Here is a 72089-nt window from a genome sequence, read left to right on the forward strand (position 1 = left end):
GGTGGAATGTTTTATTTAGCGATAAATGCCACTTGCCATCTGCCCTTGGCACACCTCACAGATGTCAGTGTTAGTGTGGGTGGACATATCATGATGAGTGTTATGTGGATTTGTTCAGACCACTTAGTGTGGCTGTAGAAATGTCATGATGTGTTAAGGATTCTCTTTTTAACACACAAAAAACTTTGTTCCAGAATAAGGTTAACTTTACTGCATTGACCAAGTCCTTGATCCAACAGTATTTTTTCCACTGCAAGCCAATCCACAAATATCAAATTTCCAGCAGGGCAATGCAAGACTGTACAGTGCTAGGACTACAGTAGCACAAGTTCAAGAAAACAATGTTGGGATCTGTGATGGACTGGCTTCCCATTCAAGGTGTACCCAGCTTTGTGCCCATTGCTTGCCAGGATAGGCTCCAGCTCCCCTGTGACACTGAATTGGAGGACGTGGTTAGAAAGTAGATGGATGTTGTGCTTTTATGGTGCTACAGAATAGTAGGGCATTCAAGGCACTTTGTTCCATTACAAAAATGAGCTCAGTTTTTTTAACTCCTAAAATGCATCTTAACTTTAACTTCTAAGGATTGCAACCCAAAGTTTAAGGGTTAATTATTTTCCTTTTCATACCTACATTTTATAGCCCCATATTTACTCTTTTACAATAGTGTACAGGAAATGGGTATGGAAAATTACTAATTTGATTTAAGCTATTGCAAAAATACCATGAGAAAAGTTTTAAAATTACTTTGGTAATTTACATTGTCACTCAGATAACCTGGTGCCTGACAAGCTCATTCTCCTAACAAGTCCACCAAAGTACATTTTTGTAAACAACAATGAAGCAAGTTTGAAAGAGCCATGGCACTACCTGCAATGACCTCACTCAAGCACTGCTAAAGGTGTTACATACGATACTCAGTACTGTCTTTACAAATGACCAGTCTGGTCTTTCTCAACGTCCAAATGGTAGCAAATTAGTTTTGAAGGCACATTTAGGTGATCCAATGGTCTTGGGATGGAATTTATAAGAAATCCTGGAAAAGCTACTTGGAAATATTATACTTTAAAAAGTTCCTAGTAATTATGTTTGAGGGAAGTCTATAATTCATAAACTCCTAAAAATACAAAATGTAGTACTATATTTGACATGCTAACATGTATCTTTTTTCAGTCAGACTGTAACCAGCTCTGTGAATTTGTATGCTACTATTAGCTTTCCGAAGTAGTATCTTTGCCTTTTCAAAACATTCAACAATTAAATATTATCTTTTGTTATCTCTGTAGAGGTAATTTAAGGAGCCAAAACAGAGTTAAGTAAGATTTTATATTCTCTTGAATAAAGAAGAATATAAAGAGTATAAATGCTCATTTGGAAATGCAGATATTGAGATTGTTATGCGCTTAGTACTTTCCATGTAAAATATGAATAAATTGTGAACATTAATAAAACAATTCAAACATCATTCCTGAAAGGATATTCTCACCTGCTATAAAAAGAGGACTTTTGAAACAAATAGTTCAAAACTTAAGATATCACTTTCTAATGTCTCTCAGCTTTTGAAGCTTAAAATATATACAGGAAACAAACTGTGTTGCATAATATGTAGAACTATAAACTGTTGATGTTTTTGCAAATAACCAAACCTATGTTTGTAGATAGGTGTTATATATCTATAATGCTGAATATATATGTAATATATATATAAACAGAAATACTAGTGCATAAGCTTTTTAAAACTTCAGTGTCAGAGTGTATCTGATGGTCACAGCTTTATACATTTCCATTTGGTTCCCATTTAAATGTCTCAAAGCCAATAAAGAAGTCAGTCAATTAAAACAGCCCAGGCACTTCATAGTCAGGAAATAGGCCAATTAAACTGGCCCCAGGGAACAGCCAGGGTTAAAACTGAAATATGTAGAAAGGCAGCAGTTTTCTATTTCCATCTTAATGCTTATCTAAAAAAATAATGTCTTAGTATGTTGGTCATTGATAAGGACTCTTGTCTGTCATCTCTAAGAGTAATCTAGAGTTACTTAGACTCACTAAAAGTCTCTTTTAATCTACCAAGCAATGTGGGCTTGTCATGAGTAAACTGTGTTCCAAAGGGTCTTTATCATAAAAACAAATGCTTATTTGATAACAGTACTATAAAAGAGATTGTACAGTCAATGAAGATGGAAAAACAGAATAGACAATTGTGTGAAAGTTTGAAGCAATTTTTTATCATCGCGATTGTAGCGCATGTTTCTGTCTGTTAAGAATGTTAAGTAAGCTAAGGCAGTAAAAATAATATTTTTTTATGGACAGATAGTGATCACAGATCACTTTACATTTCAGGAAGCACAATAAGTATTGTATTGAGTCAGAAGACACTGGATTTTAAATGCATATTCAAGTGTTAAGCCAATGCATTTTTGTCTGCCATGAGGAATTCATTTTTGTTATATTATTGATGTGTTATTAGAAAAACAAGTAACTATTACTTTAGGTCTATGGTCACTACTCAATGGCCATCCTTGGAATTTACAGACTTTGGTAGGTTTGTTATGAAACTTTTTTTTTCAGTTTTCAAAACTTTTTCATCTTCATTTAAATATTTGACTAGGGTATTATTTCTGTAATTTATAAACAAGAATTAAATTTGACAAAGCCCATATATGTTTTAGCCTACTGCTCTGGTTTCAATCATTTTATGATAATTAATTATAACACTTTTTCTATGTAAATTAGTGACTAATAGTTATTATTTAATATATTTAAATAAAAACCACTTTTAGTTAAACATTTTGCAACAGCATTAATATACTGTATCTGTTTGTACTGTATATATATATACTCCAAATAAAATGGTGAAATTTATATTCAGATTATTTTCATACTCCAATGAAGTGTGTAAAGCACAAAAGTTATTTGTCAATGTATTATTACTATTGTTGTTGTTGTTGCTAGCTGTAAATACATTGTTGTTTTTAGCTGTAAATAAGTTGTAAGCTACTTATTTCACCTCAATAACACAAGTATGTTAATACTTAACTTCATACTTAACGTTAATATTTTTGTGGTTATATGTATGAGATAATGCTGTACCTTAAATGCGGATTTATTTCCAACATCAGGTCATATCTTAGACTGAACAAATACTATAATCATTTTGTTGTTTTCACTGTTGCCTACCACCTCAATTTAATATTTAACCGTATTATTTATTTTTGCTGATAAAAAATAGGAAGCATTTTTTATATTTGGTATAGGTATATCACAACATTAAAACAATACCTACATACTTTTCCTCGATACTCGAGGTATTTTGACACTATCAAATAGATACAAAATATTAAGAAAACAACGATTGAAGAGAATGTAGAGAGTAACACAAATTACAGAACCATAATGACAATAAAAGGTCTATTTGTATTGTATTTGAAATAATCAATATACTAGGTGTTTGCTGACATCCAAGTATGAATTTCTTTCATCAATGCTGTTTTTCATACTTCAACCATGCATCACATACAATTGCTGTAAATATAGTATATCTCAAACAGTGTGGCATATAATTCACAGAATACTCACAATATAAGTGCTCTAAAAGTGTTAGATACATTCTTCATTGAAAGTTTACATTGTAACACCATATTCTTTTCTCTCTTCTCTCTGTAAACAATCCTGCCTAAAACTGAAGAGCTTTTCTTTACCATTTTCTACAATAAAATTCTACAACAGTACCTTCAATGAGAAAATATCAGTAAATAAATTGTAAAAACAGTTCCATTTGTTGCCTTTGACTTCTATAATAAGAGAGAAAAAGGGTGAATCTTAAAAAATTTTAATGAAAAAATAACTGTTTGTACTTTACATGTGCATCTTGTAGGTTCCTTTTATTTATGTCCAGACAATTATGTGTTACTGTGTTTGTGTTGGAAGACAGAAGTCTGATTTATTGTTCTGACTAGATGCACAGATCTCTCTTCAAGCACACTGCAAAAGGCAGTTTGACTTCAGAGTTGTCAGTATTTCTTATTGGTGGAAGGGGGTGCCAGCCACAATGATTTATTGAAGGGCTTCTATGGGGGTCCTGGGACATGATAATTTCAAGTGGGGAAAAAAAGAATTAAAATTTGATGCATCTCTGAATATTTCTTAAAGCCATGATCCTTTCATTTTTCATTCACTAGCCAGTACTTCCATATTCTGCTGCTTGGAATTAATCTTGAATTAATTTTAAAGCCCTCCGTTCAGTGATTTATAATTTAGAATACAAAAAAACATGGAGCATTCAATCTTTCATTAGATGTGGGGTGAGCAAGGGTCAGTAGACACTCCTGCAAGACTAAAATAAGGCTGCACATCTGGTAGTGAGTGATGTCTGGAATTGTAATGCACAGACTCACTGCTTTCATTTAGAAGCACAGATATGAGCGTTAATAAGTTTGTGTAGGAAGCAATGATGAAATAGGATCTACAGCTTTAGACTTGACCTTTTACAAGTTAGGCTTCAGTAAGTCGCGAATGTCTGTGAGATTCCCTTTTGAAACAAAATATCCCCAACATCTAAATTTGCTTTTCTAAATAGTTGTGTATATTTCTTGTTTTAACCTGCTTTTACTTTCTTCTCTTTTGATGGTAATGTCTAATTTACTGAACTTAATCTCCAAAGGTTTAATAGGGGAACTAATTTGCATGTATTCCATTATGATCCAGATTTATGCTATTTCACAGGAAATCAATAGGACCTGCATAAAGAATAGCAGAAATCAATAGGGCTATTATTCTCATGGCTGCTTGTTCTTAAGACATGTATCGCACATATGCAGGAAGGGTAGGTTAATCGGGGGCCACAAAATGCAGCTCCTGTGCTTAGTTGGTGATTCACTTTCTGCCGACCAAGGGGTCAGGAAACAAAGGTAATAATCTCATAATAAAAATACACTTCTTTTCTATATTCCATTCATTTTACCTCCTTCTGTATTTATTACCACACCATGTGCCTCTATCAATGCTCTCTCTTTAAGTATTTGTAACTTATCTAGAAATTTCTAAAGCTCTTTGTCTCATCTTAACCTCTGTTTGCAATTGTGTTGAATCATTAGGTAGTTCAGTAGTTACTTTTAATTTCCAATTTTTTTTTTCATATTCTAGGCTGCTTTAGAGGGTTACAGAACTCTGTGCTGATTGTATAGCAGAAACATGTTCTCCAATTTCAATTTTTCCAGCATATCAAATCATATACAAGGAGTCAACAATCAACCAAAGAATAATAATAAAATGTAATTCAGAAATGAAAAGGCAAAAAGATATACTATATCATATTTTGTTAAACACAGAAGTTTAAGAGTCCTCTCAATGCAATCATTTTCCATAAAAGCAACACATAGTCAAATATTACTATTGCCTGTTTGGTCTATAACATTTCCACACTTTTTGATAATTAGGTGTATCTTATTCACATAAATATTATATGAACAAGCATCATCCAATGAGTTAGTTATGTCCTTCTCAATTAAAATATATTTATTGCAAGGATACAAAATTGATGAAAACATCAATATTTTTTTAACTGTTTTTTTATCTGGGAACTTCACACATTGAAATATACAGTAGAAAAATATGTGTATAATCATTAATTTCTTTATTGTTCATTTACAAACCAACATTTGATTTTATACCATTTTTTTTTACATTTTTTGACATTCCATTAACATTAGTGTGGTGCCTTAGTTACTAACATGTTTAAGCAAAAGATCTGATAATCCCTCATACACACATTTTGACTCAATCACTCAATACTTTGTAAAGAACTATTAAGAGTGTACAATTAACCCCCAACAGAAATCAATTATATTCAGTAAATTAAATGTATCAGCTACTGAATTATTGATATATGGTATATATATATATTGCTTATACACTTTTACTTAATAAACACTAAGTAAATTATTCAAAGACACCTCTGCAATTAGTCTTCTGGGAATCAGACAAACATCTCCTGTGTAAATCACTGGAACCTGAACTGTGTTTAATCCTTTTGCTTGTTAAGCAAATTAACTAAAGGGTTGAACATTTAAATTACAAGGAAACAGTGTAATTGTAGAAGAAAGTATGAATAAAGGACAACGTGATCTTCACAATATTCCAGCAAGCATTGTACCACCACCTCCTTCAATATTTTGTTTTTTAGATCATTTTAAAACTATTTGTAAATTCCTGAAGTTGTATGTTAAAAATACAGAAAGGTTATAAACTAGAGGAGACCATTAGATGTATTGTACTCATTTAGTTACTAGTATCATATTGATCTAAGAATCTCTTCCAGTCACTTCTTGAAGGTTTCTACAGAATAAGCAAAGTGTCTTGGAAGCATGTTCCAGACACCCACCACCATTTGTCTCCTGCTCTTAGTCTCATATACACTACCTCTCGATTTCCAGTTAATATGTTTTACCTACTGTATGTGTGTATTACATTCATTTCAGACCTGGAATTGTTCTGCCTGCATTTCTGTTGATAGAACAAATCTGAAATTGTTATTCATAGTGATATCCACAAAGTAGTTAACAGAAATTTGCAGTTAAATAGTTTCTTCAGCAAAATCTTTGCTCCCACCCAAACTACATTAGATCTGGGAAAGAAGCAGAAAAAGTTACATTGAAATGCACAACCCGAGGGACCTTCAAACACAGAACATAGAACACAGAAAATTATCTGTATAATAAGGCTTAATTATAAGAAGATGATGAAAAATCTGACATAATGGTACCCTTCCAATTAAAAGCCCCAAATCAATTTCTGTGAAAACAAAAAAGCTTTGTTGAGATACAGTATTATTCAAAGGACTTTACAGAGTGAATACCCATAATTTCCTTGTCTAGGACTTAAGAAAGTCTTAAATTCTTGCATTTCCCTTGCTGGTATTGTTTAACCCTATATTAAGGTTTGGTGCTCTTTTTAAAAATAATTTCCATTAACTTATAAAAAAATATCCTCTATATCTACAATTGACTGGCGTCTCTTCCAGGGTGTACCCCGCCTTGGGCTCCTTGCTTGCCAAGACAGACTCCCACTCCATTATGACCCTGAATTGGATGAAGCAGTTACAAAACGGATGGATGGATATCCTCTATATACATCTGCCAGCCTCACACAGAAACTGAGAGATACAACAGCAAGCCATCCTTGTGAACTTGATTTTGAAGAAATAGAGTGCGATATCTATGGAGCTCCAAATATAGATATATCCAAATATAGATAGTGCTTCTACGGGGATGTGAACCCACAACTTTTCAGTTACAAAAGTTATGACATTATTTCGTTTTGCAATTCTATGAACAGTGATGCAGTCTGATAGGATGGTGGTTAATATTGCTGCCTCGCAACTCCAGGTTTCCAGGGCCTCAGGCATCTGTTTTTGTGTAGTTTGCATAAGTTTTCAATTGACACCTCAGCTTCCTCACTACATTCATGCTGGCTGGAGACTGGCTATGCTGAACTCTTTCCCATGGTTCTGTGGGGGATGGCGTTATGTCCAAGGTGAGAGCAATAATGTCCTCTCAGCCCAATGTTGTGCCCTGTGTATCTGGGATAGGCTCTGGAAGAGTAGGTGTTCTGATAATGGATAGATACTGTATATAAACAGCTGTGATGAGGGGCAGAGTTGATTCCAAAAAGAACCAAAAGAATAATAAAAGATCAAAAACATCTCGATTGGACATTAAACTGTAACAAATAATCAGAAGAGCAATGGTGAAAAGTGTTATGACCACATCATATATATTTATTCCCTAAGAATAAAATGAAAGCCAAGACGTTGCGTAGTGCCAATACCAAAACATGGTTTGAGATGTACTTGATAGAAAAGTGAAAATGTGCTTTTAGAGATCATTAGGACTGAAAGTAGAAGAATAGATTGTGCCTCACTACTATAAATTGCGACAGAATACCCTGAGTATGTGTAGTTGTGAGTGCTAACTGCAGGGCTTCTCTTAATGAGACGTAGTCTCATACAAATCAATAATTATGTACATTTATTAGCTGTAATTCACAAAGACTATCCAGATATCTCTGTAGCTCTATTCCATACTTGTTTTTTCTCATTACAAAACTGCAAGAACAATAATGTAAAGCATCACACAACTGTTTTGGGTTTCAGAATTAAGGGTCACCAAAATATTTTGTTTTAAATTGCAAGTGTGGGACTCTTTTGTCCAGAATAAAGGCTATGAACCCAGTGTTGGCAGAAAGTGTTTTATGAATCAAGTCACCATCATCTCCCCATGTAACAGGATTTTCTCTGCACATAGGGTTCTAAGTTTTAAGTTGGCCAAATGTTGAGACCAAACACTCAGAATATTTTAACTGTGTAATGGGCATTTCATACCACAGACATCATCTGAGAATTCTGATATTTTCCCATCCTCTTACTTTGCTGTCACAGCACTGGGTGTCAATTTGAAAAGTGCCTGGCCCTGTGTATAATAAGGTTTTCTTCAGTTTTTCCCTGGAGGCAGCCAAACTGTGAAGAATTCACTGTGGTTCACTTGCAGTATTGTTGGATGAGTTCATAAAACCACTCGGTATTCCAGTGCTTGCATGTTGTTCCAAAAGCATGAACACAGCATTGCAACGCTAGCATTAATAAAGTTTTTTTGATAAGTACTTCATCAACATTTAATGCTAGAGAAAAATGTTTTTTTATTTGTATACCTTTGTGCTAAAATTGAATGTTCTTGCGAAATATTGATGACATACATTTCCTTTCATTTTACAAGTCTGTAAAATGTTTTTGTAAAAGGTTATTTAAGTCCACCTGGGATGGTATGAGTATCTTTAAAAATCCAATGCTATCCGTTTCTCTTGTTGCTAGACAGCTGTAGACCTCTCCCACATCACAAGTGAGCTGTGCTTCAAGAAGCGTGACAAAGAGGCTTAAAATCCTTTCTAAATCCGAAGCCCTAGGTAGTCTGCATATCCCCAATCTGTGCTCTAAACGATGAATACAAGTTTAGCAGCTATGGTTACACCCTCTATTCTATTAGTTGTATTAAGTTTTTGTATGGCTGCTTTATTCTTGTACCAAGCAACCAGTCCCTTGCTGATTTATTTATTTATTTCAGAATATGATGAAAGCCTTACAGTGGTGTAGCTGAAACTTCTAACATTACACTGCCATACTCTCCATATCTAAGCACCAGGCCATAATTATCATGAAATACATGAACCCTTGCATAAACTGTTCTTTGACAGGGACTGCATTCCTGTCCTGTTTTGCTTAGCCCGGCAATTTTGAGTGCATGCTGCGAGGTGTTTTCATTGGCCTGTTACCTACCAACATGCCCGTGACCCCAGTCTCGAAAGAGGCAGCCCTGCCCTGACAAACAGAACCAATTGGACATGCTCTATAAATCATCACCCACATCCTTCCAGCAGAGGAGGAAAATCAAATGGAAGAGAAAAGGGGGCAAAGGAAAGAACAACTGGCAAGCGCTTCAGTGAAGGAAGTGGGGGGATATTCAGTATCAGCAGCTGGAAACAGTCAAACCTCCTGCAAAGTAAGGTACCAGCACAAACTAGCCTTACAACGGATGAGCACTAACAGACTAAAGGCCCCTATAGAGATCACGGCTGTTTCAACACTGATCCATTTCTAAAGCAGAATAACATACAGGGCAGCATGAGCACACACCATTCCTCATCAGGAAGTCTGCCTTGTTTTGACTTTAAGCTATGTGCTAAGAATAATATAGAAAGAAAATGTTTTAGGGACATGAACTAACTTGGTTCCCTCTACCTTTCAATATATTTTTAACATGTGCATCCCCCTTCAATAATAAATAGTGGTTTCCATGTAAAAATTAATTTAAATTAATTCAATCAGGCTGTGTGAAAAACTCCTGTCTACTATAACAAATCATACTTGTGTGATCATCTTTTAAAGCAGATGGTAATTTAGTGAGGCTGTACAGGTTTTCCATTTTTTGCTTTGGTATTAAATGTAATTAACATTTCTTGTCACTAATACAGAATTGGGTCTGAATTTTTCTAAAATATGTGCATATATAATATTTGTGAGCAGAAAGTAGCATTGTTTATTTTTTACAAGTGTCTTGAAATTCAGAATGCAATTCCCTGTTTGGAAACATTTTGTGATTGACAATTTAATTTTCCCTCTGGCAGTGTCAGTGTTTTATCCTGTTGACAGATTATCTCTAACAGCTCTGTATCTCAGCACCCAGCGGTGGACAGAGGGATGGCGTAATGATGTCCTTTGGATAAGATGTAAAACTGAGGTCCCAGCTTTGTGGTCACTTTCTCAAAGGATCTTTCCAGGCAGAGTGAATGTAATTAACACTGAATTTAGACTAGGCCTCTCAAACAGATGCTGTAATCTCTTGCCTTTATAATGCTCTCATTGGCAATGCTAGTACAAGCACTACATACTGGTGGAAAGTTGTACCATAAAATGTTTTGTATATCAAAGAAATAAGAAAAATAAATATTATAACTGCAGACAGTAAAATAGCATTGTGATGTTATTATCAGTAGACCATGATCCAAAATAAATCTTAATTTAAAAAGTGCACACACATATACTATAGGTAATTTCACTAACAAAATTGAATGTTGGAAATAGTGGTATTTATTTAAATTAGAAAAGGCACATTACTTGAACTCATTATGATCAAAGACTATTCAAAAGCAAAAACAACTTGAAGTTGAAGTGAAACAAATTTCAGCAATGGAACTGAAAGACAAACAGCAGTATGATGAAGTGAAATGTCACATGATCGGAACATCGGCATGTGGAATTCCACTGCCATTTTTGGTGACGTATTCTATGTACATAAATACCAAAGTACTGTAACTGAAGTTTTGGTTCAGGTCTATACTATGTAAATATATTGCATAAGAACTATTTTTTATCAGATGCAAACTGAATGGCATTCAAGAGTTAATTTATATTTAGCACATGTTGATAAAGTGCCATTATTCTTTAAGTAATGTAAACTGATTAGCTTTTCCTGAAAATGTCTATCCTGACTTTTCCTTTTCAAAGAAAAAAAACATTTTTTTAAATCTGGTTTTACTTTTAAAGAATTAAAAAGAGCTCTTCAATCACTGGTTAGCTTTCTTTTAATAATCCAAAAGATGAATCCAAGGATTAAGGAATTTAAAATCCTTCTGTTTACATTTAAGGCTCTGCATGGTATGGCCCCTCAGTAGCTTGCAGATATATTATCTCTTTTCTCCACCTCACGTGACCACTCAGCTGATTCTGGTTATGTATTTCCACTACACCTGTGACACATTCCTCATAACTTCCAGAATACCATCCAAAAAGGACTCAGCCATGTTAGTTATTTTCAAACTTTCAAGTAATGTTTTTTTTGTGATTTGTTTTCTGTGCCTATTTTATTTTCTTGGCTCAGGAATTTTCTTACATTTTGTGTAATACTTTGTATATGTCGTAAAATATTTTTGGGATTATTTTAAGGGTAAAACAAATCACAATTTATTATTATTAAATTAACTGAACATTTTTAGTTTGGAACAGGGAAGACTACAAGGGAATCTAAATTAAAATATTCTAGTACACAACCCAATAGATATTCTCACTATCAACAATGAAAAACAAACCAGAGGAACAAGTGGAGACATCATGATGCATTTAAAACTGAAGCATGCCTTTACTCAAGGGTTGTTGCGGTATGGAGTGCTGTAATGTTTTGTGCATTTGTTTTCAATTGGAGGCTGTGTGTTACAATGTGTAAATAAATTCTGATTTGATTTGTCTTGATTTTTGACTGTAAGTCCACAAAAGGCATTACTTTCAGAAAGAATAGGCACTGTATATTCATTGTCTCATTTCTCAAATTTTAATTGTTTCCCACAAATGCAACCAGTCTATGCCCTTCAAGCTTCTCTATCTTGATATGATTATTGACACCTGAATGCAAGTATGAACATTGCAAAGAGATACACAATAATTTCTATCAATGCAAAACTTCATGACTCTCCCAGATTTGGGGATGGTGTAATGAAGTTTCCTCTTTCTCTGGACTGGATGTCCCCCTCATCAACTGGCAATGACCTATTTACTGCCTACTCCTATACTAACCATTCAAATTTAAGGATAGGAAAGTAACATACTACCTAACTGACTTGCAGATATTCGTATCTGTATCTTTGGTCCTTTAAAACTATAGATACAGATATGAAATATCTGAAATCAAACATATAAAATGACGGTGTCCTGGAACCAAAGAGATGCTAAAAGGAAGAAAAAATAAGGGACGGTTAAGTTTAAGGTTAATTGATGGACTTCATGACAAAACAGGACCCTAGCATTGCACCTGTGAAGATGAATGAGTGAATAAAAATATAAAAACTTTTTAAAAATGTAACTGGATATAGAAAGACACACAAGACCATGGAAGCTTCTGTTTAATGTTTGGTTTCTAATTGCAAAAGGAAAACCAGCACATGTGAAAAAGAAAGTATATTCAACCAGCCTACACTGAAATGTTTGATACCCTTGCATATATATTGTAGTTTATATACTGCATGTCCATTATGTTTTTATGTAGTACACAAGGTTTAAAATCCAAAATCTGCATTTTAGATATCCCTAAAAAATTTAACTAAAACCGTAATATTATGCGTGAAGAGGACAGGACTTAAAACCACATGTAAGATCCAAAGAATCTTAACCAGTCTATTAGGGTTCTCTTGCTTGTTTTCAAATTGCAATTTCATAACCTATGCACAAGTTTACTTTAAGCCATGTTATAAAAAATGTAAAACATTCCATAATGGAATATTAATACAGTTAATTACAAATATAATATTGAATGAAATCAAACATAATTTTGTAAAAGTACAAATGTAAAAATAAGTAAAATAAAATCGAATCTGCTTAGTAGGTTCAAACACTTTAAAAACACATAGCTAAATTGGAAAAGTCCTTAGCCTGACATTGGTGCTAGGAAACCTCTAGTTGAAAAGTTCTCAGAGAATTCTTGTAATGAAACCTCTTCTGTAAACACAGCAGCTCGGAGTGGTTCAACTGGTAAAGCTGCTCCCTTGCACGCAGGCTGAGATCTGAGATCCGAGCATTGTGGGTTCAAGTCTGGGTCATATCACTGTAACCAGGATTCCCCGTGCGGCAGTGTGCAATTGGCTGAGTACAGCGAAGGGCAGGGATAGCTAAACAAGTTGGCCAGGGGTGTCAGAGCAAACTCCTGTAGCTTTGTTGGCACTTGTCGTACAGCAGGCGTGACTAATTAGTGCCAAATCACTTCACTTCCATATAAACTTTCAACATTTAGTGAAAATGTTAGTTGTTATTTATAGCTGTTATTTCTGTGTTTTATAAACTATAAACTCAATTATTAATTTACTTTGTGCTTGTGTTTTTTTCAAGAACAGGATCCCACTAAAACTCTGTTATTTTAGCTATGTCTGGCTTTAGATCATCTTGCTCTGTGTAATATTTACCCTTCATTACCTTTTTATATTGTTAGAATATAACTATATCCCCAATGGGAAGGATTTGAGGTGCTACAACTGTCATGCATGTTTTCTTTTTATTCATACACATAAACATACAGTAGATATATTGTAAATTAACTTTAAACCAAATTCTAAATTCTCTTAACCACCAATTAAATGTAATCTGCACAAAGTGATTTCTTTCTGGGGCTAGATCGTTCAGGTCCTTTCAATGTGCACAATGTTGCAATTGGTCTTGTAAATAAAGTCACAATTAGTCATACCTGAAGAAATCAACGTCAAGTGTAGCTGGTGGGACTCAACATTCCCCCCTCCCCTCAGGGAGGGTATGTTAATAATGTTGAAAGTAATTTGTCGTATAACAGCAGCCTCCTAATAAAGCACACAATCACAGCAAGCTACTTTTTGTTTATCTGTATTGTTTTCACTGCAGTCCAATAATTGTTTTGGGGAATTATCAATGAGGTAACAAATTTGCATCGCATGCTGTTTGTTAATGAGTAAAGGTCTATATCTACAGTACAATGTATCCACTGTTAAATGGTTTTATCATAATCAGAAATGTAAATTCAAGCTGGATGGCCAAGAATGAGCAGAAGGACATGGAATATCGCCAACACATTTCATACACAGCAAAATCTTACAAGTACAGCTGAGAATCTGAGATATGAGCTGTCTGCCTCTGCCAAGAGCTCTCAGGCTTCCACCTTCATGCTTCCTGGATCGCTTGCTGTGGTTTCCATGCTGTTCCTTCGCTAAACACTCCTGTGGGAGCACTGAATTCTGAGGGTCTGTAACTAGTTAATGACAGGAAAATGTTAAAGTGAAGTTCATGCTATTTCTTGAAGATGTCAATGTAATGAAAGATCACAGGCCTTTACAATGGGGGAGTATATTTTCACCGGGTGTCTCATTTAGTTCCTGCTCAAAACCTCTGGTTGCAGGCTTAGGTTTGGATATAATTAGAAACTTCCTTCCTGAACAGTGTTTACAAAAACTGAACTTCACTGGATTATTTTTCCTTTCAATTTATCTTTGACTTGCTTGATATATGTATGGTGAAAAGAAAGATGCTGTGCAGGGTAATCATGTAATCTGCTCAAACCTTTAAATAAATCTTGAAGACTGTGATTCTGATGTGCAGTATTCTAGGTTTTGCAAAAAGGAATAAGCTTACAAAACTGTAGTATAAAAAGCCATAAATGGGAATATACAGGGTATCATGAAAAATGTAAATCCTGTCAGGGAATACTAATCAACTACAATATATCACAATGTCACTATCATTACCACCACTAGAATTATTTTATCTCCAAATGTGTGCCATAAATAATGACAGGTTGCTAAAGATGATCTGATTGATTCATAGGCAGTCTCTAACCTCAGAATGATATGCTTCTGTTACAAATGTCATGTAATTGCATGTGTACAAACACATATAGAATGATAGTGATGTGCTCTCATTATAAAACAGAATATTCAAGGAATGACTTGAGATGATACTCCAGTACATTTATTTAAAAAAGAAACAGGACTTGTACGAATCCACCCCACCACCACTCCTTGGTTTTTTTCAATATTTAAATACAGTACTGTACATTTAGTCTAATGTGTACAGTGCTGTGTAAAACTTTGGAAACCTTGTTCACAAGGAGGCTTGTAAAAAACATAATCATTCTTCTTCACTGTAAGCTCATGTTTTGCATGAGCAGCTAAAAGGTTTGCAAAATGAACAGAAAATGATCTTCTTTTTTTCTAATACAAGTCAGAAATACAGATCACTGCCAGAATAAAGGAAACATTTGAGTAAATGAAATATACAAACTATATTGAAAGCCGTTGCTTTCACACAAGTGTGGTTTCTGAATTAATTAAGCACTTAACATCTAGTCATGCTTAGGGTCATGTATAAAAATTCTAGGCAGGCCTAGTTGCCCATTATTTTTGCTATCATGCCTGGAAGAAAATTTCTTAGTGACTTTGAGAGATAGGTGACTGTTAGGGCACATTTGGCAGGAGCTTCAGTGACGAAGGCTGCTCAGCTTGCTGATGTTTCATGAGGAAGAGTGGCTAAGGTGATGTTGACATGGAGGTCTGAAGTTGAAAGGTAAAAAACTACAAGTCCCAGAGATGTACTCTACCAGCAGATAACTATCTACCACCAGCTTTCTGCTGATCATATCCTTCACCCCTGGGAAAACCCTGCCTCCTCCTAGTAAGACCTATTTTTTCTTCCTTAAAGATAAATGTGTCTCAGTGTTTGATGTTCTCATTTTCAGAAGAAACTAAGAGATGTGTTTTACAAGCCCAAACAGAAACATTCTTACCATTTATGTTATAAATATTTTACAATTAATTTTCTTAAGATATAACATCCAAAGATACATACATAAGAGCGATTGTAATTATTACTAATTATACAGCAGAAATTCCCTTTTCAAGTGCTGCTATTTATTTAAGTTGAAAACTAACATATTATCAAATCCAAGTTTTTGTTTTAATTCTGTTTTTTATTATTTAATTTGTACCACATTAGCAAGATCACAGAAAGGGGTTGTTTTGGAACCACTTTTCCTTTTGAAAAATGAGGAGTTCATTTTAAATATTAAAACGCTATATCTTTTGGACCTATGTTATTGATTTTTCTTTTCATACTGCCAGCCCCCCTTCTATAAATAATTGAAAAATGGTTTATAAAAAACATTTTTTTTCCTTTTCAGACTTGTCAAAATTACGACTAAAGGGAATAAGAAGAATATACGAAAAATAAATATAATTTAGCTGACAAGGTGAATATTTACCTCGCCATGGAAACTCCCTTTGTCAGCTCAGGTGAACAGAAAATCCAGACCTGTGCTCCCTAAAGACTTTTTTTTGGTACAGCCTAATCCACTCCCTTTTCCTGGTGGAGCTGTTTTTTGTTTTTTCAAATAGATCCAGTATAAGACTGTGTACATTATAAAATCTGTAAAAGACATGTCATGTTAATAAATGATATGGATTTGTAAAGCCAAGATAAAAGTTAAAAGCTTTGTAGAAGGCTGAACCGTGTGAACTCTTTGAGTACTCCTTGGCATATAATTAAACAACACTTTTTAATTTCTATTACAGCAAATTATCACTTTGTCTGTTCATTGTTTAATTATACCCATTGACATGGCCCCAGGAAAAGATAAATTGGAGCGAGTTGTGCAGTAACTACTAAATGATAAGTTTGAGAGTGGGTGGATAGAATCATCCATCATTCAACATTTTACTTGAAACCACTGACAAATAGAGGTCATAACAATGTGGCAGGAACCATAGATGGATGTTTTTAATTTGGGTAATGAGGAGTTAAATGCCTCGAGGAACTGCTTAACAATGAAGTTCAACTATACATATATAACTATATAGAGAGAGGGAGTATACAAATATTCAGTATACAGTATAAATATACAGGTGTAGACAGAAACACAAATATAGATATAGATGCAGTTTTAAATACAGATGCATATATAGAAACATATATATATACTGTATATAGATTTAGACCAAGATACAGATATAGATACAGAAATACATTTATATACAGTTTATATACCCTAATGAAAGATGCTGGGACACAGTTAACTTCAGTTTACCTTACTTGTTGATTTCAGATGTGATGAACTGCAAGTCTAACAAACCTCTCTGTGTGTCTCATGGAGAGCAAGCTGGGGTATGCAAGAAGACAAATTCCTAATACAAGAAATTGTATATGGGCAATAAAGTGATCTTATCAAAAGCTTAAATGCCACCATGAATTTATCATCACGGATTATTCTATAAAATAAATTAATGTACATTTTCATTTCAAGTGCAGGAGATTTAGATTTATCTTTGAGGTTTGGCATATTCTTATTTATGACCATCATTTGGTTGTGGTCATTGTTACCTTTTGCATGACCCCATTTTTTATTTTGCAGAAGAAAAGTGAAAGACACTTAGACAAAGTCTTGTTTATTTTTTTATTCCTTCTGATTATTATTTTCAAATGTGAACAAGATTATGATGCAATAGCTTATTGTCCAGAGAGTATCTCTAAGGGGAATTTTGCACTTTGGAAAACGTATGTTGCTTGTTACACTCTTGATATTTAGGCATATTGCAAAATCTATGGCGAAGCTTTTAACAGTGAGAAACATTTACAAAAAACTTTATTCTCTTGACATGAATCACTAGAAATATTTTAAAATCTATTGCTGTCATCCATAGCAAAGTAATAAAATTGCAATACTTTTTGGTCACCTTAGGGTTATGAACTGAAAATAGACTTAATTTGGTATGAAATTGAAATATGTAATTAATTTTCTATTTATTTTCCACTGTATTGTTTATACTTGTTAGTATTCCATGCAGGTTAAACAGTTTTTGCCGAAATTTGATATGTTGAACAATGGATTGAAGTTATCAGTGAACCAAATACATTGTCTTGTATTTTACATCCTGCTTGATTATGTATTCTATTAAAAGACATTTATTACTGTATGAATGCATTTAATTTAAAGAGGGAAAGTTATAATTAGTAACAACATATGATGGAAACAGAATTTTACACTTGATGCAAATATCTGATTGTCACAATCGCAAACCCCTGCTCTTAAGGGCGCTCCAGTCCTTCCTTGTTTGCTTCATCTCCCGCACCTGTTCCCTGTTCCAGCCCCTCTTCAGTTCCCCCTTAAAAGCCAGACACTGACGCTAATCCCGGCTCTGCATTGGTTCCCACATCATGCGAGGCCGGGACCTGGATGCGCCTGGCTCCGTTATGGTTTTAGTTTCTGTTCCTGTTCCCGTTTCCCCTGCCGGTCCTGACCCGGCTCTGGTTTTTAATCATCAGTCCCGGATGGATCGCCTGGCTTTGGACTTTTGCCTTGTCTTTGGATTCCACTTTTGACTCATCCCCGGATTGTTTGCCTCGGCCACACCTCCCCCGACCACCAGCACCCCATGGACACGCCCCCCTGTTTTCATTCCCGTATCCTGCATGACTTTTTCCCCATGTTTTCTTCACTTTTCCCTGGATCGTGTCGTCTGCATAGGGTCCGGAAAGAACTCTCCCTGACACTGATGTTTTCTGAAATGTTTAGAATTTTTATTTTAAAAATCAAACAGCCTAAATAAAGATCTTACATCCTAAGGATAACCAGCCTAGACCACCCAAGCTTTTATCTAGTAATAATTGTTATAATACTACTCAATTGTATACTTTGACATGAGGCAATACTGCGGTGAATAAATATTACAAAGATCTGGTACATATAAAGTGATCTCTCTCTCTATTCACTATGCCCTGTGGAATGTCATAACAATTCACAGCACTCAGTTCTCAAAAGCGACATAGTAACAGGTGCTGTAAATTCTAATTGGGCAAACAGAAATATACAGATTAGTCTGCTGTTAATATTTATTCCTGAATGAAGTAGAGCAGTTGCCCTATCAGAGTCAGAATGTTTTTTATGTTCTCCTTCAAACAACATCATACTGCATTCTTAACGCCCTACTAATAAGTACCAAGGCTGAATATTTTTACAAATGTCAACTAAAAGCATCTTCTCTACTGTCATCCTTAAATATATATAACAAAATGTATGTGAGAACTGAGATAGCTCGTTGAACTGAATCCGTACATATGGCTGAAACATTTTAAATAAGAAATAAGTACAAAATATCATAAATAAAACTACTGAAGCTAGTGAACACATATTTTATAATTGTCTTTTGCCTTTATGACACATCATTGCTAAAAACAGCAGAGATATGTCAGAAATTCAGTATCCCAGTGTTACTTCAGGAATTTGAGTGCAAAAACTTTGTCATTTAAACCTTAAAAACCTTAATGTTAATCATTAAGGAGAAAATCACATAAATGTGTGAAACATCTTAATGGCATATAGGTCATTTAAAGATTGTCTTTATACTTGTGCTTTGCTAACAAAATTTGCACTGATAATTAATTGAAAACTTTGCAATTGGTACCCTCTATATTTATTCATACCACTGATTAACTCAAACAATAAACATCAAATAACAGAAAAATCAATTGCTCAAGACAACATCCAGAATTTTTTTTTGTGCTTAACCCTCAGAAGAGTCACCTTCCTTGCAACCCAGCAGTAAATGCTATATTCTTCCAGTCCACTTTGAATGGTAGCTTTTGACATTTCGTATCCTCAAGATGCTAGTGTGTACTGAAGATTTCTAGCTGTTGCCTTTGGATTTACAGTTGTCTCCCACGTTACTTGTTTCATAGGCTGTGGTGGTAAGATAAATCTGTGTCCTCTCTCTGGCATAGTGGCCACTATTCCTGTAGTCTTAAATGTCTTAATAATGAACACTACAGTGGACAGTGGTAGATTCAGATTTTTGTGGATTCTTTTATAGTCATCCTCCAATTTGTGGAGGTTGGTGACTATTTCCCTGCAGCCTTCAAAGAGTTTTCTGACCTTAACCGTGATGACGCCTGCTACTACTGAATATTTTCCTTCTTTCCCCTCTTTTTGTCCCAGGGAAACAGCAAACCTTTGAAGGGATCTATATAGTTCTGGAGGTTTCCACTGCATTTCCAAAAGACGTGAGACATATTATCTAATCTGTAGCTCATTGCTATATGATGTTTTTTGTTCCCATTTCATTGAGGGTATGAACAAATTTGGAGGGCACTGTCACGATCGCTACTCCCTCTCTTAAGGGCGCTCCAGCCCTTCCTTCTTTTGCTCCATAACCTGCACCTGTTTTAGTTCTCGCCCCACCTTAAAAGCCAGACGCAGGCGTCACCCCGATGCTTCTCATTGAATCCCGTTTCGTGAGAGCCCGGGGTCCTACCGGCTGGCTCCGTTATGGTTTTAGTTTCCTGTTCCTGATTCCCTGCCCCGCCGGTCCCTACCCGGTTCTGGTTTTTAATTACTTTGTATGGATCCCCTGGTTTTGGACTCTGCCTCCCGTTTTGGATTTCCCCTTTGGATATACGCTTGGATTGTTCGCCTTGGATTCACTCCCCCTGGACACCTGCACTCCTCGGACACGCCCCCCGTCTCCTGACCCTTCTCCTGCATGACTATTTTTCCCTATTGTGTCCTCACTATTCCTGATCGTGTCGTGCGCATAGGGCCCGGAAAGAACTGTTCCTGACAGGCACTGTATACACAAAATTGATTTTGATAGAATATTTCTTCAAGTGAAATTCTATTCATGTACTCATTTTAGAGCAAAATGCTCATAAATCTTATTTCATGATTTCATAATCAGGTGTGGTCTTGCCTGAGTTTTATCACATGTGCTGAACAAGAATCTGTTATTTAGAGTGAGATTAGATTGAAATTATTTCTTTAAAAAAGTAATTTTGAAAAGGTGGTCCCCGGTACTCGGAAGACCTTAACGATACATAAAGAAAAAGGAAATGAGAGTCTGCCAGAGAGATATGGGAAAGGTGTACTTGAGATGAGGATTTTTTTTTCCATTGAAAAGGTGAAAAATAGCAGTCTATATGTGCATATTTAATATCATATAAAATACAAAAGGATTTCATCAGGTGTATTGAAGTTTCTTTTGGGAGTTTAATGCATACAATGAAGAGATGTTCACATTTCCTTTTATTTCCTTTGATCTACAATGATAATGGTTCAAAACATAGATATGGTGTTTAAATTAATATTGGAAATTTTAGATAAAGGTATGGTTAATACACATAATTGCAGATAGAATTTGTAGGCATCCTGCTACCAGAAAATTACAGCTTCACCTGCAGCCTTTAAAATTGTGACCTTTTCAGCTGAAAAGAGTCCTCGGCAAGCCTGGGCATGGTGTTCGAAGAAGAACATTGAAAGGCTTTCCATGGAAAGGGCTGTTCACTTCCTGTAGTCTATGGATGCCTGATGAAATCGCCTGCAGTTACTATGTAAACAGGGCAGTCTTTTCTCCACAACAAATCTCATTATACATCATGCTACTTGTGAGTAAACAGATTTGACCAAAATCCTGTCGCTGACAAAATTAAGAAACACCTATCTAATACTGTCTCCTCTGTACTTTAAAATATAATAGTTTTTGCTCGCACAGTGAGCTTTGGAATATGTTCTTGTGTTTACATTTTCACTATTACTCCATGACAAAAGTTATTTATTAATGAATAACAAATATTAAAATTCCAAAGCCACTTTTAATATCAGCAAAAGAATATGTTATGCTACAATATTTAATGGAGCTTTGCAACTCAAGGATATTTTGGGAAAATGTAATTTATATTGAATACTATTTCCATATCTGATTGTCTGGCTATATGGCAGACATACTTAAAAGTGTAGAACACACTGTTATATTTAACATACAACAGTTACAGTATCTTATATAAATAATTTGATAATAAAAAAAATCTGCAAACAAAACTGTACCCTTCGTAACATTCTGGGTTTGAGTTCAAGCAGTAGATCCAGATGCTGTATCTTTGAGCAAAATACTTCAAAATACTTGAAATGTGGACATTGATATTCTCTTTATATTTACAGAATATTATTAGTATTAGTATGCTGTGTTGTTTTCTACTTACATGTCAAATGAGAAGCCTAAAAAATAATTTGGAAAAGATACTCATACCTTCCTAGATTATTAATAAATTCAAAATTAATAAAAAATTAGGGACATTTAAAAAAATGGAATGTTCTCATGTTATGCAATTCTCTAAATATACACTGTAAACATAAAACATATGAAGGAAGTGAGGGTTTGAAAAGGGGATTTAAAATCAAAGCATTCTCTTAATTGTTTCTGTCACAAATTTAAAAATGAATTCACCATGGTCTTGTGCTTAAGAGACATATTTTTTCCTTTACTCACTGTGTCTAAATAACACTTGGAAGCAACATCGATACATTTGCCAGGAGCATATAGGAAAAACCTTTTGATTGTTGTTAATTGAAATTATACAAGATGTTGCTTGAGGAGTAGCAGCAGCCACAGTGTAAGGCAAGTCTTGTAGCCAATTACAGCTATAAATAGTGGAAATGTTTCCATTGTACAGATTTATCATTCAGTGTGTATTGCCTATAAGAATTAGAATCAGATAGATTTCCACAACTCTTTACTGCATAGTGGGGCATACTTATTACTGTTTTTCAGCATTACCTGTGAAGGATGCCAAATCACCAGATTGAAAGAAAAGTATATTAATCACTCACACAACAATCTATCTAATACAAAACATTCCTTTATTTTATCATGTAAATGTAAAGCCAGTGATGTAGTTTCAGATTATTTGCTTTATTTTGTGATGGCAAGGAGCAGAAGATCATGATGAGTTTTCTTTTTTGACTGTTTTTACATTTGAAACTTCAGTCTTTTTGCTGAACAATGGCTTGAATCCAGGGCTTCAATACTTCAGGCTACTAACTGGGTAATTAACTGAAATGTCAACACTATTTGAACCAGGTTGCAATAATACTGTCTTTTATCTTACAGTCATGATGGTATCTGTTTCTTTCTTCCTGCCTTTATCTTATTTGCTCATAATTGATCATATCCTTTGCTTACCTTTTAATTAGTCTGCCCCTAGGACAGAGAACATTGACATGCTTGCAGGGGCACTTCAGTTTCAAGTAGCTGCAAGTAATTTTCTGGATAAGTGCTTAGCTGTTAAATGCTTCATAGGTTTCAAACTGTCGCTTTAACAAAAATTAAATTAATATCTGTGTATACAGAAAGCAATAAAGTTTTTATAGTTGTGAAGGGGCAATTACAGTTTTATTTATATTTGTTAAGTCATAATTCTTCTAATTATTTCTGAGAAATTTAAATTTGATTCAACATTTTCTAGTATACAGCATATGTTGATGCTGGGTTATTTTTTTTACTTTAATATTATAAAATGATGTATGTAGTGTTATATCAATAGATTAAAGAGAGTCATTTAAAATGAAATCTCCTTTATATAACCTCTGTGGGTACTGCAGCAGAAATAAACCTTTTTATAAATGGTATAGAGATACCTTGGGTGTAAATTGTAAAATGAACACAACTGCAAGTCATAAAGGTTATGCTTTACACTTTGAAAGCGCAGAGCGAAGACTCAACGGAAATGCACTGTCAGGCCGAAGACTTGAAAGGAAGCACTGCCAGGCTGATGAGTCGCTGAGGCACCTGAGTGTAGTGAGAAGTGCAGGGTGCTTCAATGGAACAGGATAAGGACAACAGTTGAAGAGCCCTGGTTACTGGCTACTGGACGCTGGCCCCTGAATGAAGTCGGGGAATCGGAGGAAGGTGGGGGCCAGCTGAGTGCGGTCCAGGTTCCAGGGTGGAGGAGCAATCTGGGAAAGCCATTGAAGGATCAGCTCGCAGCAACAGAGGACAACGGGGTGCACGAAAGCAAGTACTGCCAGGAAGGATGTGAAACATGGAATAATGACAAAGCTCCACAACAAAGGTACCTCAGCATTATAAAGGAAAAGGGGGCATTGAATAATTGGGATAATAATTAATAATTCGAATTGATCACCTGAGTCTGAGCGGCAAGCCTGGGAAAACTGTGAATCCTCACAGGGCAACAGTGCGATAAGATATGACGCAGAACAGTGATCATAACAAGCAGTGTTTCATCTACGAATTAAACCCACAACATTGGAACAGCATTGCTACCTTGCATCACTGGAGTCCTAGGTTCAATTCCTGGGGTAGTATCAATGTTACATGGAATTGGCATGGTTCTTTAGTGTCCTCCCACAGTCCTAAGACATACTAGTATAATACTTGGCTTCCTGGAAAATTGTCCCAGATGTGAATGTGTGCATTTATATGTTTGTGCCTGTGGTCTGTGTGTGTGCTCTGCAATGGAGTGGTGTCCCATCCAGGGTGTATCCCACCTTGTGCTTGTTGCTTGCCAGGATTATTGGCTTTGGCTCCCCCATGACCATGTGTTGGATAAAGCAGTTAGGAAATGGATAGATAGATTTACAATTCCAGAACCCTAACTATTGTTCAACACCACTGCCCACTTTTTGAGTATATCAAGAGTATGTTGTACATCTACAGTATCAAGATACATAATTAGTTAACTCCCAATATAATTGTGGGAAATGCATTTTTTTACAATGATATATTTGTATAACCAAAGACAACATCATCACATTATATCTATGTCAATAACCACTTATCTCAGTTATCAGGGTCATGATGCCTATGTCAGGATGCACAAGGCTCAAGGTGGGGTACATCACATCTCTCACTCACACACACACACACACACACACACACACACACAGAGAGAGAGAAAGAGAGAAACATGCACCCACTCTCACCAGGGCCAAATTTACAGAAGCCAAAAAAATTACCAGCACATCTTTGGACTGTGGGAGGAAAGTGTTTATTCAGTTATATGTTTATCTTCATCTTATATTATGACTTTCATGAATTTTTTATTACACTTTAGGTCTAAATAATACATAGGTATATGTTCTTTTCAGTTCTTTTGGCACTGTCCCAATAATGATAGGATCCAGCTCTGTGGATTCTGTTTGTGCTCTGGCCCCTCTAATATTTATTGATGGGATGAGTCTGGGAAATTACGGTTGGGATGTGGATAAACAATGTCAAATTACTATGAAATAGTTTGTTAAGGTGTTGAAAGCAACTCAGTAGGGGCAATTGATTATTGAGTGCTTCAACAGTGTGAACTGCACCTCCATAAACAATGTTATATTGTGAATGGCACCACTTTCTACAAACTAACAGTAGTGCCAAGAGATATGGAAAATTATGATCTAGCTAGCCAGTTCAAATATACAGTCTTTCATATCTTGTACTTCTGTATGAAAATCATACAGAATGACACAGGAATCACATATATTAAACTACTGAACCCATAGATGAGAGAGAGAGATGCGATCACTTAATTGACCATATACAATTTCTTGTATTAGGAATTTGTCTTTTCACATACCCCAACTTGCTCTCCATGAGACACACAGACAGGGAGAGAAGCTTGGGGTCAGAGCGCAGTGTCAGCCATTTATACAGCACCCCTGGAGCAGTTGGGGTTAAGGGCCTTGCTCAGGGTCCCAATGGAGTAAGATTCCTCTGCTGACCACGGGATATGAACCAGCAAGCTTTCAGCCACAGGCGCAGATCCTTAGCCACAAAGCCATCACACCAAAGAAGAGATACTTCTTTTCCTAAATTGAGGTTGAGACGCAAAAGGGTGAAATCCGGGTTAATGGGTTTATTGTACTAATTTAAACTCTTAATATATCATATCCTATGATATAAAGTAAAATAATTGTTTCTTCATTTTAGTAAATTTTAGTAAAATGGTATAAACTTTAGATATGGAGAATGCTTTCTTCCTGTTGATATTACTCATAATATTTGGTTTCCATGGTGCACAGGCCCTTGGACATGTTTGTTCTACAATAGCAAGTCATTTGTTGTATGTAGCCTTGTATGGAACTTGACATTAGGTTGCTTGAACTGCAATGTCACAAAGAATTGAATTTGCCAAAGAATTTGCCAAAGTTTTACAAAGTTTAAAGGTAGCCACAAGGGTCATGAAATGGCAAAGATTACCTCTATTTAGCCTTTTAAATTATTTTATATCCACAACCCTTTAGGTATTATGGTACTTTCTAAGAAACTCCAAAAGAAAAAGAAAACACACAATATAATTGTTACAAGAAGCTACATAAATAACTTGAGATCAGTTGATAACAGAGGATATGAATTATATTAGCTTTCCCATCAAAATGACTTAATGCGTGGAAAGTGTTCTTTAGAGAGCGGTGATTAAAGGATAAGAAGAAGACTGTGGAAATTAAAAAAGAATGAAAATATTTATGGAGTGATCACATGGCTTGCTCCATTGTAATTGGTGAACTCCCTTAAAAGGTCAAATAAGCTTTAATAAGACTGGAAGGTCTGGTAGACCAGGCATGTATGGCAGTGCATGCTGCAGCCATTGAACCAGCTGACAGGATCATTTTTGCAGACAGACAAATTCATACTAGGGACAATGCAAGTGACTTATTGATTAACATACTGCTCAAAAGACATTCCATGGATTACAACACACTTTTTTTTTATAACATACCACTTGTAATGTCCAAAGCTGTCTCTCAGGATAAAGAATCTGCTTAAACCTGCTTAATGGCACATTACCAGAACATTAACATTAACCACTGATATGCATTGGACACGTCAATCCTGTTTTATGTACTTTTTTTCTTTGTAAGGGATGTGCAAGGTGATATTTTATGCATATAACCATATGGGTACAGTATTGTGTAAATAAGAGAGTGTATTAGTGCATTTTATATTTAAGTAAGACAGAGCACATTATTATTCCATGACCACCAAATTCACACAATATTTCAAAATATGCTCTCCTCTGTGGTCAAATAAGCAAACATTAAAATTCCACAACACACTCTGAAATGTGACGATTCATTTTAAAATAGTACTTTTCATTTTACATCACCTTAAGGTACAGTGGAATAAAACAATCAAACAAAAGAGACGGAAAAGCATAGATGATATAGTAAACTAGAATTAACAGCAATTGAAAACTTGAAGTCCTGACTGACTTTGCAAGATCTTAAATGGGGTGGGAGATCATTCTAACAGTCTTGAAGCAACAGTTTGTGGAACATTGAAACATTGTGGGGATTGAAAGGAAGCCTGAGTCCAAACAGTGTAATTGTATAGGTGTACTGTATGATGATCAGTAATATTTTTAACTGAAATTTAATCATTCCTGTCTTTAAAACCAGTTGGTCTGGAGTATTTAATCTTTCAGCCCTCAACTTGGATTTCAAGAAACCACTTTGACAGAACTTTAGTTTAAAAAGTTATGTGCCGAAAGTTGTTTGTAAATTTATGACTCTCCATGGATTATTTTTACACTCACAGCGGAATTTCCACTCCAACACTTTTCCTACAACTAATGCTTTTTATTCATACTGTAGAGCTCCATCTTGAATAACTGTGGACGTGTTTAGTCCAGAGATCCAAGTTTTAAAACATATATTTTATTCCACTTTTTCACTTTTTAAAAAAAAAATTGGTCTCCTAAATTCATACATGATACAGCTTTATAGATAAAAACAGTCTCAGTACAAGAAACAAAATAACACTTGCTTAATAATGTACTGTGTAATGTACAGTATGAAATGACGTTTTTAGTGAAGTATTGTTAATTCAATTAATAGGAATAAAAATGGAATTATATCATTTGCACTAGCCATAAATTCATGGCTTTTGGCTAGGGACTTTGTCATGAATCACAGTTACCTACCACCATACTGGTTCAAGTCTTTAATACTACTGGTCAATATTAACAATTTAATAACTTCCTCCTTGGAAACTATTTAGTAAATGTGGCCAATGTGTACAGCATCAATGGAGTGCAGAGAATATCTAGAATAAAGTCCAGGATTTTTAACAGGACTGTGGTTATGTATTGTACATAAAAAAGGGAATGTATAGCCCACCACAGATATTACATGTCTAGGTGTAATATGAGCCATACCATTAATCAGTGCAGTTTATATTGAAAAGCATCTTAAAACTGTTAACTTCATACATCATTTGCAATGACATTAGTATTTGCTGTCTTAATCTTTTTTCAGATATGATGTCATCCAAAAATAAGCAATACATTAAAATTTTAATAGAAATATTCTTAGGTGATTTATTTTAAGAATGCATTAGGGAATTGCATTAATGTATCCATGTTTTTGAGCGCTCTGAATTATCCATCATTTAATTTTGTGCTCAATTTATCATTTGGACATTTGGACTCAACCTTTGATATCTTCATAAAAATGAACAAATATGACTATTTAAAATGTATGCAGTAGTACTGGATGTTTGCATCCAAATTTGTAATCTTACTGTGCATTTTTATCTTATATTTGTGAACATTATGTACATAATGTTTCTAATACAAGATAAAGTACATGAAGACATGTTTATTAAACACCAGAATGCCAACTGATGAACTGAACTTCTGTGAACCTAACATGTATTCCGCAACATTCTGCTGCCAGTCAAACACCAGGTGATTGCTACTGTGTATTAAACATAATATATTCTGAAAATGACAATTATGAGAAACGTGTCAAGTATGAATCCAGTGGTTAACTAGCTGTGACAACAGACTTTTGCACATCAGCAAAGTATTTACTCATACCACATACGTGTATACAGTTATACATTTACAGACAAGTGTGACATATAAATCAAAAGTCTAAAATATGCTGAATTTCACACATAATATAAAATACCTTTCATACACATACATTTGCAAATACACAATGTCTTCTCCATTGATAATTATTCCAAGGTGACACATGAAAGACGAGGTCTCCTACAAACCAGAGGGTAGGTATAAAAAAATAATTGACTGCTGTTGAAAAAGGGGTTTGTTTTTATATTTCACAGTCATTCTGTGAAATGTAAATTCTATTGAATGTCAGTAAATATAGTGTCATGACATTAATTTTAGAAGTCAGATGCTTAGATGTTTTACCATGTTTTAGCTATGAACTGAGAAAGTGCAGTGTGAAGACATTAAAATCTTTAGTTTTTTTGTTAATTTAAACATCTGTAATCAAAAACAGCTGTTTATTTTTATAAATTTACCATTGTTGTCAGGGACACAAACAGTGGAATTCACAGCACATTGAAGAGTTTAAACAGTTATCATCATCATTATCATTTATGTTGCTGTAGTAGTTGCGCATCAAGACCAGAACCCATGGATTTGGGTGAATTATGTGGATCGTGATTGCCACAGGATAGAGCAAGGGGTTCTTCACAGAAGTAAAGGACACCTGCTCCTGGTGGGAAGATTGTCATCAGCTCCAACCAGAAGACAACACTCACACCATTATTTTCAATCACTGCCAGGAGGGTCTATAAATAGGGGGCACCCATGTGCAGACGATTGTTGGAATTGAAGTCTTGTCAGGATGACCTATTGCCATTGTACGCCTCTTAGTGTTCAGTTCTTTAGTTCTGCACTGTCTGGAGCTAAGGAAACACAGCTAGCCCTTTAGTGCCTGAATCAATATAATATTATTATTACTAGCATTCAATTGCAGTGATATGTAACCACTATAAATTGATTTCTTTTCAAAATCAATTACTATTTAGACTGCTTTTTTGTGTTGGTTACAGACTGTTCAACTTCCGATTTTGTGGAATTTATATATAAATCAGCTCAAAATTCTATCAACCAAAGCAACACTAACCTTAAAGTCATGAAAGATTACAGATCCTCTACACATCCACAGCTGGAGATGCTTGACAAACCCCTCACGTTTTTTTTGTGAGAGGGATTACTTCAGCATAATTCCTTGTGTGATAAGAATGTTTCATGGAAGAAAAGGTTAATCCCAGTTTCAGAACAATCAATCCACACTTGTTGACTGTCCTTTCTATGCCTCTTCTTCCTTTATGGTTGATGTTGATTTTCACATGGTCTTGTTCATGCATACAGATGCAGCCATTCAAAGTGCGCGTCACAGACACGTACCGCAGGTGACGTCGCTCAGTATGACGCAAGATGACGCGTGGCACCGCAGTACGTGATTGGTTGACCGACAGGGGCACTCGTGGTCCGTTGGTCTGTCGTAGAAAGACTTACAGTAAAAACGTCTTTGCTGTGCCCGTTGTAGATATTGAATTTTACCACTGAAGGGAAATCTTAGTAGCTGAGCATAAAAAGAATAGGAGCATACTGTAACGCGTGTGAAGGCCATAAACGATATTAATTTTGGAACATAAACATACAGTATATACTGTAGCTGGTCTTGGTACTTTAAAGAAAAAAATACACACCAGTATTCCATTTCTCCCTAAACATTTTAAGCTTTGAAGTCTTTAACTAACATGATACCGGAGTCAACAAGCATACTTTTAGAATTTGATTAAAAGGGAATATAATATGGAATCGCGTATCTAAAGAATTTAATAACGGTATTCGTGTGCTGCGACAGGGCTGTGTAGGGCTTTTTCGCCTGCCTGTTCATGCGAGCTGTCTTCTAGCCGACTGGTCTAGGTGCGTGACTAGCAACTGGGAGGTTGTGTGATCGAATCCAGCTGGTGCCGGACTTTTCTTTTAACAAACATTTCTTCGAAAAAATAGAATAGCGATATTATGGACAATAAATTGACTTTTATATTTCAAAATATCGCAACATGAACGATATTTGCGATATTTTGAACATATCTTCCCTTCTGACAGCGGTTCCTCCTTCTATTGTGTGTGTGTGTGCAACAGAGTAAATTTTTATAGAGAAATGGAGGCTGGACAGTATGCGTTACAATATAAACATTTATATTGATTTAAATCGTGTTCTGATTTAAATCGCAAACGCGTGTTTAATTATGTGTTTTTTAATCATAATCAGGCTAATGCATTTCTACATTTTCTGTATGAACCAGCTTAGAGGTTCATACAGAAAGACAGCTTGTGTTTAAATTGAGTGTAAGGTAATTTATGCTTCTAAAGTCATGGTCAGCATTTATTATTGTACTGTGCTGTAAACTTTTTCTGTGCCTAGTCACATTATTTTATAGCGTTTTTATTGCGTTATTAAATCCGGTGGCGCTGTGTGTTAGAGTAGTTTCCTGACTCCCTTGTCACATGGTCTGTGATTGAATCCCATAGAACTATGACTTTATTTTTTAACAAACATTTCTTTGAAAAAATGAAACGTTTCCCTTGGTCAGAGATTAAATAAAACCTCACTCGCACCAAACAAATTTATATTTCTAAATATCACAAAATACGTTCATTGTCTTCCAATCGAGTCGAGTTGACATTGGAAGCCTGCCACACCCGGACTGTTAAACCAACGCATTAGCACGTCAAAGCCCATCGAGGGTATTGAGCCAGTATTGCCTTTAGTATTCCCCCCTCTCCCCTCAATTCAATTCAATTCAAGGTGTTTTATTTGCATGACAGATGGGTACAAGCAGTGTTGGGTATGTATATTGTAACGCTTACGGCAGACAGGCACTGTGTAAGAGCCGGCGCACCAGAGCAGCGCACCGAGGGAGCGTCTGCATTTCTAACTTAGTTTTTAAAATTAGTCAAGCAATATGAAGCATCTCCTTTTACTTAGTGCCTGAGCATAAAAAGAATAGGAGCATACTGCAACGCGTGTGAAGTCCATAAACGATATTAATTTTGGAACTTAAACATACAGTATATGGCTGGTCTCGGTACTTTAAAGAAAACATACACACCAGTATTCCATTTCTCCTAAACATTTTAAGCATCGAAGTCTTTAACTAACGCGATACCGGAGTCAACAAGCATACTTTTAGAATTTGATTAAAAGGGAATATAATATGGAATCGCGTATCTCAAGAAATTAATAACGATATAATTATATTCATGTTGCAAAAGAACTGCAACGGACATAAAAACTCCCTTGCTTTTAACAGAGCGTTCCATAATTTCTAACTACGAAAATGCCAGGTGAAAGGATTTGTAAACATATTTTGTTAAAGCAAGTCAGAACCCATTCAGAGCCTACATTACATTTTAGCGTTTCATTCTGAGCAGAAGACCCTCACACCTGAAGAAGGGGGAGGTGTTTTTCGCTGGAAATCTCGCCTGCTTCTACTTTACAACCGGAGTGCTGGCTGTGACGAATTAAACCGGCATTACAGGTTACAATCACAGACCATGTGACATGGGAGTCAGGAAACTAACACAGCGCCACCAGATTTGATAACGCTATGAAAACGCTATAAAATAATGTGACTAGGCACAGAACAAGTTTACAGCACAGTACAAAAATGCTGACCATGACTTTAGAAGCATAAATTGCCTTACACTCAATTTAAACACAAGCTGTCTTTAGCCCTCTAAGGTGGTTCATACAGAAATGTAGAGATCCAGGCTCAGAACACACAGCTTCATTAGCGAATACATATGCAGGACAACTAGAGAAGACGTTTTACAGAGGATGGATTTTTAGAAACATCCCATCAGTGACATCACTGAAGTCAACTCCTAGGTACTGTAACTGTCGTGTGGATAATTTCACAAGAATCAGACAAAGGTTTAAGCATCGCTTGTTCTAGATAAAACTGCAAAAAAAAACAACAACCCATAATGTACTTCTTTGCGGCTCTGTTTGCCCAAATCATATATTCATAACGTGAAATCTAGAAAATAATATTACGTAACCAAAATCCGCAATATGGAAACAGAACCTGTGTAATTGTTGATAGATGATGTACTCGTAACATTTTTTCAAGACGAACTACAACATTTAAAAAATGACTTGTATGTACTTGATATCTCTAATCAATCCACGGGTCCCAGCACGAAACGAAAGTAAAACGCATACCGTTTCGCGCTTCTTATTAGTTGCTCAAAAGTAATTTGACCGTATGAAATGCATAATATAAACCTAGAAACATATACGTGAGTAGTACTTAAGCACTGTAGTATCGGTGTTAAGACATACCTCTCAAATACTGTAAATCAAGTTAAAAATATCTCAAGATTCTGGTCATAATGAAACCATGTTTCGTGTATGTTTTCTTTAAAGTACCGAGACCAGCCATATACTGTATGTTTATGTTCCAAAATTAATATCGTTTATGGCCTTCACACGCGTTGCAGTATGCTCCTATTGTTTTTATGCTCAGCTACTAAGATTTCCCTTCAGTGGTAAAATTAGATATGAATATTCAATACTTAAACGGGCACAGTTAAGACATTAAATATACATATACATACTGTATACAGTACAGTTTGCATACGGTAATATGTTTATGTCCCTAAATCAATCTCTTTTATGAGCATGTGAAAGGCATGGTGAATCACTGTACTTTGCATGATTGGAAAAAAATGCGTGATTGCGAAATGCTGTGGCGTTACTTTTACAAAGACGGTCAATGAAAAAAAGAATGTGGACCAGGGCAATACTTTGAGTTTACAGCTTGTCCAAGGTCATTTATTATTAATACTATTATTAATATCTTCGTTAAAGACTTTGATGGCTACAGCTCAAACATGAGAGGTTGAGCTTTATTAGCTCCACCTTGCGGAAATTCCGGATACTATTATTTTGCTAGCGGTATTTACCGGTAACTCGCGGTATTTACCGGTAGCTTGCGGTAGACTGCGTACAGCGTACCGGAAAATAATGCGGTATCGCCCGCGCATTTTGAATGGCTGCATCTGTATGTTGGCATTGTCTTTATAATCCATGCCTTTATCCTCTTAATCTACTTCTTAATTATATCCACGAGGGTATTAAAAGGAAAACTTGTAATTTTATTCCTGTATTTTCAAAACACCCCTGGGATTCAGGGTGCATTTTTTTTTTGTTGAATCCACAGTAGTTAGCAGTCAGTATCTTCATTTGAGATTTTTAAAAGGGATATATACATATACATATAGTTCAAGTAGGTAGCTGCATCAGCATGCGTAGGCTGCAAAGGAAGAAGTGAAGGTTTATTCCATGCGGAAAAGAGTAGAAAGGAAACACAACTTATCGGCTGTGGAGCCCTCTTTGGGTGTGAGCTCTCACACCCGAACAAGACTCCACAGCCGAAACATTGGAAATGAAGCCTTCTCCATGTGGGCTACTTATATAAAAATATTTCTGAACCAACATGCCTTCCCTATCTCAAAACCTGGAATTATGCTTATTCTTGACATCCCAATAGAAACAAGATTTCATATTTCCTGAGGAGTATATGTCTGAAACTCATTTCCCTTCTTTTAACAGTTATTATCAGTTATTTTGTCAATTACACATAGGCCTTCACTTAATATTTGAATTGTCTCTCAAAACTACATCAGTGCTGCATTTACTATAAGTGCACCTCAACATACTCTTGAAAGTGATGCTATTATAAAGGTTCATGGTTTTTGATAAGCTTTTGAGTGTTCTATATGAGCATCTGGATTTTATAGGCCTTTTCTTATGCTAAAAGGTCAGTGCCATCAGTGAAAACTGGGATTACATGCACTTCTGCCACTGATAGAAATTTCATCTTAAAGAGCCTCAGGCAAAGCACAAAGAACTTATTGAAAAGCTTGGGTGATATGATGATGTGATGGAGAACATTTAATAGAATATTGTTAACATCATGTATGGTGCAAATAGTAACAATAAAAAATCTCTTCAATAAACCACAAATGCATCTAAATGCCAGCTTCCCACAGGGAAGTACATTTTCTAGTGTGTATAACCTATCTATCTTGTATACACTCTTGTTGATTTTGTGAAGCTAGCTTAGTTTGTTTTATTTGGCCACTGCAAGAAACACAAAGGTAATTTTTTGTCACATACTTTGTACTTCATCTAAGCAAAACTGTGTCAACCTGAATTACATGGTTAGTTTTTTTAGATGTTTGTACTTTTCGATATACAGGATTATAATGTAAACAGTAACATCAATGTGTAGCAATATTGCTGTTCTCGTCACAGAAATGTTCCATAAAAGTAATTATTTGTTTTTATCTGTTGTTGACTTATTGTTTATAGAATTGGGAGTTTCAAAACACAAAATATAGAAGTAAAAACTGTGCAGTTACAGTTAACTACAGCACATTACATGCTTTTGATGTGAATTTTGAAATTAACTAAGTATTTTTATTTTAATTCTTGCTTGAAGAAGTTAGAAACTCCACCCATTATTTATTGAAGCAAATTTTTTAAAACTTTTCTGTACATTTTTACTTTACTTACACAGCTATTTAAACATATAAATGACCTAGGCTCATGTGGTAATTTATCTATTCCACTACAATACAAGAGGTACAACCAGTAACAGTTATACATATCACGTTTTTCATCAACAAAGTCTGGACTTGTTTAAGGATGTATCCAATTATGACACCAAAGAATATGCTATAGAAAAAAAATGGTGACAAGATTCTGGAGCCAATAGTTATCTGTCTGCATCATTTTGCAATTGTTTACAACTTGCCTGCTAGACAGAAGCTTCTTTGAGAAACAGAAAAGATGGAAATGGCCGAGTTCTGGTACAGAACCTCTCACCTGTAGCAATGCACACACTCAGAAGTGGTGTCGACAGTGTGAGGCTGACACCATAGTGAAGAATCGACTCATGCCATTTTCAATGAATGGTCTCACACAACTGGTCCAGCATGTACCAGTACAGTAGTTATCAGTATTTTAACACATTCATAAGTGGCCAAATAAACATTACCCCAGACAAATGTCATGCTTGTGTATGTACTGTACATGAAGTAGAAGTGATCCACATCTACCAGGATAACTTGTTTTTGACTGTGAAAGGTCTTTCAACAGTACTTTTTTTAACATCCTTGTATTTTCATTTTTCAAAAGACTGAACTCAAATTGATTTCAAACATTTTGTCTCCAATGTTACAAAAAGGTGCAAATCATCTTTGCAAGAAAAGAAAAGGTAAGAGAAAACATTTCTCCTTTTTGTTACTCTTTTAAGAAGAGTATAAATGCTAATATATTATTGAAAATGAAGATGCTCACCTGCTACATTTTATTTTTTACTGAAATCCCTGCATTAATATTTTATTTGTATCTTATGTTAATAAGATAAGCCTTACACTCATAAATCTTACACTCAAGGTGTTTTAAGCCTTACACTCACAACACAAATGTCCGGCTTTCTCAATTTGTTGAAGCCTACCTCAATCATTATTAAACAGAACCCTAACAGTTATCCTTCATTTTACAACTATCTTAAGTTTTCTAGGGAATTTATTATACATATTTACAGTGACAGTAAATAAAGCAGTACAAAGTAAGGAAAGCTAGATCAGGGGGAAACACTGTAGATAGTTATAAGAATTTAGTAAAGCCCATTCACTTTCAGAAAGGATATTTTAAAAACGAATGTGTTGATGTTCATTTTAATAAACAAGATAGTATATTAAATAAGCTCTATATTATATTTGTATATACACATACATGTACATATATACATTATTACATGTTTATATACATCCACTACTGCATAATTCTGGTCTGAAACTTACAATATGTTTTGAGTATTTGACAAATACATTTTAACTTTTCGAGCAAGACTGGTTTTACATGTAAAGAATGTGCACTTCTTTCTTTGGCTGTGTTCTGGATAATTAAAGGCATGTTGCATTGAAGCTCTAATTTGTATTGTCAGCAACTTCAAAATGCAAGCAAAGGAATATTCCTACAGTGATAATTTAATCCCTGTTCTTTGGTTGATCCTGTCAAATCTAAAAGACCAGCCCCCAAAGGGACCCAAAATAAAGTATTAAAACACTAAACATTTTAGCTTTACCTTCCCCTCCATCTCAAGCTTTTTGGATACTTCAAAAAGTATGCAAATAACAGAATAACTAAAATATTTAATGTGTGAAAAAAGCAGGAAATATTTTTAAAAAATTTCTGAAGGAAAGATATTAAGTTTAAATATAATAAAATATTTTTTGATTTTTAAATGAAAATGAAATCTTTATACTCTATTATGAATATTTGATATTATATTGGTGACTGACCTACGTCATACAAATGGTATATCCTCCAGCAGTTCAGAGTTGTAAACTAGTGAAAAATCACAAAGTGGTACTTTGTCAAAAAGTGATAGATGTTCCAAAATTTCTAATATCAAAAACTGGAAGTGTGTTAAATATTGGTAGAACTACAGAACTAATTAAAGCATTAAGCACTGCATTTTAATGTAGGTTGTGTAACATGCCCAACAGCGTGTTATTAAAAACTAAAAATACTTTATGTGTTTAATATTCCAAGATTAATAACATACTGACATTCATTTACATTAGTCACTTTTCTTCAAATATTTTTTCATAAAAGGATACAATTTCAATTTTAATTTTAAGAGTACAATTTTATTTTCTTAAGGGAGTAAGGGCTCCAGACTCTAGACTGGAGAGTTGTAGGTTCAAATCATGGGTAGAATACATCTATTTTATCCTTGAGTAAGGTACCGTCACATAAATTATTCTAGTAGGAGCCCTGTTATATACAGTACATGTGGCTCCATGCCATCCTTGTAAAATAGATGTTCTTCTCAGATGACTTACTGGGTAAAAGAAAAGAAAGGAATTTTAAATGTTTACTAAATATGTAAAGAAAAGATGAAATAACATTGCAGATGAGAGGAGGCCATTCAGCCCATTTTGAAGGGGTAAGAGAAGTTCTTTTAAAATCCTGACAATAACGAACAGCAATGCACACTTCAGAAAATAAAAAAACAAGGGATACTGATATTACGTTGTTCAAAAAAACGACTTCATATATTTTCTTGTTTTGTTAACAAGTTCATACATGCGCAGGTCTATAAGGTATATACCGATTTATAATAACCCGTTCAATGCATACAGATCTTTTCATCCCAAGGGATCCTATAGCACTTTACACATAGGAATGGTTCCACTTTATCCACCACTAAAGTGCAGCACTAACCTAGAGGATATGAAGCAGCCATTACTTGCAATAATGAGATCATGCTACAAGATAGTATGTCTCCTTCAGTGAAAACACTACCTACAATGGTGCCTTAATGGTTCACAAAAGGCACACAGAGGATGGAGGTTCTGTAACATTGAGTCTGGTTTTATAACTTTATTCTTTCTCACTGAATGTTATGTCATCCCCTTGATACAAAAAATAATAATGTCACGTAACAGAATGCTAATCTGTTTTTATAGTTAAAATATATGTGGTGGATGATGAACTATTTGCTTTCCTTGATAGCAAAAAAATCAAACATACCAGTGTTAATCATCTACTGTTTGTCTTCATTAGAATATCTGAACAAAAATTTGAAAGTGTGGAAATAAGTCAACAAACCTGACTGCCTAAGAGTTAATCTTAACACCTCAAAATTGTGTTTAGAGAGATAGGCAAGCCACTAAAAAACAAGCCACTTGAAACCTAACACATTAAAATTAGTAAAATAACTGACTTGTCATGGAGCACACTTTACTAAATTGCACCAAGAAAGTTGTAGCAGGGCTCAGTAAGTAAAGCATGCTAGAGTTTAAGTGAGTGTTTTAAACCATTCCAAATATACTTGCTAGGAGACGTATAGCATAGTGGGTAAGCTTTTAACTTCATGACTGACAGGCTATGAGTTCCAGTCCCTGCTGTGAACATTGGTGTTGTACTCTTGAGCAAGGTGCTTTACTACTAGTTACTCCACTCAGCCCAGATATACTGTAGGATTGCTGGGTGGTAATCCCTGAAAAAGAATGGAGTGTCATCCAAGGGAGAATCACCTGCTCTCTGTGTTTAATGCTATGGAAACCAGGAAAAGCTGTGGCTCTGGTATGGACCTTTTTTACCAATACAGCTACAAAAACAGCACGTATATATCAGCAATGTGAAAGCATTTTTTCCAGAGGATATCTAATGGGGAATTTAACATTTCACAAAAATATTTGCAAATATATGTTAAAACATGTGGGGTTTTTTCACTTAAATTTGGGGTAATTCAGTTTGCTCTTGTTCCTTGTGGTTTTGTTAGCTGAACTATCTGGTTAGAGTATGCATATGTTGAGCATGTTTGATTTATTTCTGGATATGTGGAAGTTGACAACTATAGTTATTAGAAGATGTTACATCAACATTAATCTGCCTTGAATATACACTATTTTAAGTTTTGATTTCAGTACACACTAATCAAGCTCACAGTTACCACAAAACATACAGCTTCAAGGTTTTAACTGGCATAGTTATCAAATGTGTATAGCAAACAGTACTCACAGCAAAAAAATAATAATAACAGAAACCGTTTTAATGGAATTTAGAAAATGCACTCAAAATATTGGGGCAGAGTGGTGGCACTGTGGCTAAGGATCTGTGCCTGTGGTTGGAAGGTTGGTGGTTCAAATCCTACAGCCAGCAGAGGAAATCTACTCTGTTGGGCCCCTGAGCAAGGCCCTTTACCCCAACTGCTCCAGAGGTGCTGTACAATGGCTGACCCTGTGCTCTGACCCCAAGCTTCTCTCCCTGTCTGTGTGTCTCATGGAGAGCAAGCTGGGGTATGTGAAAAGACAAACTCCTAATGCAAGAAATTGTATGTGGCTAAGAAAGTGATGTTATGTTAAAGACACAAAGAGATTAGACATACTGGCATTTTTAATTAAAGATGTACTTAATACACTCATGAATGTGCATTGTTAGTCAGAATTACAAATTGGTATTTATTCATCAAATTAATTCATTTTAGCAGTGTTACATCAACAAGAATAAAGAAGAGAATACATTTTGCCTTTCACCTCAAAGACACTCCATATACTGAATAATGTCCTTCTAAAACACAATAATCTGAAAATGAACTGATTTTTAAATGTATGTATCAAAATGTAACCAAAGCACTGCACAAGTTTAAAGTGCATGCTCATTTGCCATACCCAAGCAACAGTAATGCACTGATTTATATTCTACTAAATGTTTACAAAACCCTTCGTATTTCTTACTGGGTAATCAGTTACTGATAAAAGGTAATGAACCTATGTAAAACGAGTTGCTTGCATTTTTCCCATTTTCAAAATAAACTATAAGTGTAATAAAACAATTTCAATTGTTTGTTTAAATGTCTAAAATGAAACCCCTATCTTCATACTTTCACTATGAGAAGATATTTACAGACTTGGCTTTGGTTCATGCCAGGGAGTGATGACCTTCAAGTAGTATTCTTCTATATACAGTATTAAAAACTATTAGTCCTGCGTGAATATATGCCATGTCATTTTGAAGTGATTACAACTGCTGGAAAACTGACAATTGTATTACTTAATTAAAAGTCTGCTTTTAGACTCTTAAAGACAGAATATATATAAAAGATTTACCTACAAACTAATGCTTCTTTTTTATTCTATTTTTTTTTATTATTCATCTTTCAGTATTCGCTGTTCTTGCTTCTTATTATCACCCATTCATTAAAAGAGGATCACAGCAAAAGCTGTGAAGCTAAATAGAGAAATAGGCCTAAAGTCTTTAAGCTAAATCTTGTTCAATATAGTGCAATATGGAAATCATTTCTACAACACTTGACTTTTACAGACAGCCATGCAATATGGTCTCAGAATACAAATATCGACACAAGAGGCTACATGTGCAGTGCCATTCACAGCAAGAAATATTTTACACAAAGAAAAAGGATATTCAAGAATCTGCCTAAAGACTGAGGATTTTGTTTATGATGGCTATTCAAAGTGCCACACAAGTAACTTGAGGATTTTTATTTCTTTGTAAATCTTTTACATAGAACTCAAAACAAAGCACACCTGGTTGAGGTCTATTCAGACTGGCTGAATTTTTTTATTTTTCAATATCAGATTGCCCCTAGTCAGGGCTAATATTGATCCAATGCTAGATAAGCATGTGGGCTTTTCATATTCTGTGAAATCTCTAACATTGATTTATTTTTTGCATAAAACATTCACACTGTGCAACACACCACTGCCTTTAAATGGTATGCTTATCACATGCATACATTTTAGAGGCCTATTCTTCTATTTTCTTTTTATAATACTTCCACTACTAGTAGTAACACAAATGGTTCTATTAACACTTTGTAAAACAATATTATGTGGTTAAAATTATTATTATGTTTTTCTGAAACATATGTTTTAAGGTTATAGGAAATCAAGCATATGCAGAACCAGTAGTTTTTTTTCTATACTGTATAGCGCCCATTTCATTCATAATTCATTAATGTAGTGTTTTCCTAAAATTGATTCTATTATGTTTCTTGTTTTATCTTGATTGTCTATACAACTGTTCTTCAGGAAAATCTTGCAAGGATATTTTTGGAAGCTTAATAGTCATGTTATTTTAAGACCAGCAGTGCCCAGCATCCCACACTGAAAATGTCCCGATACAAGACATTTCGTGGTGGTATAAAATTCTTACAATTACACATGGCATAGAACCTCACTCAAATGATTCATGGTTGCCCTCTGACTAAAGCCTGCAACTTATCCTTAGCTAATAATGTGCAATAATAATGTGTAGTCATGCTACAAATCCTAAATACTTGAAAAAATAAAAAAGCCAGTTAAACCTCACACAAAACCCCAACTGTAGTGGAATACCAGTATTAGGAATATTAAAAATAATATCAATATTTTTGTAATGCTAGTGCTTGGTAATGAGTTTAAAACAGGCCCCCAGCAAATGTCTGAAACAAAAAAGCAAATTTGATAATCAGACATCTTGTACCTTGCTCACTGATGTACTTGCAGTTTCTGTTATTTTTAACTGGAAATAAATGGACTGATTTTCTACTGTAAGCATCAAAATGTAATCAAAGCACTACATAACTGAAAGCACATGCTCATTCCCCGTACTCAAGCAAAAGTAATGCATAGTTTTATGTTTAACTAAATGTTACAAAAACACTTCATCCACCCATTTTCTTTTCCAATTCAGGGTCCCAGGGGGGCCAGAGCCCATCCCAGCATGCTACAGGTGCAAGGTAGTACACACCCCAGGCAGGACACCAGTCCATCACAGGGCACACACAGACTCACACCAGGGACAATTAAGCTTTTCTTTATACTATGGGAAGAAACCCACACAAACACAGGGAGAACATGCGAACTCCACACATATAGCACCCCAGATCTGGGATTGGACCCAGTGCCTCAATGCTACAAAGCAGCAATACTAACCACTGTGCTAGATTGCCATCCCAAAACACTTCTCATTTCTTACTAAATGATCAGTTAAAAACGATATAGTTCATAGATGGATAGAAAAAAAATGACTAGTGCTTTAAAAAATAAAGAAATTTAGTCAGTGACAAGGCAGAAATGTAAAATAGTGGGATGATGAGGTAATAAAAAGAGAGGATTATATTATAATTGCTTTGAAATACTGCACTCAATTATATTTTCTTAATATGCTTAACTTGCATTTGTGTGAAGGCAAGAGAAAAGGGTGTATACTGTGATAAAGTATTTCCGATTTTATTTGGTTTCTGATTCAGTGGTCAAGATACAGAATTTCATTTGTGCTCTGACTGCTTGGGTTGATAGCACTTAGAAGTCAGGAGACAAGGGTTGGAAATTTTAGGTGCTAGCTCTGCCATCATTGCCTGGTAGTGTGTTTGGGAGGTGAATGTGGGGGGAGGGTTATTTTAAAAAGGTTGGTGATTGCCCTCTAGGGGACAAAAAACAGGAAGCCTTATTAGGAGCCTACACACCAAGTGCACCGCTGGCTGCCGTCCAAGCTTGGTGGAGGTGCTGCTTCAGAAGGGATGTCGCTTCTTGACACAGCAAACTCAGCAGGAGCTTCTGTGCTGCTAATCCACGTCTTTTTTCTCCTCTCAAAACTTTAAGGGCACAAACCACGAGATTCAAAGATCTGAAAGGTCTGTAAATCATGTTTTCAGTCAGCCTAGTCCTAAATATGAACCCGACTAGTGTATCATCTCTGTGTATCAGTGTGAGTCATGTAAAATGGGATTGCCTTTCAAAACTCCCCCAACATGAGCTGTCTGGGATATTTTCAACGTTTTCGTTTAAATTCCAGGTGGTACCAGACAATTAGCTGCTCACAATATAGCGAGCAAGCACGAGGGTTTTTGATATGAGTTAAGTGGTTATAATCTGTCATACCTACATATATAAAACATATAGACGGAGACAATAAAAGCAGAAAGCCGCTACCGCAATTATGATAAATGATCACTTGAAGTGCAAGATTAGTGGTCAGTACAGTGATATGCTAGATGTCTGCCTTAAATCCGTTCAACCAACACGAGCACGTTTCACTGTCAAAATACAAAAAAGAAATAAAAATGATGAATACCTGGCTTTACAATTCTTTTTTTTTACGGTTGAAATAACATCTGACTTTTAACTTTTAATTACAGCGTAAAAACAGTTTCCTAACTGCAAAAAAAATGCTTCAAACCATTTTCATATACAGCTCTACATCCACTCCTTTCCAATCCTTAAACGAAATGGGGGGGGAAAATCTGTTATGCATTTTGGTACCGGACAAAGACACAAAACGTTTGTTTTTTTTATCATCTCAGATTAAATCAATGTTAACACCACGTCTTCACAATATAAATAATTTCAATCAAAAGCTGCACACGGCCGCGGCTGCAGTGTCCAAGCGCCACCTTCAGCATTCGCTCCCAGAGCTGTCGAGGGTCACCAATATCCAGCTATCCAGCGAGTGGCATGTTAGACGCCGTGAATTTGTTTTAAATAAAAGTAAAAATAATTCTATTTCGACAAGGCGGGGTGTACTACATGTGGATTTTCTTTTACTGTGTTTCCGGCGCTGTCTTCGTTTATGACAAGAAAAGCGGCCGCTTTATCATGCTTCTCCCCTAACTCCATGTGCTTAAAATGCCATGATGCCAGGCGGGCTCTGCATGGATCCGGACACTTCAAGCACGTCCCACCGACAGCTCTCGGCGCCAATGAAAACTGTGGGAGGAAAGCCACAAAGGGTTAAGGGACTCCAAGATCCTGTGGGGCGGAGTGGGAAGGACACGATTGGATAATTGTGGGTGACGTAGCCGACATGAAAAAGCTAATAACTTGTTAAGAAGGCAGCCTTCAACTTTAGGAAGAGTGTGCAGAGCCAGAGAGACGGGGAACAGGAGTGGATGTTTCAGAGAAGTAAGCGGAAAGTAGTGGCTGTGGACTGTTCAGGTTCTGCAGTATTCACGGACATATAAAAGGGGACAATGGTGCAGCAAACGGAGAACAGTGAAACGGAAAGTAGCATGTCTAGAGAAGCTACCGACACAGAAGAGAACGAATTCATGGCTTGCAGTCCAGTCCCACTGAACCCAGACTGGTGCAAGACGGCAACTGGTCACATCAAGCGACCGATGAATGCTTTCATGGTCTGGTCTAAAATCGAAAGGAGAAAGATCATGGAGCAGTCTCCGGACATGCACAATGCAGAGATTTCCAAAAGACTGGGAAAGCGATGGAAAATGCTAAAGGACAGTGAAAAGATCCCTTTCATCAGGGAAGCCGAGAGGCTTCGGCTAAAACACATGGCCGATTATCCAGACTACAAATACAGACCCAAGAAAAAACCAAAGCTCGACTCCTCTTCCAAGCCAAGCGCGCCGTCACCGGAGAAAGCCAACGTGAAAATTACTAAGACTTCGGGTAAGAAATGTACTAAACTAAAGTCCAGCAAGACCGGCAATAAATCAAATCATGATTATGGTGAAGACTACGGTTTTGCAAATCTAAAGGGTAATAAGACTGTTAAGAGTGTGCTTACGGATGAAGACGACGATGATGAATATGATGATGATTTGCAAGTTAGATTAAAGCAGGAGGATGAGGAGCAGATGAGGCCGTACAGTGTAGCAAAAGTCCCCGCCAGTCCAACCTTAAGTTCTTCTGCAGAGTCTGAAGGCGCTAGCATGTACGACGAAGTAAGAAACGCAGCACCGAACAGACTGTTTTACAATTTCAAAAATATAACGAAGCAGAGCACAACATACCCTGCTTCAATGTCACCAGCATCGTCCAGGTCGGTTTCCACTTCGTCCAGCTCCAGCGAAGATGCGGATGACCTGCTTTTCGATTTCAGCCTGAATTTTGCTCCTAACGCTCAAGGATCGGAACTGGGAAATCCAAATTCAGGAAATCTCTCTCTCTCCCTGGTGGATAAAGATTTGGACTCCTTTAGCGAGGGCAGCCTGGGCTCTCACTTTGAATTCCCAGACTATTGCACCCCTGAGCTCAGTGAAATGATAGCAGGGGACTGGCTGGAGGCGAACTTCTCAGACTTGGTGTTCACTTACTAAAATATCCACGAGCTAATAACAGGGAGGGAGAAATAAAATTATATGTGCTGTCCAAGGCTTTCTCAACCCTGCCTCTTCTGTGGTTTAAATTGGGGGTGGGGGGTGGGGAGAAAAGAGGCGAAGTGAGGTTTGAGGAATTAAAGATGCTTATGAAGCTGGTACGGTTGCAAAAAAAAAGTCTGCAGACGTCTTTCTGGCAGCGTGACAGGGTTTTATGGATTTTTTCTGCGGGTCTACAATTAAACTGTTGAACTAAAATGGACCACTAAGGGAAATCTATGAACACTTCTATGCATCTTACCCTCTTGAAACTGCAGGGAGCTGAAAACGCAGACTGTGGACTGATCCGAATCAAATCTGTGAACTGGCGCTGTCAATTGCTTTCCAATACAATGGTTTTATGTGATTTCTATATTCCGCAAACGTTTCTTTTTGTAATCGGTTCCTTTTACCTCCTGGTTTTGAATATACAGCAGCCTACACCTCTCAACACTACAGGTATGGGAGGTAACATTTTGATACATAACAGACCTCATCTTTTTAAAAGAAAAGTAAGATATTTTCAGGCGTATTTTTGTACAGTTAAAAGGGAATATTCTTACTGTTGTCAGTGAGTTTCAGGCACTTCTTCCCTTTTCATTTGGTTAGCATGCAAGCAAGTCCTGGTTTCAAGGATTAAAAGTAAAAAAAAAAAAAAATCTTGCATCAAAATGCCTTGTGATTTTAAGCTAGGTTTTGTACAGTTGTAGATCAGGTTCGTTGAGTATTTGTAGAAAAAAATGAATTGGGGGAAGTATAGACCTCAGAACTGTTATTAGTTTCAAGACTGTATATGTACTGTAATATAGAAAAGTTAGGAGTTTATGTATATCATACTCGTGATGTGTGGATGGCTCCCCAAATCGCAGGTGTGAAACTGGATTTTTTTTTTTATTTCCTTTTTATGGCACATACTGAAAGTTTTTGTTTTTTTTTTCATTTTTGTGCAATATATTCTCTTAACACAGACCATCTGCATTTTTGTAGCAAATGATGGGGGGCGGGGAGAAACAGACTCGTGCACTGTCACCATAATCTCTGGATGCTGAGGTCTGTCTCTTGATTAAATAAATCAGCTGGAACTGATAGCAAGTGGTTGTGTTGTGATCCGTTTCTTACCAGATTTCAAAGTCTCTGCATTGAGGATAACCTTAAACGAAGTTTTAACTTCACTTTTCCCTAATATGGCATGTAAATCATGTGGGTGGTCTGAGCAAAGTATTGCATTTCGTTGTTCCACAAAATGGAATATTTATTTTAACTCGATTGCCTAGTTTTTCATAAAGAGAACTACTTTAATATTGTGTTCATTGCACTTAATGGACCGCTGAAGAAAATGAAATCTGTTATTAAACGCATGATTTGGAATTTGGCTTCAATGAGCATAAACGTAGACCAACGGTTCTGGATATTAGTTGCTTAATATTCCACGTGTCCATCTCTTGACTCATCTTTTAATAAATGATTACATCCAACCGTCACCTGTCCTTTCAGTTTGTGTATACTCTTAAATTAGTGGTTTGGAGTGGAAAAGGATGTGTGTCGGAAACGCCCTAGGGGGTTCTCCCTCTAAAATTTTTCACAAGAACAGCTTCATAGATCTTAATGTGTTAATTGTCAGCTTCCAAGTATTTTATTATAGTTATTAACTATATGATCAGATTTTACGCGGAAATTAATGTTTAACCGCTGGTAAGATGAATGCAGATGGGCGGAGTACAGAAGGCAGTGCTGGAAGGTGGGCGTAAACGTCTGGCAGCGTGATTTAAAAATTAGAGGTCTTCAGTCTCGGTCTATTTGCACCATTATTTTATAGCTTAGAGGCGACTATGGAAAGATATTATATATTCATATATTAGGCTTTATCCAAAACATTTCCCAAAATGTTCTTTCTGAAATGTAAAATTACTGCATTTTTTTCCTGTTTTCGGGTTCTGTTCTCAATTGACAGAATTGTAATTATTGAGAAGATAACTCAACGGTTCATATTTACATATCAAATTTCAAAATGGTCTTTTATGCGGCGCTACATATTTCAGTAGATTAATCTGCATGTTGTTCCTTATGAGTTTTAAATAAGATTTAGATAGTTTTAGATTTTCTAAATCCCCTTTTTAACGTGAAGTAGGGTACTATGCCTTTAATAAATTGAATTTTGCGCCTCCGTGCATAAAGCAATTTGATTGGTGAACTTTCCGTCACCATAGTGTGTAGCAAGCTGCATTAATAATGCTGTCCAAGTCTGTTAATTTTTTTACATTGCAAAATGCAGTGCTTCACGTACCCGCACCGATTCTAATCAATCTTAAAATCTTTATTTTAAGGATCTAACACTTGTTGGCCAGTCCCGAGACTTAAAGGTTAAGAAATGAAACCTCCTTCTTTTCTATATTGTATTTACAGCTTGAGACTGGACTGGTAACTGATCTTTGTTTTGGATTTTTCTGGACATCAGTTTAAGGCACAATGTATCCATGCTAAACCTTAATACCAGAACGAACCATTAGACATTTGCTAACAAGTACATTTGAAAAAATAATTACTTAATAAAGCAACACAGGTTTATAACATATATATTTCTATCCCACGTGTTTTGTCAGGAACGTCTTCTGTCTACTATTATAGCTGTGTTGTGTTATTCAAGTGGATAATGCCTTTATTCCAGGCTACTTAGATTAATACCTGATATATAGAACTATTTAAAGAAAGAAAAATGAGTTTTTTTCTGCATAAAACACCCATCTATTGTGGTCCCCTTAATGTCATACATTTAACAAGTACACATGACATTTATTAAGTATAGATCATGAGTATAGATGAGTATAGATCATATTCCTTTTTATGTTACATTCATTATAAGGAAAGTGAATTTTCTCAGCTCATCAAATTGATTAATTTTCAGCTCTTGATTAACGCTACTGCACAGACTTCAGAAGGGAACAGGAACACTCTTAAAATATATTTTTTTTAAACCAAGACAAGACGTTTAATTTTTAAATTGACCCTTGATCGAGTTGAATCTTTGCCATATGTGTGATTGCATGGGTTCAGCTTTCCCATTCAGTAAGTTTAGCATATCTGTAATAAAACATTCAACTGGCTATTACTTTCCCTGGCCTATTGGTCAAGGTTGCTAATGGATTCTGGGCAATTCCCAACAGAATTTGAACATTGATTTTGTGTTCCTCTGAAATATCTGCATACAGCTAATACTATTTGTTCACGATAAAATTAAGTTACTGACCTGTTAAGATGTTTTTTTTTCTCCAGTATTCTTTGCATACTGGAGGTATAGACAGGTCTGTTTCTAAAAATAAGGTCTTTTGGAATTTAAATCTACAGTTGGCCTAGTTACTTTAAGCTATATCTTTATAGCTTAAAAAGATAAAGAAAACAACTTTAAGCATCAAGTTGTTTTCCTAAAAATGAAACAAGTATAGTTATGTGACAAGATGTGGATTTTGTTTTAATTTAAAGTTAATTTTTAATTGGCATATTTTCAATTTTGCTTTTTGCAGATACATTGTAAGTTCTGCATGTCTTATGGTTAATAGGTTGCAATACTACAATATTATCTCTGAAGTTTTTTTTTAATTAAGAGATTTAAAAAATATATTAGACTTAGTCTGTGAATATCCTGCATATGTGTATTTGTAGGCAATTGAAAAAATAAAATCTCGCAACATAAAGCTTATTGGGTGATACACAAATGTTTTTTTTTGTGAAACCGATTAAATTATTCTGCTGGTCTGAATATGTTGATTTTTAATCTGGAGAGTATGGGTAAGTATACATAAAGGCACTGTTCTAGAATTAAGAAGTTACCCTGGTAACAAAAGATCACAAAAGAATAGCAGGAGAGACCCTCTCCTTTCACCAACAAAAACATGGGATTCAAGCACGGTATTTGTGTATACATCTTACACAATTCATGTAATCAGTGAAAATGCATTAAAAAATGATAAACAACAGTGCTGCTTATTAATTACTCATCTGTTTTGTTCTACAATAAACCAAAAAAATGATCTAATGATGGTAGCTTCAGCTTGAGAGTACTCTAGCACAAAAAAGTGTTCAGTAGTAATGCTGTAATGACGGAGCAGAAGAGCACTGACATAGCTAGTGCAGCTTAATAAAATTATTACACTAACAGAATGCTGTCTCCAGTAATGCACTCCCACATTATAACAGTATTGCATCAAGCACTCCTAGGATCCCTGTAGTGTAAGTAGGTTGTCTATGATTTGTCAGTGGTATTGAAAATGCTAAAGGTTACATCATTAAGAGCAGGGAGAAGATGATTGCAGAAGATCTTTTAGGGAGTGTCAATGAGGAAAAAAAATCCTGAAGAAAAGAACAGCCCAGGGAGGTATGAAAAATTAAATTTAAATCGGATTCTTAAAAAGAAAGCGACTCCATACTGAGATTTACCTTCACAGCCCCACGGCAGAATTGTTTTGAAAAATCGGGCGGATTGTAACTTCATTTGTACATAATACGGAAAACGTCAGTGTTTCTGACAGGACTATAATTATGTTGCTGGAGAGGTGGTTTTTCCTCTTCAAATTTTTGTTGGGATTAGAAATAATTATAATAGTTTCACAGCGGGGAAAAGAGCTACAGTATATAATGCAAACATATTTATGTCACAGTGGGAAGGTAGAAATTCCAATCCGTTTGCTTTCTACACTTGAAAGCCTATTCTGTGTCAAGACCCTAGCATAAAATCCAAACATATAAAAGAAACTGTTTAATTGCTTAAAAGGGGGGATCCCATGTCCAGCCTGCTGAGGCCACTTCACTATGTGATAGCTATCCATCTGCTGCCCTTTTGTATGGGAGGCAAAAAGCCTTGATCCCTATCTGCTCTAAAGATGTTAATCAAGCCACTGTATTGGTGAAATGGAAGCCAAGACTTAATTCCCTTATAGAGCTTCAACACCTGAACTCTGTAAGAAAATGCAGTGTGTCAACACGAGTTAAGCTGGATTTGACTTGACAAGATAGAAATTAAAGCGATTAAGGTGCAGAAATACTTTAGCTTAGAAAGTAGTCAGTTCTGACTACTCTGTATATATATATTCATTAACAAATCTGTCATCAATGTTTTATTCTGTTATTATAACTTCAGCTACGGGCTTTAGCTTAAGCTTTTAGACTAAACCAGAGAGCAGGAGATGAATGTACAGGGATTGTTTTAGTCGTTTGGTTGTTCTTACCTTACCATTATTCAGAAGACTTCAGTTATTCAGTATACTCTTTTATACAAAGTCTTTAGACCACATCCTATTACAGTTATATTGTCAATAGTCCATACCATTGATTTTAAATCAATTAAAATATCTTTGCACTTACAGAGACCATGGTAATAATCCTTGGGTAGATCCTCTTGCTTAGTTTTATAAAACAATTATATTATTCAAAGGTAAGCATTTCTTTCTAATGTTATGACAGTTTAATTTTTAAAAAAATGTCAGTAATGAACAATGACAGCTACACAACAGATAGGAGTAGCATTGGCCTGATCACATACAATTTGTTATACATAACTAAATTCTCAGGGCTGACTGCTTGTAAAAAGAGTAAGTGTATGAAGTGGCATCTTTTTTTTATTCCTTTGAATGACTTATAGTTTCCCTCTTAGGCACTGAGGGCACGGGTGCAACTGGAGTCCTGGATGGGGCCTAGATCGGGGCTGTCCAACTCCAGACACCAGGGACATTATCCAGCAGGTTTTATATGTCTCTTTAAATCTCCAGCTACTTCAAAAGAAGGAAAGTGAACAACCTGTCAAAGTAAGCAAATAACAAGTTCAGTTAGGTAATTCTGGGCTCAGGTGGAAAGCATACCAGAAACCTTTTTTTTTTCTTGTAGGACTGGAGCTGTAAACCACTGGCTTAGTGAGATCCTTCATTCTGCTTTGCGTCTTGGCTTTTATCTCCCTCTGAGGCCTTGAAAGGTTCTGCCAACTTTTTTTTTCAACCATGGCTCCCACTATTCCACTGGGACTGTGGCCACGACATCTGACTACACTCACTTCTGGCATCTGTGGTGTGTGGTCATTTACTTCTGGGGGAGATTTTTATCTCACACCGATGCTCCCCTAATGCTGCCAGGGATACAATGTCCATTTTGGGAGTGTGGAGCAGACTTCCTCCAATAGCAGAGCATGCATACCCCAAGTCCAGCTGGGCTCACATTCACTACATGAGGTCCAGGTCAGGAATGCAAGCGTCCCAGAGACATTTTGCTTGATTCATATCTTGATCTGAATCTCCAGTAGACCCCATGCCAACATGAGATGTAGCTATCCCGTCACAGCCTGGAGTTTCCCTTTTGTCCCTGCTCAGACCATTCTATCATCTCTCAGAAATGCAGGAACTCTTCCCGGGCAGATTAGGAAAGTTAGAGGAGCTGGTGTTGATGAGGGCCCAGGCACATAACCAGTGGCACACTAGATGTTCAGTCAGACCTCACCACCTTGTTAATGCTGCCTCTCATTGAGGGTGTGTCTGAGCTACTTCAAATGCCGCCTAACACTTCGGTTGATCCGTCAGAGCTTCCCTGTGTGTTCTGTCTTCAGCTTGCCATTCCAGCTTTATTGTCCTGCTATATGTTGTCCAGCGGGCCAGTTGAGACATGTCGTGTCTGGTAGTCCACTCTAGCTCAACCTTGCTACCATCCAAAGCCACCCTGCAGCTTGTGCTGGTACTGGCAGTATTCCAAGTGCTTGGTTATTGACCTGGGGGTCCTTTTGCCTCTGCTGCTGCTTACCTACAGATGTGTGATTTTAGGCACTTGTAGCTTGTTGTTGTGGGTCGTGTGTGCTCTTTTGCTGCTCCCAGTCTTGTTTCGTCTGTGACAGTTACTGCCTTCCTGAACACTTATGCTAATTATTACACTTTCAAGTGCTTATACAGGGTTATAAGAAAGAAAATAAATTGCTCCTACTCTTTTGTCACATGGTTCAATAGCAGCTTTGAAGGTCTGCCCAATCAGTGTTCATACATACCAATGGAGATACACACTCTTCTCACTATGCTAAAAGTCTCCCCACACCCTGCTGGAGTCTTTACTCCATCCCCCCCTCACAGACATAAAGCTCTCTGAAGAGCAAAACTAGAACCCATACTGGAGTTCCTTAGTGTGGTGCATGGCCACTAAAGTACAGATTTCACCTTTTATTTCAATGGAAACAATGAAGATGGTTATTGGAGTTATGCATCTTCAAAGTGTAAAAAAACCCTGAATGATTATCATCTGAATTGATTGCAGGGGAACTAATGAATGTAGCTGCTGTGCATTCCAAATGGATGGTCCTCTTCCTGCCACTGACACATTGGCTTACCAGTTATTTGCACGTGGAAAGAACTGATTTCAGAGGCTGACTTAGAGTAGACAGAAGGACTTCTCTACCTATTTATGCGGTGTTGATATACTGCATTCTGCAGCAATTATTGCAATTAACTGAGTGTGTAGAATGTTTCCCCCCTCTTTCAGAAATATGGTTCTGTTTTCCATAGCAACGTAGCTGTAGAAAAAAAAATGTATGACTTTTTGAAGAGGGTAGGGTGGGGGTTGGGATGGGTTTGTATTAAGAACAGTAGCTAAAGGGTATGCAATTTGGACAAGCCGACTTTCTATTCATATTCATTTGTAATTTAATTCTGTGCTCTGCTCCTATTAACCCCTCCCCCACTCAGTGTTTTAGATTCTCTCTCTTATGCACTCTGCTCTGTACCATTGTAATCCCTTCTGCCCCCTTTTTCTACTTCCATTCTTGTGTTACCCAGGTAACCCTACAAGGGCAACCCCCGACAGTTGCAACATCATTGGTTCTAATTTGAAAGTCTCTGCTCTAGTAAATAATTGGCCCTCTAAATCCCCAAGGACTTTAACAAGGGGGCTGGGGTACTCGAAGGGTTAATTTTAATGAGGACAAAACTGAAGTTTAGAGGCTTGGAAAGCCCAAAGAAAATGTAAATGCTTCTTGCTACCCCAACCAACCTGCTACTCGGTTTCTATGTGCAATATGTATAGTCCAAGACTGTGAAGCTTTGAAGGTTTTTCTATTACAACAACAAATGACTGTCTATTGATCCCTGCTACTAATACTTTTTTCCAAGTGGTAGCTGGGAGATAAAGTAAAAAATGAATTTTAATCTGGAATTCTTTTTCATCAAATATTGGTAATAAGTGATCATTCTTTGAAAATCAAAATATTAGACAAGATGATCATTTAAAGCTTTTTGCTCTATTGTGAACAACATCCAGCTAAAATTTCAAAGAAATTAACACGGTGCACCCATCTGTCTTTACACTCTCACCTATCAACTTCATATTCGGTTTACATGGGTTAAAACAATAAGATTCATGCAACCACCATTTGCAAGAATTTATTTTTAATTCTTAGATGTAACACAGCAAGTTAACAAAGTAAGACTTTATTATTAATTATTAATCTGGCATTGAATCTGCTCTGCTTGAATGGGATAAATTGTGATAACTTCCTTGACTCTTTTTTAAAAATAATGATGTTATTTTTAAATAAAGCTTTGTTTTTTTTTTCAGGTACCTTGTATAATATACTGTACATCAGAAATGGTACAATCCACAATACAATAATCATTGACTGCAGACTAGTTTGAAGTAGGGCTATGAAGGTATAGGGCCAGATTCATGGTCAAATCTGAGGACTGATGAAATCTTTGATTTCTGAATGGATGTAGAAAATGTAGAAATATCCAAATTAAACAGAAGTTGTTTGAAAATGGGTTTAATTTTTTTTCTCTTCTCTTTGTTACAAACAAAAGCATACGTTTACTGAACTGGCAAGATCCACATTGTCAATGAGTGCAATATGAGCACATTACCTTGAATAGAAATATAAACTTCAATGTAGCACAGCTAAGTACTAGATTTAGAAACAGCTATGACTTTTTCCTGTACATTTTGCTATTTTAATGTAATTTCCCTAATGTAGAAAAAAGAATGATTAAAAAATTAAAGAATCAAAATACACAAAACCTCTATAGCCAAAAAGTTGGTCAACTGGGTTAATGATGTGTTTTAATTTATTTTAAACTTCATGTAATAATATTCCTGTAATAATATAGGTTAAATATTTCTGTAATAATATAGATCAAATCTGATAACAGCTTAGAAGCTTAGATGATTGGTCCAATTTACCAAAAACAAACTAGCCTTGAGAACTGCCACTTATAAATATAATTTGTAATTTTTCTAGCACCTTTCTCATAATAGGGAATGAGAATTTCCTTCTTTTTCAAAAACATTTTACTGCACTGTATCTGAGTGTATGGACACTGTATGTCCAGCCATGCATTTTTTAATCCCTTTATCCTACACTGTGTGTAAATTACTTTGGCAAGAACTAAAGATATTGCTTTGAAGATCATATTTTCATTTTTACAATGTGATTTTATCACCTACAGTATGTTATAGCAGCAGATAACCTGTCCAACACAAAAAATAATCTGTCTTACAACTAAAAATTATTATTAAAAATCATCACTAAATGCATGCATTGGTCAGCAATTTATGAAAAGACAAGTATAATCTGCACTGATCTCAGTAGCATCTCAGTCTGACCATGTTTAATTTAGAGGAAAGAGTGTAAATCCAAAATCTTAGAAGTTGAATTTCACGATAGCCTCAGGCTACCAACATGTTCTTTTTCCTAGTGAATTGTATGTGTTGTTTTCTGAATTGGTATTTATGAGCAACTATGTTATGTAGTCAAGGGAAACTGTAAGAAAACAAACAGGAAGCTCAGAAAATGCCTTGAACTCATTACTGCTGCTGCACATGTAATAAAGTGACTAATGCCTTCAGTCATTTTCTTACCTAAATTACCTTTGTTTTATCTTTTACAAATGTAATAAATCTACCTTGTGCAGTGTATTAAAACACCTCTTCCAGAGTAATGACAAGCTAGGTTGTCATACATCACTTTAACAAGAGGCTTGATAAATGAAGGTTTCTCTATCGTTCTTTTCTGTTTCTTGGATATCTATCATATGTTCTGACTGTCTCACATTTTACTGTCACCCAAAATGGCTTAAGAAGTCCAAGATGTGTATATATAATTGGTTTTAGCACCCATCAGAAATGAAGCTAATACCTGTCTCAGTGAATTGAATGGGAGAAACACTGATACTGGTACTCTCCTATAAACCAACTGAAAGCTTTATTAAATTCACACATACTGTACTGTAGATTTTCTAAAAATCACACATGAAAACTACTCGTCTATTATATTCACATTGCATTAAAACTTGAGTGACAAAGCAAAAAAAGTAAATATTATGTTGTGAATTAGTGGATGTCTTGGTCACTGCAGTTGTATCAGAGCAAGATTTTGGAAAAATATTAAATATTGTGTTTGTTATTAAGATCAATTTGAAAAAACAAAAATATTTTGTTTTAGCCTTAAGAGATAAACCATTCTTCTTAATTTGTTATTTAATTTATTTTTATCACACAACTGTACTTTAGAATACTTTTTAAGTGTTCAAATATTTGCAGCTCTATAAGCTTTTAGTAATTCTAATGTTCATTCCTTGTTGGAAGGGATACCAGCTGTCTCCTACAACATTTATCTGTGATTTCATTTCATGAGTCGTGAATCAGCTGTTCCTTTTGCTATTCAAATTAATTTAATTACCCTTTGCTTTAGAATGCTTCACTTCTGTGCTGTTAGATTGTTGTCAATGTTTACTTGTGAATTATGTTCTGGATATAGCAAACATTTTGATCTCTTTTAGTCCAACCTTCATCTTTAAAACTTCTATAAGAGCACTATATTTGGTGTACTATTTCCTTTTGTTCTTCATGAAAACAAAAAAATATATGCAGTATATAGTCAGCAGCTTTATCACTTTGTAACTCACAATTGGCAACCCACTGTACACCAGTAGGGAGCGCTTAACCTTTGGTCTGTTGGTCCTAACTCCCCACTATAGTGATGGGGACACTATACTGTAAAAAAAAAAAAACTTGCTTTGGATGAGATGTAAAACCGAGGTCCTGACTCTCCGTGGTCATTCAAAATCCCAGGGCAATTGTTGAAAAGAGTAGGGGTGTCCTGCCCCAGTTTTGCCCTAGCCTTTACCAATCCTGGGCACCTAATAATTTCTGAACTGGCTTCATCAATCTGCTCTCCACCCCAGTAATAGCTGATGCATAGTGAGCATACTGGCACACTTTGGCTGTTGTTGTACCATCCAGATGGAACCTACACATTGGTGGCGGTGGAGGGAATTACTTGTGAAGTGCTTTGATACAGTTAAAATAATAACTGTTGTGTGTTTTATGGCAAGGATGCTTAAGCTTTTATACTAATAAATAATATGTAATTATTGAGTATTGTGACAGTGATTGGTTTAACAGTGTCCTATGTCTATTTCAGTCCCATATTGCGTATCACAGTGTTCTGAGACAAAAGGCGGCATTTTCCTCGATTACCGCATAAACTGTTCATTTATTAAACATTTTAGATTTTAGCTTAGCTGCCTCGCTGCACTGGGATCCTGGGTTCAATTCCTAGGGTGCTGTCTGCATGGTGTTTGTTTGCTCTCCCCATGTTTGCATGGTTTTCCAACAGGTGCTCTGGTTTCCTCCCACAGTCCAAAAACATACTGGCAGCTTAATTGGGTTCTGAGAAACATTGACCCCGGAATGAGTGTGTTCATGTTTGTGTCTGGTGTCCCATCCAGGGTGTACCTTGTCTTGCACCTGTTGCTTTCTGGGATAGGCTTCGACTCCCCTGCAACCCTGTATTGGATAAAGAGGTTAGAAAAGGGAATGATGGAAAGCATTTTGGATATTCAGATTCAGATATTACTGTTCTTTTTAACTATTTTTTTATATATTACTGTCATTGTTTTAGACATTTTCGTAACTATTTTGGAAAATGTTAGCTACTAAGTAAATATTTATATAATCAAAACTAGTGAACTAGTAGACGTGATATAATGGTAAGGTATCTGCAAAGGATGTACCACATATTAAGGTGGCAACTAGGTGCACCAAGATCAGTGTTCTTTCCCAAGTATGTGAAGCATGCTCCATCAGCTCTATAGGATTTCTCATATTGTCTGAATGTCAGATTCCAGATTCCCAAGGAAGGCCCTCTTTTCCCAGTTAAGTTAAAGCTATCACATCAGAGGAGGACAGAAGATGTATTTCAAACATAAATGCAGACATGGATAAATGCAAGATTGGTATAAATTTGGGAGATTATGGCTTTGATTAAACCAGGTGGTGAAAGATATCTTGAAAGGGCTTCGGTCCTTTGAGACCCAAAGTTTTCATAAAGAGAGCTTACCATGATACGACTGAGCAGAAAACTGGATATTTCCTATTACATTTCCTGCTTGGCATTCTAGAGAATGTACAGATCCAGTATGTGGTTTTATCAGTCACCTTCATGTAGATGGAAGACAATCATCTTTGATCTCAAAGGATCAAATGCCAGTGATCTGCATAGAATCAAATTATGTAAATGGAAAACCTTTTTAAAGGGGCTTCAAAGTAATTCTTATCACTATTTTACATGTAATACTTTATTTTAAATATGTAAATAACATAAATATTTAACCTGGACTTTTAAAATGTATTTCATTATGATTTGTTATGTAAAATATTTTAGATTTCAAGGAAGCATTTATTTTATATTAAGGCATTATGTAAAGTATTCACATTGATAATGTGTGCAAATGTTGTTTTGAAGTTCTACACTGTTACAAAAAGGAGTTCTTTGGTAATGCTCATTGTAACTGTAGATATTTCACTTTTGAAATAGAATTATCACAGAACTTAATATTAACAAAATGAAGGAGTCAGTATCAGCAGTATCTACAGTGTGATTTGAAATCATTGGTCAATAGGTTACTATATTGCAAATGACAATATATATAGAACAGGACAGTAAAGCTCTTAACTCTTTTCCAGTAGTATCAACCCCACAAATGTTAGAACAGCTCTTTAAATCTGATCAAATAAAATAAAAAGTCCCTTTTCTGAAGACACTGTTCCAGTAGCTCAGCTAATCAACAGGGGAACTAATTTTACTCTTTTAGAAGAAACATAATTTTCAATATATTGTTGTAGTTGTATGCCCAGGCCAGGATGTTTGGAACATAGATGCTAGAGCTGGATGGGTTCTACAGATGATAACATTTACAGGACAGTGTGGAGGTACTTTTTTAAAGAAATAAAGGGTTGCTCTTGGGTAACGTGGCAATCGGCAATTTGGACGTCTTGGCATTTGGTTCGCACCAGAAAAACACTCCTCACGTCATCTTTCTCTCCAGTATGTCTGTAAATGGGGTTGCTCCTGCAGATGCGTGTGGTCAGAGTAAATATAGTATCAGGGTCTTTGTTCATTTACTGGTGTGATCACTGGTGTGAGCCTGGTCAGTACCTGGATAGGAGACCTCCAGGGAAAAACTGGAAGAGCTGTTATTGGGGCCAGTAGGGGGTGATCACCCTGCAGTCTGTGTGGGTTCTAATGCCCCACTATTGTGATGGGGACACTATACTTTAAAAAGGCAACATCCTTCAGATGAGACATAAAACCAAGGTCCTGACTCTTTGTGGTCATTAAAAATCCCAGGGCATTCTCAAGAAGAGAAGGGGTGTTAACCCGGCGTCCTGGCCAAATTTCCCAGTAGCCTTTACCAATCATGGCCTCCTAAAATCCCCATCTATGAATTGTACTTATCACTCTGTTCTTCTCCTGACTGAGAGCTAGTGTGTGGTGAGTATTCTGGCGCACTATGGCTGCCGTCACATCATCCAGGCGAGGCTGCACATTGGTAGTGGTGGGGGGGAGTCCCCCTGTAAAGCGTGGAGTGTCAAGAAAAGCAAGGCAGGAAGGAATTATTATTATTATTATTATTATTGTTTAAGATCTTGTTGTGTGTTAGGACCTTTGTTTTTCTGGATTAAACAGTGAGTCAGTAGCTGAGAGAGCTGCATAGTGCTAGTTTCTTCACAATATTCATGCTGCAACAAATCCCTTTGCCATTAAGGGATAAAGACAATGACTGAATCACCTGGACCTTCCAGATGACAGAAATAGTAGCACCTTAGCATTTAATATTGTTGTAGGTCATCTCAAGAACAGCAAAAGTTTAGTCTGCGCACAGTCATAATAATAGTCCTGCTTTTCATTTATCCTAACCCAAGCATTTATTAATACTCAAGTTTGTGATAAAGGGTGGTCTTTCTGAACTCACAGTGCTAAATGTCTGATCAAAGTATGGGTACCCAATGCACTATAAAAGTGTAGTATAGAATTAATTAATGTTAACATCTTCACATCTTTAACAATGGTGTAAAGAAGGCTGGGGACATTCAGGGTTTCACAGTATTTATGAAAGGAGTTTATACCACCCTGAATTCTGTGTTGGACTGGTGTCCCACCTTAATGCTTCTCAGGATTGGTTCCAGGCCATGATTACCCTGGATCGGATAAGCGGTTAATGAAAGTGATGAGATAATGTGAACACCCTGAATTGTTTGGACTGTTTAAGATTTATTTTTGGAGTAGATAGAAATTACAGATGAAAAAATAAAAAAAATGTTTATACTAATACATTTCAACTCTCTATAGAAGTAACGCAGGCTGTAGTAAAACAGAAATGTATTTTTATAAACTTAAAATAACAAGCTTATTTGCTTTTTGTCTGAACCCATCGAGGTTGAGAAAACTGAAATCAGTGTGGGTACATCAAATGTTGCGGATTTAGATTAAGACATTGCTGAAAGTTCCTTCAACTTTCCACACAGTTGTCTGTCTACAGGGTTAGAGGATGAAAGACCCTGCAGACTCTGTTTTATAAATCTGAAATTGATGGTAATAGTTCCTCTGAGTCCCCAGCCCCAGGGAATATTTTTCCAAGCATCTCTCTGTATTTTTTTTTCCAGTTTTACATTAAAAGATTTGTGCTTACTGCTGTATTTTCAACAAAATTGTTTTAATTAAAGCTAATATAATCATTCAGGGAATTTGGATCTGTATGTAACCTCTTTTCAGCAGCTGTAGTGTTCATGAAAGCTAAGAATGAATCTGACATTAAGAAAAATATATGAAAAAAATGACTCATTCCTTATAGTAGACATTGTTTTTTAAGAAAACAATCTTTAAAAAATAATCAAAGCAGCTGGAAATGAAGGGGAAAAAAGCAATGAAACATTTGTCCTGCAAACCTTAACTGTTTCTGTGTGCAATTAATTGTATTTTAACCATGTATTATCCCTGCTTGCATGCATTGCCTGGTGTTCTAAAGTGTCTTCTGTTCATTGGCTGTGTTAAGTGTAACTTATAGAAAAGCTTTCTCAGCTGGCTGCTGTTTAATTATAATTAGCAGATGTGAGGGATAAACCTTAGAGACTGCAAAGACTGTAATGAATGGTCTGAGATATATTCATTCTATGGGAGAGTCAAATACCACCTTTTCTTCACGTGTGTATCCAACCATTTACTGGGGGGGGGGGCGCATACAGTCTCTGCTACCCCAGAAAAATCTTTTTAATGTTGTTCTATGTTTGTAATAAGAAGGTCCATGTGCAAAAGAACACGACTTGCACATTTACAGCAGTCTAAGTAAAGCAGATATGACAAATACTGTATATTCTGGCCTATTTGAAAGTATAAAGCCTGCAAAAACAAATCCATATAAAATAAATATCAATGTTTCTTATGAAGTTGTAATATTTCTTGCACAAAGTTCAAGCTTTTTGTCACAATTATAAATACACATCAAAATGTGTCTGTAAGGAACCCTGCTGTGCATGGACTAAATAAACAGTGCCATCAGACTGTTTCCTAGCAGATGTTTATATTATTTTTGGTGCATCTTCATGTCATCTAAATTTGAAATATTAAGAAGTCACTTTTGTCATTTAGTTTTGTAAACATGACTAATAAAATAACACCTTCTGTCATGAGTAGTGACTTTATCAGCAGCCTTGTGTCCTTAATTTTAATTAAAATAATTAAAAAGTTAGTTGTTCATATCCCTATGTCTTAATGTCAATAACCATAGCAATAACAATAAATAGAGAGACAAACCGTACAACAGGGGCAATTGATAAATAATAAGGGTATATTGAAGTCAGGTAAGTAGTAGAAAAACCCAAAGTGTAGGTGATTTTACATTTCATCTGGCAAGTGACAGTAAGAGGAATCACTCCTGTGATGTGAAAAGAACTACTGTTAATTCATAGGCTGCGGATTTACTGAAAACCACATGAGCATGGTTTACTTCCTCAACTTGCTGGTGGGATTCTTGGAAGCTATTTTGGAAAAAGGGCAAGATGTAGGACACAACTGTGATCAAACAAGCTACTCATTGATTTTCAAAGCTCTATATTATGCTGGTAATACATATCAAAAGAAAATATCCACACCATTTCCTTGATATGCTCAGCATGACAGAAATGTGTTGAATTTATGTTTAAGCCTCAAGCAAATATTTTAAAAAAAGTTTGACTTAAGTAAAATAAAAAATAATATAATCATGAAAAATAATTCATTTTGAAATATTACTTATATATTAATTGGCAATTGATTGTACATATAATTTTAAGATATTTTTATAAGTAGTATAAATGTTTAAAATATATTCCTTAATAAACACATTAGGAGAACTTTATCCCCAAAATGCACCTTGCTCAACCTTTCACCATGTATCTCAACCATCTAATTGCTGCACATTTAAAGCAATTTGATTCGTGGTGACAGAAACCTGCATGCTGCTGAATGTTCAGGGTTGAAAGTTAATGACACTGAAAACCAATACTGTACCAAGCAGATAAATGTTCCAGTTTATAAAGTTTCAGGTCAGTCTGCCTTCATAAATGGTTCACCACTTTAAAATTGATGGATTTTTTTTTTTCTAGCAGTTTTTGTTCTAAAACACAGTAATTTCAAATGGAATGTGGGATAATTGTTAAAGCCGACAATGAATTCCATTGACTAGAATGACTTTAGTTTAAAGTCTGAAAGCACATGAATTACCTATTTGAAAATTTGCTAAGTACACTCAGTGTGTAGTGTAAAATGTGTATGTATGGAGGTAGCAGGATACACACATGATTTTCATACTGGAAAACCTTTCTAAGACAGTTTTCTTTATCTATTATCGAATCTCAGACCCTTCAATCAACTACTTTAAGGTACTGTTCACTGAGTAGTTTAGAATTGTTAAGTAATTTCATTTCATTTTATATTATTGTTAACATATGCTCTTAATACATTGCTTTCTTTCTTCATATCAACCAAAAGAGCTGATATCTTAATACCTTAATTCATGTTATAACCTATAACCTTTTGTTTCAGGTTTTAAAGCTTGGATATAAGCTTCTTTTAGGTATTTTAGGTTGTTCGTATGTATGTATACAAACTTTACAGTGTAATGAGCAGCACGTCCAATTTAAAAAGAGAAGGAACACATAAGAACTGAAAATTGGGCCATTTGTCCCATTTATCCTGTTTGATTGCTAGTAACTGATCTGAGGAGGTCATTCAGTTATTTCTTTAAAAAAATAATATATTTCTTAATACAAGAAATGAATAAAAGAAAGGTTAGGAGAGGAGGGCATGTGGCCCATCAAGCCCATTTTGTAGTTAGTGACAAGATAAGATCACTTTATTAGCCATATACAATTTCTTGCATTAGGAATTTGTCTTTTCGCAGACCCCAGCTTGCTCTCCATGAGACACACAGACAGGGAGAGAAGCTTGGGGTCAGAGCGCAGGGTCAGCCATCGTACAGTGCTCCTGGAGGTGCACACGCAGATCCTTAGCCACAGAGCCACCGTATCTTTAAAGAGAATAGGAATAGAATAGAATAACGTGCCATGAAAAGGTTGTTTCATACTCCAACAACACATTGCAAAAAGAAACACTTCCTCTTTCAATTTTAAAATCTACTTCAACAGAGCTTATTCTTGTGTTCTCTTATTCATATTTCACTGTTGATTCTGAAGACAAAATAAGTCTGAAGAAGAAATCCACTGGGTCAATGACTTTGATTATTTTGAATAGATGGAGCAGGTCATTTCTCAGTGTTCTCTATTCAATCCTTAAAAGATTTAGTTATTTTAGCCTGGCAGTGTAGGACATTGCTTAAGCCCTGGAATGTGCCAGGCTGCTTTTCTGTTGACCAGTTCAAGAGCAGCAATATCTTTATTATAATGTGGTTACAGAAATTGTGCACAACATTCCAAATGAGGTCATATTAGTGTGTTGTACAATTTTACCATAGCGTTGATTGATTTAAATTGTACACATTTAACTATATATCCTAGAATATAATATAGGACTATAGTATGCAAATGATTTGTCAACATCAGCACCTCTGTCTTGTTCATAGTAGTGCTTCTTTGCTGTATTTATAGGTTTTGCTACCTACCTATAAAACTCTGCAGTTGTCTATAGTACATTAAATGTCATCTGCCAGGTGTCTGCCCAGTCTCGAATTTCATTAAACCTTTTTGAATTTCATTTTCTGCTTCTTGCTCACCAAGTGTTCACCTTTGCACAGTGCAGGCATGATTCCCAAGAAAACCACTGGTTTAGTCCTATTCTTCAGTTTGTTTTCAAGGTTTTTGAATTTGGTTTGTAGAGAAACAATACTGTTAATGGCTATGTCAGCTATCCAACATAAAAGCAACAGCAAATTGTTCATCTGTCTTTCCTAGGAGCCTATGTACTCTCTGGATTATGTTAGCCACCTCAACTTCAGGGAGATAGAATACTATTGTTGACTCTGGGTCCTTGATCCATATCTCAATTGCAGTGTTCCTTAGAATAATTTCTCCAACGACCATCACTTCTCTTTGTCTAAATGTCAATAGATGAAAAAGAAATACTATTGGTGTTATAAATTATAAATAAACTGAATAATGAAATATTGAACTGAGGTCCTGGTTTTAAAGAAACATTGATGGAAGCCAATGCAAATAGCTGTTGAATGCAATACATACTGTAAAAGCTGTATTAGCCATTTGGTAAATAGTTCTAGGATTGCAACATGTTCTGAAACAAACTTCTGTTTAATAAAGTTTGAAAGAAGAATTACACAGCTTTGTCAGTTGTTACCAATATAACACATAAACATCTTGATTTGACAGATCAGACTTTTATTCTTATTTTACTCATGATGCATCATGTTAAAATAATGACAGTCACCAAAGGACATTAATACACCTAATGTAGCCTGACAAATGTTCAAAAGAACATTTCACAAGGAATCACATGCACATGTATTGATTTAAACAACGGCTATTTTGTTTTTGAAGGACTATTTGCCTATGTTTCCTTTTTTCCACATCTGAAGCTAAATCTAATATACCCATTTTGTCTTCTATATACTGAGCTATATCAACTGGTGTTGTGTTATGTTAAGTCTTGTTTTAAAAGTAATTCTAGCTCTGTACCTGTACTATCCTGTATGAGAAATTGACCAATGAAAAGAAGCTGTTTGGCTTGCATTGCACTGTTTTGGCCTTTTTCCTTTATTCACAATGCATGTATTTAATTCTTGTGAAAAAACTGAACCCGATTTCTGTTTGTACTGAATTGTTCTAAGCATATCATCTTATGATATCAGGACTGATTCCTGAATAGTGCTTTAAATTAATGAATCAACATCTAGGTGTTTCTCTAATAAAAAATTAAGAGAAAAGTGAGAAGGAAACCAAGGTTGTCTCACATCTCCTGGTGTTTTCCACACAACTATGTTACTGTTTCTAAAGCATGTATACACTCATAAATGTATTATTACTCTGCCTCACAAATTAAATAGTGAATAAATGCATATGAAAACAAATAAAAAATAAAAAAATAAGATTATGGTTTATTTATGAATGTGAATCCTATCTTGTTTTCAGTTTACGTATTAATACCAGTGTAAAAATTATTAATCATAAAAACGTAAGCCATAGTTGTATACAATATGTCTTAATTAATGAAATAATCACTAATAAAACATTTAGTAGTTTGCAAATGCATGTCATGTCTGAAATCCTACTCATACTGTAGCACTGTATAAATGGATTATTTAAAAATAAAATGCAAAAATATCAATGTCATACCCTACAATCATTGTCACCTTTCCCCTCTGTGCTAGGGACTCTAAAATTCAGTCCAAAAAATCGACAACAGGGTCCAAGTGCAACAAGGCAGTAACATGCTAGACATCTACCATCCAGCCTACTCTCACCCCCAACCAGAACCGATGATCCTAATAGAAGAACATTTCATGAGTGAAGAATTAAGAAGCAGAAAATGTATCATAGCACTGAGACATGTTCCTCCAACACAAGCAGCCAAACAGACTTTGTTAGGGATGCCACTCTGAGCCAATGATGACTTTAAAAGTACTAGAGTTCAATGACTGAGATACTGTATAAGAAAATGTACAGGAGTCAACAATATCCTTTTCACTCCACAAAGAAGACCCATATAGCATGGTGGTAAACTCATCTCGAGTCCTGTGTGGAGTCCGCAAAAAAAACAAAGTGTTTAAAATGCTTTAAAGTTTTTAGAAAATCAAGGTAGACAAAAATGGAAATTTATAATGTAAATGCAAAGTATTTTATCTAGCAGAAACCTAACACTGTGCTTCAATACGTTTATACCATCCCGACTGTCAAGCATGGCAGAATGAACATCATCTTATGGGACTACTTCTCATCAGTAGGGACCGGGAAGCTTGTCAAGACTGAAGAGAAATGGATGGGGCAAAGTATAGGCAGTACATTCTATTAGAGACTTAGAACTGAAACAAAAATTTACCTCTCAAGAGATCAATGACCCAAAGCACAAGGTCAAAGCTACACTGCTATGATTTAACAAGAGAAAAGTGAATGTCCTTGAGCGTCCCAGTCAAAGTCCTGACTTGAAACTCATCGAAAATCTGTGCAAGACTTGAAACTCACTGTCCATAAATGACCCCTAACTAAACTAACAGAGCTTCAGCATGTTCACCAAGAAATATTAACAAAGAATGCACCTCGGTACACAAAGTTGATAAGAGACATACCCCTAAAGTCTTGCTGTCACAGCTGGTGTCAAAGGTGCTTTCACTAAGTACTGACTCATGGAGGTGAATACTGAGGCAATCAAAATATTTTAGATTTTGAGTTTCTTTGCTGTTTCCACTGGTATTTATCTTCTTTCGCCCGTGAAATATTTAGTTTGAGAATTCTAGTTTTGATTAAGAAGTTTCACTTTATTAAAGTGTGCATCACTTGTAATTACAACCTGGCACACCCATCACTGTACATCACTTGTAATTCAAGAAAACAGGACATCATTGGAAGAAGATGTATACTTTTGTAAGGCACTTTTGGTGTCTTTGGTGCTAAGTATAGTTAGATTACTTTGTGTCCCAAAGGAGAAGTTCTTCCATTTTTCTTAAATTTGAGCTAAATTAAGCATTTCAGTCTTTTACCATGTGTCGTCCAAAAAAAACATATAAATGAATTAGTTTTTTTAGACAAAATTCAACATACTACTAGAATTTTTTGGTAAGAATTAACACTGGCAAACAACCAAATATTGGCTGTACACAAAGCAGACAGGCTTGCATTTGATACAGTTTAGGACAATTCTTTTTCCCTACTGTGCCAGACTAGAATTTAACCCAGGACCCAAGAGCTATGAGGCAGAGGCATTACCCATCACACCACAGTGGCATCCTGTTTTTTGTATTTATTTTTTAATTTTTCCTCCTGAAACAAGTCTATGTGATACAACTTAATCTTATACAGCTGTCTTTCATGATGAAGGCCTCAAAATTTTGGTTTAGGGGAAACTGTATCTTATAAAGTTAGGTTAATTGGTGTCTCCGAATTTCCCTGTGTGCTTGAATGACCCTTCAATGGATCGGCCATCTTGGCCTATGATCTATCCTTCCAGGACAGAGAGCTTTCTGACAAAGGATAGATGTGGAATAATATAATTTTGACTGAAACTAAGCTAAACTTGTTAATATTTTTCAAAGTTGAGCTTCAAACAACTTTGTGTCATTGTTTTTTGTCTTTTCACAGATAAAAATCATGTGGTGAAAAATCACAGAAAAAGATAAGCCTTTTTCAAAATAACTGTATTCAAGTGTTTTTTTAGAAAAAAGATTGATACTGAGGACAACAGGCACTGCCTTCAGGCCACTTTTGCAAGAATTGCCCTCTGTCATACTCCTGCATCTCTATGATCTCCATGTTAATCACGAGCCTTAAAAATTAATGAGATTTTTACTTTTCTTTGAAGTTTTTTTTCTGACCCATGTGGCTGCAGGTTCTGTCCTAAAGTACTTTTCCAAAAATCATTTGTCTTTTTCTTTCATAGTTACCTAAATATAAAGTACAACATTTAGAAATGTGTCTCCTTAGAATTCTATAATTTTATGAACAGTTGTTATCTTTAATATATACATATACGTTTTCTTGTTTTGTATAGAAATTATATTAAATAAGAAGAACTACAAAGAAGCATTGGAAGACATTTGCTGAGAAGAACTAGACGTGACAGGAAGAAATGAACAGTTTAGAGCACAAATAAAAATATATGATGTCATTATCAGAGTCAGCAGACTAAAATAGTAATGAATTGGACTTGCAGATCATTGTCGGATCTGGTAATACTAAACTGAATCTCTTGGGAACAAGGTGAACATGAATAAGAAAACTTCCTGTAAAATGACAAAAGCAATATGCTTCCAGGCTGAGAAAGATAAGAATAGCTGAAAACCTGTATGTGGATGTCTTGGAGAGACTTTGATCCAGCCACGAATGGATAAATGCTGCTGCTGATAATATGTATATCATATATAATTATCAGTATGCAGTTAATACCTCATTTATATACAGAATATATGTACTGGCTTGCTGTACCAATATAGTCTTAACATATTGTTGTAGCTTTGTGGACATTTTTGCTTCAGCCTCTTTATGGTACTTTTTTAAACTTTATTCTTCACTGGACTGTTGCTTCCAACAAAGAATGCTCTCCCACAATAGCTAGTTTATTATAGTTCTATTATTAGCATTAACATGCCTTGTATTTCATATGCATATGGTCCCAGATGGCATAAACTCCACCCAGTATTCATTTTCCATTCCCTGGTATCTACTGTACATTTGTACTGTATGTTATATTTTTGTCACTCAGCTTTTATCTTAATAAGGCTTTTTTTTTTTTTTGCTTTTGCTTTGTCTTATAGAAACATGTTGTATGTAAGTTTTGGTTTGGAAGAATGGTTTCTCATAGCATACAGAATCTACAATTGAGAATTTCACAAAATATAAGAAACAATGTCATGGAAGGAGTATATTTGAACCATACCTTATAATGCTGTTATTAGCACAGTTGTATAGAGGGAAAAAAATCCCAGCACAAAGAATGAAATTGCTAACCCAGGTTCCTGATTCAACCTGTTATTATTTTTGACATAAGCCATTTACAACAGCTATGAAGGTGGCACCGGAGAATGTAATATTGATTGTATGCCCTGAAGGCTTTGCTTTCCTGACTCCGTAGCTTCATGTGCTTCACGTAACATGTTTTTTTAACATTGACTTTCTTTTTTTAGAAAGGTCTTGGCTGATCGTTTGCTTTTTCTTATTATTTTGCTCAGACTTTAAAATGATATATGGTTTTCCTCCTATTTACTGTCAAAGCTGGGAAGAATATATTTATTTAATAAAACGGAAATGCTAGAATAAATCTGTTGATGAAGAAAATCAGGATATAATATAAACTTGAAGCATAAATGAATTCATAGCAGTAAAACTGCTTGAAACAGTTAAGTGTTATGTTCCAGTTTTTCTACATGACGAGGTTTTTCATTAATGCTTCTCATATAAAATTTAAATTTAAATTTTCCTATTATATAAAGATGGAGAAATCAAAGATTAAAAATAGATTCCAAATTGATTAAAGATTGATAAAATACAATACTTATGGTTTAGTGAAACTGATATTTCTCTGTAGTTAGTCATTAACATGTATTGTATCTACATACTGTATATATACTGTATAGCAGTTTTTTTAAGAGAGGCTGTCCTTTTAAAATTTGATTCTTTAGTTATAGAAAAAATCAAAAAGAAAATTTTAAAAAGACTACTTTAATTGTATATTTATGCAATTTAATGGATTACTGCCTACACTGATTTGTAGGTTACCATTGATAAAAACAACAAATTTTCCAGTAAATTGTCATATGATTTATAATACACTTAAAACTTCATCTTCAATCTATGGAATAATATGTTTGAACAACAAACATAACACTATTACAATGTACAAGACTGAAGACTAGGATATAAGTTAAAATGTTATAGAAATGAAGCAAACATCATTAAAAGGTAGCACAAACATTTGGTATTTTTAATACAATTATCAATTACTGGGCACTAGCCAGATACCAATAAATAATGTGTAACAGCAATACTTTTAAGTAACACTGAAGGGCCTACAAAAAGTATGGAATAATCGAGAGCACAATTTCATAAAACAGAAATATAAAGGAAAAAGGGATCAAATGAACAAGGAATGCAAATTAAGTACACATGCCAGCATACAGTACATGTCCAAACTTAATAAGCTCATGGATAAGTCTTGTGGTCTGATGAGTAAAAAACTGACTTTTTTTTTCAAAGGAAGGAGCAAAGTTCATGTACAGATGATAAATGAGACCTGTAATGAAAAATTCAGTGTATCTGCTATCAGCCATAGATGTGATTTAATGATGATGCTGGCCTGCGTTATCTACTTGGTCACTGGAAACCAGAAAGAAACTAGTGTTCGAAAACCTGCCTATACTGAAGGTTACATTCAGGTTATAGAGTTTGCTTTAATGTTTCTGTGTGGATGAATGCTCCTGAGAGATCAAATAATGGCATCAACATAAGAGTGTCATTTGAGATCTGTTACACTAACACTTGCATTTCATACAGTGTTTTCCAATACAAAGCCAACAATGTGGGAGAAAAACATCTATGCACTTTGCAAAGCTGGGTCCATCGACTATTTATATATTATATAACAAATGACTGTCTGCCACTAGAAAACATAGTCTGATGCAGATGATATCAATGTCACCTCCTTGATGAACCAGGATTCATGCTACACTTCTGAGGTGGCCCCGCTAAGATGTGTTGCCATGTGGAAGAATGTTATCAGCCTCCTGCAGTGGTTGTGATTGTGAATGATATAGAGTGACATCACTAGGACTGGCAGAACAAGCAACATCAACAACAGCCATAGTTACTGGAAAATACCGTGTGGTATATTTACATTAAAAGAAACTTTTATAAAGTTCCTCATGAAAGGTTATTTCTCGAATTGCAGGCTGTAAGCATTAAGATAATGCATGCTTTTAAAACGAGAACTTGTTAATGGATAGAAAACAGTGAGTTCAAATAATAGGCCAGTACTCAAATTGCTGCTACACAGGGAAGAGGCATAAGGACCTGAATTATATAAATAGGACTACTAATGCAGACTACTCTTTTTCTTAATTTATATCTATTATCTAGACTCTAGTATAGTTAACCAATGAGTCATGTTTTGCAGATGATGGGGGATTGGCAAATACTGTAGAACATGCAAAGGAAATTCACAGTGACACACTGGACAAATTCCTGTCAAATGGCATTTAATGTAGACTAAGTACAGACTGTTGCATGGCAGAAACAAAAACATAAACAATAAATATAATATAGGAAATACTGTGCCTGAAGAAGTCTATGAAAAAGACTTACTGGAGGTATTTAACACATCTGTGAGGAAGCAATAAAACCATTTTCAATTTAAATCAATGAGTGTTATATTAAAACTTCACATTCCGAAAATAATAATACTTATAATATTGTGGACATTTTTGTTGATCATTTGAAAAATATTGCTGCTCTAGAACAATTCTACAGAACAATGACCAAATATATGTCATGGCCTAAAGGAATGATCCACTCTGACAGGCTAAACGAACTGACCATTTTTGTCTTTGTCTGAGGAGACTAAAGCGATTCAAGATTTCAAAATCCCCTAAGGGACTGACGAAGTCCAGCCAATGGACTTCTGCAGAATCAAATGTCAAGCTAGAAGACACATGTGGAAGCTACATGTGGGGGAAATATGCTTAATACTGTGAAAAGTAGATACTTTTTTACAGTTTGTGACTTAAATATCCATCCTTGTTGTTGAAGCTTATACCTTGTCTTCTTTTTTGCAATTGCAGGATCAGTTCAACTATCAATTCAAAGAACTGATTTAATTTTCTTATGGGTGTGCCACGTAGTAATGCTACCAAGACAGCATCATTTTGCACCGTACCGTCTGTTTTGTCACTGATTATATCTACAATCAAAAGTACATGCCTTTAACTGGTCAGCACTGGCTGCAGACCTGTCGGCCAAAGATCATTTGGGTTATCTTTTGTCGTATGTCTTCAACAGTGGTGACAGCCCTCAAAGAACCTATTGGAGTTGGAATGATCGTTTTGCTGACAATGATAAATTCTTTATTGATGTCATGTCCTGCTACTCCATGTTGGAATTTTCAACGTGGGAGGCCTAGTATATGATTTCAAGATGTTTATTATTCTGTTTTATTCAAAATGTGGTAACACCATTTGTTCTTTTTTTTTATTTAAAAGGCTCAGTTTGCAGCTATGCCTCCACTATCACTTGGAGACAATGAGGACCTGTGGATG

At 35.5% G+C, this 72089-nt stretch overlaps 1 protein-coding gene across 1 annotated transcript; it reads left to right on the forward strand.

Moving 5' to 3' along the window:
- Positions 1–44094: 44094 nt before the first annotated feature.
- LOC148840062 (transcription factor SOX-11-like) lies at positions 44095–46814 on the forward strand. The gene has a single exon (XM_088908205.1). The coding sequence runs from the start codon at positions 44212–44214 to the stop codon at positions 45295–45297; it is 1086 nt and encodes a 361-aa protein (XP_088764331.1). The 5' UTR covers positions 44095–44211; the 3' UTR covers positions 45298–46814.
- Positions 46815–72089: the final 25275 nt, after the last annotated feature.

Source organism: Atractosteus spatula, chromosome 2, assembly GCF_055471065.1.
Source record: "Atractosteus spatula isolate fAtrSpa1 chromosome 2, fAtrSpa1.hap1, whole genome shotgun sequence".
Classification (NCBI taxonomy): domain Eukaryota; kingdom Metazoa; phylum Chordata; class Actinopteri; order Semionotiformes; family Lepisosteidae; genus Atractosteus; species Atractosteus spatula.

What these genes read in the sequence shown, in the direction of transcription:
- LOC148840062 (XM_088908205.1), top strand. Translation starts at nt 44,212, where the DNA reads ATGGTGCAGCAAACGGAGAACAGTGAAACGGAAAGTAGCATGTCTAGA.